This window comes from Triplophysa dalaica, chromosome 18 (genome assembly GCF_015846415.1).
Source record: "Triplophysa dalaica isolate WHDGS20190420 chromosome 18, ASM1584641v1, whole genome shotgun sequence".
Taxonomy (NCBI): Eukaryota; Metazoa; Chordata; class Actinopteri; order Cypriniformes; family Nemacheilidae; genus Triplophysa; species Triplophysa dalaica.
In genome coordinates, this window is record NC_079559.1 from 6,928,195 (window position 1) to 6,989,142 (window position 60,948).

The following is a 60,948-nucleotide window of genomic DNA, read 5'->3' on the forward strand; positions in this document are numbered from 1 at the left end:
AGCATGAGTAGATTAGAAGACCTGTTGGTGTATTTTTCTCTATTGTTAAATTGCTGTGGCATTCGACGCTTTCTCTGCTCCAGATGAAGTTTTGGGAGTGTGGAAGATTTTGGGCGGGGCAGCTTGCAAACACACTAGAGCCACAAAGCACATCCCTGTAGAACCAAACAGGAACACACAGTGAATGTGGGGAGGCCTGGAATCGTGTGTGGGCCTGCTTTTCCTTTTTTTCCTGCTTGAGAAAACCGATCTGTTTTAGAACACGTGCTAAATATTACCATATTTACATTTTCCTGTTTGAAAAAGGCCAAGCCAGGAGGGAGGGTGGTGGGGGAGCGGTGGGTTTGCAGTGGAAAGGTCTCGAGCCGGGTTAGGCTCTGTTTGAAACTCTAAACCCTTTTCATGCTTATTTGTTTTATGATTCTGCAGGGTACTGTGTTTACACTCAAAGTGCAACATCTGGATTAGATAATTTGTTGAGAATTAACCGAGGCTGGATGCTTATCGACCTCTTCTGATTAAATCTGTTTGATGTTTTGGTATTTCGCTCCACAATGATTTTTTTGGGTGGTGGTGCGTCAGCTTGTGTCTTGCATGATATATTTTCATTCCAGGATCTTTGGGGAAAGCCAGGTGAGGGTGATGATTATTCTACTGGAAAGGCCCCTTTAAACACACAGACAGAAGGAAAGAGAGCGAGCATCCGTGCTCTAATCACATTCATTGCCCTTTGATCTATAATGGCTTATTTGAAAGTTAAGCATGTGGTGACTGTTTGTCTAAAGGCCACTCCTGCAGACGCATAGAGAATGATAAATCCCTCTTTCTTCAGTAATAGTTCCGTTGTCACTCAGAGATATTGTACAGAGAATGTTTAACAACCATAGTTATGTTTACTGTGACAGGGGAGGTCATAAACATAATTTAATTGACAGATTGTCAAGTAAAAAATTAGCAGTATACATAGATAGCTTAGTATGCGGCACATGTGTGTCCAGTGTATGTGTAAAGAGGTTGTGTGATCAAAAATAAGCCTGTTCAAAAACTTGATTTTCTTATCCAAAGATAGCATTGTTTTTATCAGCACGGTGCCATGGTGGTTTTGAGGTCATGTTCTAATGGGGTTTATTAATATACATTTAATAGCACAAAAGTTTCAGTAGAAACGCCAGTTATGACTCAACGGATTAAGAAGAGCCGCAGTGATTTAATTGGACCGTTCAAATCATGGGAATTTCCTTGCTTTGAGCTGCTGGGTTCCAGTATGGATCGTGAGCTAACTGTGTTCCTGAGGTCAGCCATAGTTCCTGCTCAGCTCTGACACATGCTCCACTATACCTGCTGTTTTTTATGTTGTATTATTTTGTCACTGTAGTTTTAAATGAACTACATGTATCTGAGATGAGCTGCGATGTTAATTAAGTGAACAAATCCAAGTGCCAAATGTGTTATAAATACTACAAGGGGATTTTCAATGTTTCCAGAACAACAAGGGGGATTAGCCTGGTTACTTGCTCCCAGTGAAAGACGAGAGGCCTCAGACCCCCCCCCCCATTCCTTCACTGCTGTCCCAGGCCCGGGTCTCTGCAGTGCGGAGGTTTATTCTAATGCTGGGGAACAGATGTGTCGGAGAAACTATTTGTGTGCATGTATTTTATTGACTCTTTCCATCTGTTAATACAGTTGCTTGTTTCTTGAGTTTTGTTGATACAGAGGTGTGTGTGTGCATGTGGTCTTGGACCAAGTATCCCTACAAAGATATTATAATTTTTTTACCTTGGGTCATTCTTGTGAAAACAGCTTATAAACGAAACTAAAAGATTTAGTGTAACAGTTTTTTTGTGAAAGTTAGGATGGAATATTAGTTTTGTGCAGTATAAAAGGACATTATGTATATGAATAGTCCCATAAAACAATCAAACGAAAATGTGTGTGTTTGAGAAATTATGTTCCGATTTTTTAAGCTAATATTTTAGTCAGCCCCACTGCTTAGTGCTAATTGTTTCATGTATATTTCAGTCAATTCATCTTATTGAACATTTTGGAAACATCTCATCTTGATGTCAAACATTTTCATGTCTGTAAGAAATTACTTTGGTAGGATGAAGTATTTGCTAAATAAAATGTATTTTAATTTTATATTCAAAATGTACAATCTTGTGCAATATTGAATATAAGAGAATAAGCCTAATTTGGTCAAATTCATCTATTTGTGTTATGTTTCACAGGCACATTTTCAGAATTAACTATCACTGTCGAATATGAAAATAGCTTGACCATTCTGGGGCAGTGGCTAGTGTGTGACCTTATTCTGACCTTGAACTTAAATTTCACGTCAACACTCAGTGCTCAGTTTTGTCTGGCTACTGACAAAGTAGTATTTTTATCTTTATTATAACTTATTGAGCATCCATATGTGGAAGCTAAATTGATAATTCATTAAAAAAAATCAATGTGTGTTACAAATCCACACACATCAAACCACACAATGACATGTTCTGGAGGGTTTTTCAGTAGGTTTAGTATACTCCTCCATTCCAAGCATTTCTTTGTTGTCTTCAGCACTGAGGAATTCAATGTTCATGCCATTGGACTTAATGTCGATATATGTCTGAGTGTCAGTGTTTAGACTGTTTAAAACATTCGATATTTCAGCCCACGAGAAACGTTAGTGGATTTATGGAAGCTGTGCTCAGGAAAGCCTTACATTCTTCTGCATCACAAGCCTCACATTTCATCTTCCATTTTCTCTTTTTCCAGCTCCTTTTTTTTCCACCAGTTCCCTTTCTCCCATTAGCAGTATATCTTACCGTTTTACATGCTTTTAATGGTGTATTTGCAGTGAACTGACTGTCCCAATGCTGCCTGCTCAATTTACGGGACTCAGAGGTTGCACACGTGATCTAGTCCAAACTCCAGTCCTCCATCACCCATGAAGCTCGTAGAGTGGTGAGTACATTATAGCTTTAGAATATCCTAAAATCACATCACTGAAAGAAAAAGTGGTCCAAGCACACACAAGATAGAGTGCAGTGTGGTCATGCAGGACTGTGCTGCTTTGTTTTGTCACCTGAAATGTTTCACCATGTCAGGAGACGTGGACATAATGAGTAAGATTGATGTGTGTGTTTGTGTGGTTACAGGAGAATCAGTATGAACTCATGCCATGTTGTGATGTCATGTCTTGGCGGGTTCTGTGCTCATCAGATCCTGTTGAACTTGTGTAAGCACCCACATTTACCGAAGTAAATCTGAGATTCGTTTTGTGAACGTATTGCCAGATTAAAGGATCACCTCATCTCAAATTAACATACACATAATTCAAATTAACTTTTTGTTTTTCTTACAGTCCCATCAGACTGTCAACATTTAGAAAATGAGAAGTACACGATGTAGAAGCAAATGACATAATAATAAGCAATCTTACGTTTTTTTGCCGTTTCCTTCGGAACACATAGTTTTTCAGCCCAACCGAAAAGTTTGGGCTTTGGCCTCTCTACAGGTTGAAGCAAAAATAAGAGGCTGTTTAACTGGACTGGCAGGAGCTTACATAAACAGGCAAGGGATTAGAGTTTCATGAGTTTCTGTGACTCTGTCTGGTATCACCACTTGAAGAGAGTCAGGAGAACCAGATGAAACATTTGGAAGAAATGAGCAACCGACTAACGTCACATCATGCATTATGGATGAATATACTTTCCGTCCATGTGGCAAAGACTAGCATTGAACTGTTCTTTGTCTTTCTTATTTGTATGTACGTGCTCGGTGGTCAATAAAAAAAACTAGTTTTTACACACACTTGCGTGTTTTATTACCTTATCTCAAGGGTAAGAATAGAAATATGGTTTAGGTAAACTGCCTGTGTTGGGTTTATTGTTGGGTAATAATTTGGGAAGTACCGGAATTAACATTGCTTGTTTTAGTTTTACAATAAGATTTAAAACCCAGTTATGGCTGCATATTATGCTTATGTTAAAAGTAAGAAGAAGGATTGAATAATGAGCAATGTTTGTGAAGCTAGATCTAAACAGAGTTCTGTCCTCAATGAAAGAGAACAGCTGAAGGCTATTTCTTGCGAGCCTTGGCCCATTAAAAACATCTGATGGCTTTTAAGAAGCACAAAGATGTTGCCTAAAAACCAACACAGGCAGTCTGAGTTTGTATCCCAAGTGACCATTGTTGTGGCAAAACTTTACTGTAGAGTAAAGAGGGTACAGACATGACTGTCTTATGTGTAATGCATCTCTCTCGCCCGACTCTCTGATGACTCTCTTCCTGCTTTGTCTGCCTTTGGGCAGTTTTCTGGATGATCTGCTTTGATCTCAGCCAAAAGTAAGCTGTGACAACAAGATTGAGATGTAAAGAAAATAGCCAGTTGATGTTGTCTTGAAAAGCCTTCAGATAGGTGTTTGTTGTAGTGTGTGTGTATTTTATGTATGGATCATTGATGTCAATCATGTGCATAATGTATCGTAATTGTTCAACAAACAATTTTTCTTTCTTAGAACTTGTGACGTGCATAAATTTGTATTTCTGGCTCTATCTTTTTGAAGCAAACTCACATTGTTCGCTTACTTATTTGCTTTTATATGGGGAAGTAATACATGGTGTAATTGGCATAAGATACTCCAGATACTCATAGCATTTGGAAACTTTACATTGTAAGAAACAATAGGTTAAACCTGTAAATAACACATCTGTACTCTCTTTAAAAAAATATATATATGTTGTTTTTGTCTATATCTTCACTTTTTGTATAAAGTGCATTATTGTTTTCATTTACTTTAATTTTTTTTCTATCTTAATGTATATGACTATGTATATATGTTTGCACCATGTGTACACTTTCTTCTGCACAAAGCTCCTGTCGCCAAGTCAAATTCCTTATGTGTGTAAACATACTTGGCAATAAAGCTCCTTCTGATTCTGAATAAGTTGATTGACATCCGTAGGTTGATTTGAGGAAAAGTTCAGGGCAAAGAGAAACCATGAAGGAACAATTTCTTTGGACACCAGACAATTACTTAATTTGCTTATCATTTTAAAAGCATTTAATAATGATTTTCTTAAATTCAGAATTCTTGAACTTGTAATTATGTGATTGTTTTTAAATTGTTAGCATACAGTAAGCCCCATAAATCCTTCTTCATGCTTACTTTCTGCTGAAATACTAACAATTGAAAAACAATCACTAAGTTACATCTAAAGCCGTATAAAAGATCATTAAATTAAACTGCTTAAATTAAATTAATCCTTAATGGTACAAGGTAAAAAATAATAGAAAAGGTTCAGGGTTTTTTTCTGCCTTTACATTATCCATTAAGTTTACATTTTCATTAAAGCTAAAACACCATGTGGTGCAGTATAAAATTGAAATGGCGGTGAAACAGCTGTAAAGAATTTATAAGGAAAATGCATTCTTATTCATATTAATATATAATGTGCCCTATTTTTACAGATATTTTTCTGTAAAAAATAATGTATAGTTATATTAAGCCATTTTTATAAAGTTGCAAGTGCTTGATTCAATGTATCTGTCAAACACAGTTACAGTTTCAGTTCTGTTTCAGTGTGAGATCAGAGTGCCGATCTAGTTTTGGCCGGGGAATATAAAGAACGTACAGGTGTTGCCAAATAGCTGTGCATTTCACATATGTTTACTGGCATTGAGTTTCTTGCCTTTCATTTGCGGTCTTGTCTGTTTGCGTGTTATAAAACATCCCCAAACGTCTGTATGTTTAGTCATGTAAACAAAACAGCAGTACAACTCTGTTCCGCTCTCTCTCTCTTTCCCTCTCCCTCTCCCTCTTTCTCTCTCTCTCTCTCTCTCTCTCTCTTAGATTCTCTTTCAAGAGCTCCTTTGGTTTCAGTCCATTGTTGCCACTACCAACACACACTAGGGGACACACAAGATCCGTGGCAATCTCTCGCACTTTCTATCCCTGGCACCCTACTGCACAAACACAGCTATCCCACCCAGAGGACTCTCGGAGGGTGATCTGAGGTTTTGGGTGTGTGTGGAGGGGAGGCTTGAAGAGATGGCAGAAACTCACACATGGCCAGCTGTGTGTATGTGGGAGGGCTTTGATCAAAGCTAGAGGGGAACAGCCAAGTGGAGGTGGCTGCAGAATGCAGGCTGTGATCATTGAGGAAGGGGTGGGATGGGGGTGCTCACTACTGAGACACACTAGCACTGGAAAGAACAAACACCTGCTTATCTACTCCAAACCTTCTCCATCTCCAAGCCACTGCCCACTGTCTGTCTAGACTCACAGAGACATCCAGCAATATGGGGGTTATTGCTAGAAGGGATACAGTTAGTTCCACTGGGCATGCCCACTTCAATGCCCCATTATTTTTGTCAGGCTGACAACAGTTAATTCATATTTTTATTATTGTAAGGTTAGGTTTGGGTTGGGCTATAGGTGTAGGTGTTAGCTTATGCAATTTATTGAGATTTTGCATGACTTCTGACCCTATAGCTTTATCTCTTCTAGCCAACCCAATATGAGCTCTCCCATTAATGGCAGCAACAGGCTGTTGCGCCCTCTGTGTTGCTTTCACTGAAGAAAAATATGATGTATAATCCAAATAATGGTTATGTAAAGAGACACCAGCAGGAAATAATCGTTTACATTTTTTTTTCAGATTTGTCTGCATCTATTTGTAAAATAGGAGAACAAAACACAGGCCAGAATTTGACATAATTCAATCATATATTTGCTCAATTCACTGGAGGCAGTGTCTTGTTTATTGTAGACATACTTTGTTTGGGAGAATTTGTGGGAAGTCTGTTCACAAAGACACAATCTAATGAGGCGCATATGTGCGCGTGGCGAAGAAATTCTGATATTTGGGGTTCTGATAGTTTTATATTTGCTATATAACTCAAAGCAGCCCAGCTCACTTTATGCTATTTCTGTCAACGAGGGACATATAGTCCGACAATGCAATTTACCCCAACCCAGCCGTGTTTAATAGAGGGAGATAAAGAAAGCGTTTTAAAGTGTGGGATTTTAATATTTGTTTGGCTAACACACAAACGTATTGAATATAATCAGGTCAGTTGAAAATATTTCTTTAGTTTTCAAGTTTTCCTTCAGTTTCTGCCACGCGTGAAAGGTTATGACTAATTCAAAACACATCCAAAGCAGCTTTCTTCAAAGCTTTCTGTTTTCTGTCTGTGTCCAAACCTGATTTATTTTTAATAAAGCAGCTGTGAGTTGTCCGTTTGGACAGAAATATAATAGTCCTCAGCTTGTATCAATATTTTACAGACTGTCCGGGCAAGAAAAAATAATTGTGAATAAAATAAATAAATAAATAAATAAAGCCTTTGAAACTCAAGAAAGTCAAATCGTGAAAGTTCCGTAATCCGTTGCCAAACACAATTTACAAACATGCTCCTGAAACATCACGGTTTATTAGACTCGATGCATTAAGACGGAAAATTTTATTTGACAAAGATAAATTAATTGCCTAACAGAGGCATACACAGACAGATTTAGGTTGGATTGTTATGACACTTTTCCAAAAACATTGCACAATTTGACTTTTAGCAGTCGTTTGATTGCTTTTAGCACTAATACGGAAAATATCTCACTGATTAATATAGATAATTACTTATATTCATTATTAATGTATTATTTTATATACTTAAAATACAAAATAATGTATACTATTATTTGATATATTTATAATAATAACATTTGATTGTTATTATCGTTATAATAATACCAATAATTATTGACCATTATTATTATTACTATAATTAATATTATTGTTGTTATTATTGTTGTATTTTTTCGATTATATTCATATCGGTAACAAGAATTTTCATTATAAGATCTCTTTTCTCGTTATTCAGTTGTATGTGTTTAAGAAGTATAGAAACGTCAGCACAGTTAGTAGGTGGTTGTGTGTAAGAAAATCCACAAGAGAACATATGTTTCAGCTTTGTTACCAAGCCGGCTAACACACCGAATTGAAGAAGCCGCCGACGTTTCATCCGTTTTATACGCCCTTAGTGATGTGATGTGATGTGATAATGTAATGAAATCACCGAAGATGGCGTTTTGGTGTGAGGAAGGAAACGCACAATTAAAATCAGAATGAATCGGCATTACATCAATCCGGATTTTGGCAGCTGCACGAGCCCCTGTACAGCGCATCTTTGTTTTGCAAGCAACATAGTTGAGGGAGAAATAAATTCATAACAACGAAATAATAGTTAGAAAATCTAAAGGCTCAGTGGTCCAGACTAAGTTTGGAAAGTGCTTTAACAGTAAAGCCCGCAATTTATTTGGCAAGCATGCCGCTCGATTGCTGTAATATCACAATACAGTAGCTGCTTCCTTTGATAAAATAAGATTTACAGGCCTACTGCAGGGAGAGCCTTATTAAGAAGACAGTGATATCCATATGATTATACACGCTGAGTTGATGTTATACAAAATATTAACTCGCAGTTTACATTTACGTCTTTACCAATATTTTTAAAAGACAGTATGCCTATAGGCTACTTTGTAGATGACTTTCCCTATTGATTTGTACAACTGTCTGTGGTGTTTTTAGCCTTTATTCGCCAGAATATTTGCTTTGGTAGAAGGGCTTAGCAGTGTCTTTCTACCTGCATGGAAAAAAGACCATGCAGGGAAAAACGCGAGAATTAAATCAATGTGTGTTTCCAAACAAAACGAATGGAATCAAAGACGTGTTTAGTTTTTCTGTGCTTCTCTCTGCAGGCGATCTCTCTCTTCTTCAGATGACCCCTCATTGGAGTCTTGGATTGTGCGACACAAAGGCGAGCAGATGGGCTCTAGTCTCCTCTTTTCTCTTTCTCTGTGCACTAACAGCCGTGAACGCAAAACCAACACGCATCTGAGCGCCGTTTCTTGAAAACATGCTCTTGTCACCATTGCTGCACAGGTCAATTAGACACTTTGACTAAACAATAATGTCACTGGACTGTAGGCGGTGATTTGAATTCGTCGGTCAGGTTATTTTTGCTAAACTCTGTTGGTCTCTGCCTATGTGTATGTATTTATTTATTTAATAGTGCAGTTTTTGGGTGGTCCAAACAAGTGACGTAAACATGATTTAACTGTGTAAGCGGTGTAACCTTAAAAACTAGTGACGTGTAAAAGCTCGTCTTCATGAAACAGAAGGGCAGCCAGGCCTGAGAATCCGCTGTGTTACTAGCCCACCTTGAGAAGTGGTTTAGTCCTCAGAAGTGTATTTGGCATGAATAGATTCGGGTCTCAACAAAGCGGCCGAGCTCTGGGCTCCTTGTCGGTGTTTGGAAACCAGTGGTTCGTGTGATGAGACCGAGGGGAGAGTTGGGTCTGGAGGCTCTCTCTCTCTCGCTGCATTAGCCGGTAATAGGTTTGGGATGACCTAAACGATTTGTTGACTGGGACAATAAATCTGTTGTGTGTTTCTTGGCATGCTGAGGGGAGGATTACAAGTTGTCGTACAAAGGAATGCAAATTGCTGGCCAAACTGTTGGAGAGGGCTTGGAGGAGGCGAGCAATTCGCACCATTTGTGCGGATCCCTTCTTCTTTTTCTCCCCTTTATTTTATGTTTTTCTTTTAGGCCTAATAACTGTGAAGGGGTTGAAAGTAGCCACTGTATTCATCCCAAATCAATGGATCACCCAAAGCAAGCCCTGTAGACCCCGGGATTTGCATTCCATTGAAATATCGACGCTGAGAGTTGACCAGGAGGACAATGTCCTTCACTGGTATTAAGGCATTTCTATAGGGAACCGCGTGAAAAGTCTTGAATCCCTGTTTTTTCACCTTCTTCGATCTCATCAGAGACTTCACACAATTATTTTACATGAATTTTAGCGAGTTAGATTTTTGTCTTTATTATCCTGCAGTCGTTTGCTAAATAATTTGATTGTAGTTGCTGTGCAAATACAATTTAAAACTAAAAATGACAAAACATAACATGCATTAATAGTGGAATTTTAAATATATACGTCTATGACAAACAATAGTGGTTTGAGAACAAAAAATAAGAAACGTCAAATTAAACCATCATTAAATTCTTAACACATCTATTGTGTTCATGGCGTTTTCTAAATCCTTATTTTTTGTATTATTCAATTCTAGATAATTTAGCGAAAAGATGTAAACGAAAACAATAGATGTGATACCAGTTTTGTCACTAAATAATCGCACTAAATCAATTAAAAAAATGAAGACTTCATAAATCAGTCATTTCTATGGCCATTTATGTGTTAAATTAAATACATGCCTCTCCGCTTCAAATTTTTCCCCTTAAAATTGTGTTAAATGTTGTCATGTTTCATTTATGCTACTAAAAGCATTTCATCCATCTTAGTTGTTCTTTATTTGTGGTGAATAAATGGTCTGTCCTGCAGACAGTTTAGGTGCTGAAGAGTGAGCGAAGCAAAGCCGTGTTCAACAGCGCCTCTTAGTGACGATTGAACACAATGTTACGCTCGTGCTCCGTCGCCAAAAACACACCCCGACTCCTTATGAAGTTTATAGGTTCTTGGAAAAAACAAGACAGGAACATAACCTGTGCATTTCAAAATTCCATATATTATTATTAGCAAACTATAATAAAATCGTTTGTAAAGCTTTTTTTAGCCTTAAAAAAAGAAAATCTAATTCATTTTGAACTAAATTTTACAAAAATATTTTACCGAAATAAAAGGATCTGTTATAAGGTAATACTTCGGTTGTATACTGTCGTTCAAAATAGCTCAAAAAGACGAGTGTAACATCCTTTTCTTACTCAGATGTATTTATTGCATTACTAAAGATTTAAATTATATTTAAGGCGACCCACACTGCAAATGCACATAAAATAGACATCATATTTTAATTGTTGTTGAACGATTAGCGGATATAATAGACCTATATATTTAACCTAGCATTAAAATGGAAATCTATGAGATATCCTCGTTATAATCAATCTATCTGCTTGTGCGCGCGTGCACGCTGATGGAAATTTAGCTGACATTGTTAAAATCACTAAACCTTGAAGTCCATCTTCTTTACCTCCCTGCCTCTAGATCAATGGGGAGGGATCTGTCGATTTAATGTTTTAATTAAAACACAACAACGTTAGTTTTGAAGTCTGCTCGCACTGTTAAGTCTCTACAAACACCTGTCATGTGAGAGTTGAAATGGCGTTTTACAATCGCCTGCGTCTAGGGACGAACCATTATTGCGATCCCCATAACTTTTTAACAGACTGTGTGCACAAAGTTGCATAACGCCAAAGATCATTGTTTTTAAAAGAACAGAGAGAGAGAGAGAAGGGGGGAAAGAGAATGCGTGTCTTCATTTCCCTCATAAAACGCCACATAAAAAACAAGGACACCAATATGTAAAACAAAACAGGTGACTGCCCGGGCCTTACCTAGAAAGTAGTGAAACGCCCGGTTAGTGTAGTGTAGCCTGTAGAAGACCTCAACGGGGATTCTGCGCAAAAAGACCCACGCATCTTTATGCTAACGTAGGCTGTCCCCTCAATTAATTTCATTGTCTTTGATCAACACTCATCTCTGAATTTACCCGCACTGGCACTTGGCTATCCATATGTGGCACAAGGGCGCGCGATCAGGGCTGGTTTGATAAATATAATTATGACATGGCACAAAAGACCCGAATATCCATTTCTAAGGAGTGGCGCAAGTGCTTTTCCCGTCACATACAGTACGTCGTCCTGGTAACGGCGCCTCTAGATGCAGATCAGGCGCGCTGCTCTTGTGTTCTCCTCGGCAATCGAGTTTGATAGCTGTCACTTTTGTTCACAGGAAAAGGGGGCAGGTGGAAATTACAATGTGCTCCCAAACCATCGCCCCGATCTTTTTCCTCTCTCCAGTTCTGAATTGATCAATTTGCCGCCTTTTTTTCTTTTTTGCCCTTCCACTTACGAGCGGCACAGTCCCATAAAACCGCTCACTTAGGCGCGCGCGGCGGCAGCGGGAGAGAGGTCAGTGTTATCCAAACAGTGCCATTGGGCCATTTGCTATAGCACCCTCCAGCCAGCAAGCCGGAGGAATCAGAGCCCGTCACTTCAATCAGGCTTACAAGCACAAGCTGTGCACAATGAATTTATAATGCCAAAATCAAACCGAGAGAGAGATGGAAAGCTTGTGGAGGGTGTCAAAGCATTGCTGTTTCTGAGATATGCGCGGGTGCGCGCACAGAAATAGAGTATTATGCTATGGGTGTCAATTGCTCCTATTTTGCTTGTGCGGCTGCTTGTTTACAGATGGAAATAAACAAGTGATTGTTTAAGGTGAGAAAACAGACTGTGAGCAAAGCAAGCTGATAACAGGGACCTGTTGTTCGCGTGTGTATCTGTATGTAGCCTGTGTGTGAAACCAGCTAATGTGCAGGTGTCTGCTTATGTTGGTTTATTTCAAGAAGTGGCTGTGCTTTGTACATCTGAAAATGCTGCGGCTATTGGAAAATGATGTGCATCTGCTTGACAGTTCGGTTTGCTCATTGTATAGCTGAGCTTGTGGCCTTTGACCACATTAAGTTCTTCAATATCATTGCTCCTCTTATCATATCCAATGGAACCAGAGACATTTACAAGTTAAACTAAAAGAGTAAAAAACACGCATAATGTAGAAGTGAGGAGGCATTGGGAAAAAGATGAGAATGAGAAACAAATACAGAGAAATGGAAGAGGCATGTAGTTCCTCATGGTAGTTTAAAAAGAGGCGGAGTCAGCCTTTGGAAAAAAGGATGTTTTTATGAGACAGCAATGCAATTACCTGTTACCTTGACCGTCTTGGTTTTAAGAGCTGGTTGGCCTTGAGGTTACCTGGATACACATGGGGGAGGCGATAAAAGGCTTAAGTAATGGAGTCAATGAGCTTAAATTAAACCCATGCCAAGTTAGTTTCCGGGTTCATCATCAATGTGTGTCTGTGGTGCATTGCCATGATAACTTCCTGGGCCTTGAGACCCTCGATCTGTCCTTATATGAACTGTCTGTATCTACAGAGGTGAATGGAGTTCCCATGCTGTGGACTGTGCCCTGCTGAGACGCTTTCGATACAACATACTTATGACCATCACAGGTGTTTGAGTGACAGGAATATATTCGGTCACTGAACTGTGCGTGCCTATGATTCTCATCCCTGCAATTTGCATGTGAGTGTGCATGTTTATATTGGTGTGTGATGTGTCTGTGTGCGTGCACGTCTCTGTGTTTACATGGTGAACATTTAATGTCAGTTAGCAGACAATAGCCTCACAAACACAAACACACACGAACACTCTTCCCCTATTAGCACTGTTTGATCAAATTTAATCCGGGCCCATTTGACCTCCACCTTCCCTATGACCTCTAGCAAACTCCCAAGAGAGATGAAGACTAAGGTGTGTGTGCGTGTGTGCCTTGATGTCTGACTTAGAGTAAACACTGATGGTCAACACACATCCCCTTTTTCTTTCACTCTCTGTCTGTCTACCCGACCAAATCAAACCTTCCTCCCTCATTGCTCAAGCACCTCCCTTTCTCATTAAGTTTTCTAACACCCACCTAGGAAAAGAAAATGAAACTTATTTTTTTATAATTTCAATATGTGGATTGGATTTATGACCTTCAATACTGGATCTGTTGAGTAGACTGATAAAAAACTTACATCAGTTATGACTTCTGCCCCCGCTCAGAGTCGTCAAAATGATGGGAGAGCGTGATGTGAATCGAAACATAAAACCATAGTAAAACAGAAGATTTTATATTAAGATTATTTTGTTAATTTACTTTAACTAACAAAGTACAACAATTCTACAGCATTTATTAATTGTTAAATGTTAAATTCAAGGTTTACTGATGCTTATAAAATTAACTTATGAAATAAGTTTACAGAGTTAATTCAATAAAGATCAATACATGCAGTACAACATGTGAAGGAAAATCGGTCTGTTCTACCCCAGACCCTCAGTGTGAGCAATATGCTTGTTAATCTGTAAACCCTTTTATCCTGGATCGTTCTGGGGTCATAAAATGCTTCATTTTGCTTGAAAGTTGCTAAAAAATGTTTTAGATATGTTTATTAAAATGAGTATTCATTACAGGGAGAATAACTTTGGAGAAAGTTATATGTTTTTCTATGTTTCTCTGTGGAAGCTTTCATGTGTAATTATCAGACGTGAATAAATGTAAATGTTTGTCAGTAAAACCTACAACTCTTTTTCTCTTACTTTCTCTGTATATTATTTTTTATTAATTTTTGCAAATATAGTTGTTGGCGTCTGTTTTTGAGTGCACTCTCTTACGCAGCAGTCGGTATCAAAGAGAGCGCGTGAAGTGCCCCTTGTTCACGAATAAATGAATCGGTGAAATGTCTAGAAAACCTGTGAGCCACCCCCCCCCCCCTCTCTCTCTCTCTGTTGAAACACTTTCTTTCTGTGTGGCAAAACATTTACCCTATGTGCACCATTATGATGGCGACGGAACGGAAATCGGATTCTTCATTTCTTTCGTATGCATCTTAAAATCTTACAATTACAATAATTGCATTTAGACAGCTGTTGCTGATTCATCCTTGTAAACAATGTGCACAAAATTGGCTATCGTTATGTTATTATAAATAGCCTATTTGTATGTTTATATTACTATAAAATATGTTGTTGTATTATGGAATAATAATATAAATATATTTAGTAACAAAGCAATATCATCATTTGTTCTAGAGCCTGGAGAGAGCTGTAATAGATTTAGGCCTATATTTGTAAAGCTGTATTTCTTCAAGTTAAATGTTGATATACTAATGGGTTTTACCCAGACGTCCTTAAGAAGATAATGAAATCAAATAACAGCACGTTTGCACAATTGAAATAATACATTGTCCTTTAATTCACGGTGATTTCTTAGGAAGTAATGGCCACTCTCTTGTTTTGGTTGTATTAACGTGGCCCTGAACAGTGTATCGATCAAATGGAACATAACATGCAGGCTGCATTAATATCGTGATATTTCTAAAAGACCTTGGGTTGATAACTGTTATGCGCAGGCCCATAATTCTTTCGCATTTCTCAAGAGCTGCTCTGTTTTCCCTAAAAGCGTTTAAGAGCCCAAACAAAACTACACCCAAACATATGTAGCTATTGATTGATCTGTAAGAAATTATTTCAAACGACCCTTTTCATCTCCACAATTATAAAAACCCGCAGCTATAGGAGCCCTTGGACACTACGTCGCGGTCTGGCCCTGGTGGGCCTTAACCTTGGACCGTATGACCGTGGCAAGGGGGAGATTTAAAGCCGAGGGGTCTTGAAGGTGTGTGGGCAAAGTCAGGCCTTCCACATTATATGCTTTAACATGGATGGCAAATCCAGCGCGGTTAAACAAACTTAACCTTCATTTGTGAAACGGTGCAACTCAAAGGGCAAAAAACGACTTGTGAAAGTAATTACCGCTAGCGAAAATCAACAGGGGGAGAGAGAACGAGGGAGAGAGAGTGAAAGAGGTAAAGAACAGAAATCATTTAAGATGAAGAGGCATTTTTAATGAGTTTGCTCAGACATTGATTTTCCGCAGTAATCTTTTATTAATATGCAGTGGGCGTTCTGTCCCTAAGCCCAGGGAGGGGTCAAAGCCTGTCAGGACCCCTACTCCCTCAAATAACACCCCGAAGCCCAGGGAAAATGGTATTTTAGCTAAGGCAAACATTGTCCTGTCTTGGCTTAAGGGGCGAAATAGCTGTTTATTCTAAAACTTGTTTCTTGCAAAGTGTCTTGCCTTTTCTTTCTGAACACTGACAGAGGGTCAAAGAATGAAAATGGGATTAAATGTAATACACCTCACAGGTTTTTTTTAATTGCGTTAAATAGGATAAATGTATAAAATAAAAACAAGATTAGCCTTAATTATGGTGCCATTGCATACATTTATTAAAACGTTCATATGTTTTTAGAAACAATTATGTTTATTAATAGCCATGTTTTTATAGTATATTTCCATTAAAGGCTACGTTTTGAACACAAATGGACGTACGTTTAGGTTATATATAGGGTCTGTATGATTTGTTGTTTAGTTTTCGTATAACGTCCTAAAATAGGCTATTTTCTACAGAAAATGTGACTTTTTTCTAAATGATCAGTTGATGTATTTTATACCTTAAGTAGGATTATTATAGGGTTCAGCATAGTACATTGTAATAGTTTATTTTTTAAATAGTTATTCATTTAAAAGTTTATTTAACTCAAGACCAGAGAGAAAATAATTTAGTCAAGGCTCGTGCAGTTCGTAAAGATGTTGTGTGCCACCTGGTGGCTACTATAGAAATTATTTGTAGGTCTATTTATGCTATACTAATAAGCTAGTCTAACGCCCACCTTTCTATAATAGGAAAACACACATTCCTATGTATGTATTGTGTTTTAAATATATTGAAATATAGTAGTCTACTCTTTTACGGCAAAATGTTTTTTAACAGCCCGTAGGCTTTGACCACCAGGAGAGGGCAGCATGCGTTCATCTCAACACTGAAAACACCAAGGGAAAGGACACGTGAAGTTCATTTTTGTATCTCTGTTAATTTTATTACTTGAAAATGCATGAAAAATATACTCTTCATGAAATAATAAATATAAAACTTCTGTATGAACAAATGCACAATTTACAAATCATAAGTGTCATCTCTGTGTGAACTATTTAAAGTTAATCAGTTATCTATTAGTGATCATATCACATAATAACAGTCTCTATTATATAATTTAGGTGACTGGCTTGAACCTTAACAAGATACTGATATTTATGCATATAACCTTCTGTTGCCCCATTTCATTCATAAGAAAAAAGCACATTCATATTTTGCTGTCTGCTTTGATAGGGCAGAAGGGAACAGTCACTTAGCATTCACAAAAGGCGCAATCTGTAATTCACTAAAGCTGATTATTACATTCCAGGGATCAGCTTTAAGTACAACCATCTCATATGTATAACCAGATGTTCTCTGTTATGATTTTTTGTACCGATTCCATTTCGCTAGATGTAACAGTTACAACCAGCATTTGCTCAACACCAAAATTGATCTAAGCAGTACCTAAAAGTTCTTTGACTCCTTTTATTTTGTTCTGCAAAGGCACTCAGATACTAATCTGGCTCCGATTGGTTGCGAGCTTCCAAGGGACCCTTCACCATCTCAGGGAGTGAAAAGCAGTTGTGAGATGAGACAACAGACCAAAAGGGAAGTCAGCGCGTATCTTGGGTTTGGAACAGCAGAGTCAAGTGCACTGGGGGTTGTGGGCTGGCTGGGGAGCCTCAGTGCATTTCCTAGTGGCGTTCTTCTCAGTTGATGTTCTTGTTGTTTTTGAGGAGGGTCCACGGTCACATAGCCATTGGTTATCCTGATGTTCGGATTAGGCGTCGTACTACCGCCAAAACAGAAAAAATATGGTTAAAACTCCAAAATCCAAAGCACCTCTATGCAATGTGCTCATTTACTGTGCAGCATTAGATTTCCTGATGGGGTTTCTGGCACATGATTCTTTCTCACCTGTCTCCTATGCGCACCCACAAGTCACTGAACAGCCGCGGTCGACTGTGTGCACGGTGTGTTTTACGGGGGTGCTTGTACCGGCCAAACTCCTCTAGCTGGCTGAGACTGTCTGGCAACAGTAAGTGGGTAAGCTCCTCATGATTCTCCTCCTCCAGCTCAGAAGGTTCTGATGTCCAATCTGTCATGGGTTCAGAAATCCCCTCAGTGGGAATCGTAGTGGTCACCTCCATCTTAGACCAGCTCCTTAAGTGAGAACATGGAGAGACCGGTTATCAAACTTGTGGCATGCAGTAACATTGTATGTGATGTTCTCAAAATAAATATGACATGTTTGCTTAAAATATGTACGCAGGCTATCTGAGAACTGGGCAGCATCAAGAGACACCTTTAAAACATGTCAGATAAGAGACTGTTGGCAAAAAGCTCTGGTGTTATGTGTGTGTACATATGTGTCCGTGTGTTTCAAAGAGACTTTGGACTTCAAACAGGGCCATATCAACTTTTCAGCTTGCTAAGAATTTACGAAGAGCCAAAATTACCATTGGGGTCAAAACCACAATTTGAGATTATTAAGCACCCTTACTGATTTTAAAGTTTAGACATTCCAGCCCATACTGCCAACTGCTTGCACGATACAATGGTGAACTGTCTTTCATCCTGCTAAAAATTTTAAATGTTAACATCATACATTCAGAACTATACAAATTTTACTACACCAACCTAACTACACCAGTAGGGCGTAGCATTGCCCAAGATTATGTCTCTGTGCACACTTGTCACGTCCAGCTGCTCAGTGCCCACTGGGCCATTCCAACACAGTGAACATCATCCAAAAGCCACACTTGCTGGGTAACCGTGATGCCATTCGTCTTATGGTGAACCCTACTTCATTCCAAGCTGCCTCCCTGTGGTCAGACCGAACAGTCGTGTTTAATGCATCCATGAAACATTTTGTTTGGTTTCAATCTCGTAATCACCCATATGTGCACCGCAAACGCACAACACGATCGTTTAGGGCCTCGCGTTTGTGGTTTATGAGCTTTTAGTAAACATCTGTCTGGCTGCCATCAAATGGTGTTTTATTTGCCCATCGTTTCACCTCATTTTTCCTCTCCAGTGTCGAGAGTAAGAAGGGAGAGCGAGAGGGAAGGAGCGAGCCGGAGAATGTTGGAAGGGTTTGTGTTTCTAAACCACAGTCAGTCTGTCATTCAGTCAGTCCATACAGCTGTCAGCTTGTTACCACTGCCACTGTCATCATGTCCAGCAATTTGAGACCCCTCTCCGTCTCCATCTACCACTTCCACTCCTGCAGTCTGCCAGGGAAAACAGTTAGAACTAAAATGTGCAACAGGAGGCTCTTAAAACGATGGTCGGCCATTGTTGTGGTCTTTTGCAAGTTAACACTTAGTTTTTGGGACCACTCGCCTGCTCTGTGCTTCATTTTTCCATTCGCTTCTTTGCTTTGACTAGACGTTGGAGCCCATACAACTGCTGTTTTAACGAGAACAACCTACACAGCCTCTGGATCACCTCCATTCCCCCCCTCCTCCCGAAGGGCTGTTGAGTAATGATATGAATATGCCAGCTAGATATGAATATGCCAGATATAAATATGCCAGCAGGGGGGGTTCCCTTTGTGTGAGCCGGCATAACACCCCTTTTTACAAGACAAATGGATGAAGCCTAAGAGGCATCTGAGTTGGCAAAGAACAAGTCTGGCCCACCACGTCATGGTTAGCAGGGGGGAGATCAAAGGCATATTTCAGCTCTGTTTGCAGTTTAACACGGTAAGTGGAATATCCTCCCGGTGAATTATAAAGTAATAGGGGTTTCTATGAGGTGAACGATGACACACTGGTGAGTGTGTGTGTATGTAGCATCATCAACTTTCTGCGCTGGTAAATACAATGAAATTGTGTTGTTTGATAACTTCATAATTATTATGTGTGTGTGCATGTGCAAGGTTATTGGCACAGTATGATGGGGATTAAAAGAAGTCGTAAACAGACACAAAAGTAATGAAAAAGTGAAGGTAAACTCCACTATTAACTGTTTACTACACTCTTAAAAATAAAGGCGCTTAAAAGGTTCTTAACAGCAATGCCATGGAAGAATCATTTTTGCTTCCACAAAGAAACATTCAGTCAAATGTTCTTTAAAGAACCATGTCTTTCTTACTTTTTTCCCATCTGAAGAACCTTTTTTCACCAGAACCTTTTGTGAAAGAGATGTTAAAGGATCTTTATGGAACCAAAAGTATCTTCTATGGCATTGAAGAACCCTTTGAAGCACCCTTTTTTAAGAGTTTAGCTTCTGTCATATATTGATTGTTAAAAACACATCTATTATTGTTACAGAATAAAAGTGATTTGACCTTTATGTCAAACTAAATGCTTGATTCTGATTGGCCAGTCGCGACAGGTTTGTTATTCCTAGATAACAACCGCTCAAAAATAATAGCACATGGTAACCTGGATGCAGCAATTTTGACAGGTTCTTTTACAAATTAAATATGAAATGTATTTAAATAGCCCTGCGATGGGTTGGCACTCCATCCAGGGTGTATCCTGCCTTGATGCCCGATGACTCCTGAGATAGGCGCAGGCTCCCCGTGACCCGAGGTAGTTCGGATAAGCGGTAGAAAATGAGATGAGATGAGATGTATTTAAATAGCCCTGCGATGGGTTGGCACTCCATCCAGGGTGTATCCTGCCTTGGTGCCCGTTGACTCCTGAGATAGGCGCAGGCTCCCCGTGACCCGAGGTAGTTCGGATAAGCGGTAGAAAATGGATGGAATGGAATGTATTTAAATAACATATGTGGAATTATATTTACAAATGATTCAACCAAATTGCCTGTTTGTGACATTTGAACGTCGTTTCTTACCTTAAAACTGAAAGTAAACGGCTTTTGCTCACGTAAAGTCTGCATTTGGTAAAAAGGAGCTAAGACATATTTCAAAGTTTTTTTCTCATATGGGAAGTAGCCGTGCAAGATAATCTACAAGCAGCCGGCTGTTATCATGAAATAGCCCCCTTCAACCAGATACTAACACTGAAATATATACAATATTATCATATGTGTAGTACTAACGCAATATTGATAATCATTATGAATATCACAGTTATTGTCAATACCTATATTGTGAAACCCCTAATACTAATGGTAATTAACTTTTGGTTTTGGAGTTTTTGTTTTAAAAGAGATGTGAGTGATTTGGAGAAACACACTTGTGTTGATTTGGCTTCGAACACGGCTTATCCAATCAGAATTCAGTTTTTTATAACAACCTCAGACTGTTCTCAATGCAAAACTGTATAGATTTGTGTGCGTGTGTGTGAGTGTGCACTGACTCTGTAATGGGCTCTTGCGCTGGCGTGTGGGTCACTACGTAACCCTCCTGGCGCAGAATGTCGAGCACACTGTGGTTCCCCAGGAAATGACCTGCAGCAAACAGGAAACAAGGAGCAGCTGTTAAAAAGGTGAAGGGCAGTGAAAAGGATAGACTGTGTGTCAGAAGGATGTGTACAAACACAAAGCAGACAGTCAAGTGCACATAGTCGTATGTCTATGGGGGTTTCAATAACCCTCTCACTCTCTTATCCTGTATTTTGTCCATCTTAAGGTGCACTTGTTTCTTGAAGAATGAGGCCATATCTCACGCCCCCATGTTCCTGCCTCTCCGCCTCAGCTCTCATGTATAATGCGCTCATAATTCCTTCACTCTTGAGACATCAAACGCACGCGTTCCAGCGCCACGCTGATGAAAGCTGTTTCACTTCTCCGCGCGGCCGATAATCCTGTGTGTCACTCAACCCAGCAATAAGCGCTAATACAGCCTGACCTCATCGCCTCAGCATGCTCGCGAGCTTATTAACGGCACGCTGAAAATCTTCAAGGCTGTCTCTTTTCATGCTTCTTTATCATCATTATTTCGCTGATCACTCGTGAAGACGGGGCGGGGGAATGGAGGAGAGGGGGGCCGCGGCGCTTTCTTGACCGTGAAGTTCAAAGGCTTCTAGGGGCGACTGGCACGGAGCGCGAAGAGGCTACCGCTGAGCGTCGGTCAGATCATACGGTCAGATTATGCCGCTCAGCAAGGCACCTCGCCCATCAGCATGGTGGGAAGAAACAGGCGTCCCATTGAGGCCGGGCCTCAGCTGAGAGCGCAGATTCAGAGAGGTTCAGTGACACGACAGTAATGTCAGCACATTTGCACGGCCACATCCTCTTATAAATGTTCGTATAAAACTTTGTTAAAAGCTGCCTTTAAAGATATTTTGAGTAAAACACATTCCGTGTGAGGTGATCTATTTCATAGGCTGCATAAATTTACATATATTCAACCACATAAATGACCCCGCTGGACGGGTTGCTCTCACAGACCTTCGCTTAGTAGAGGAAGTAGTTACTGAGGGAACATTCGCTTTCAGAGGAAGTAGTTAGCTTAAGTTTCAGGCTGCGGTGAAGTGTGGGTGGTCACCTGGCTGAACGCTCACCACATAGCGATGGCTATCATTTCATTTTCCACAAAACACCTGGAGATGTTTTCTCTTGGTCGGGACTTGCATTGCCCGCATGTCGTGTGGATGCTAAAATTCAATGGCTCTGCATTGACATTGTCTGCATGGACAATGGACCAGCATAGATTAATCTCTCACTCTCTTCTTCTACAGGCACCCACACCCAAAACACTGGCGTGCATAAATAAATACACGCCCAGAACCAAACAAACAAACAAACCCATGCTCCATGAAAACAAACTCACTGAGCGCTAGCTCTCCCAAAGCTGATACAGTTTATTGTGATTTATTTGTGGTATTTGTTTTGTAACCACATAGTGTATATTTCAATCACTCAAGTGGTTCCATTGGCTGAAAGATTTTTTAATAGATACTTTGTTCAGTGCCTGATTAAAAACCCACTAAATCACTTTGATATATGTTGTAAATTCAAGCATTAATGTCTTCTAAATGACATGTTATGTAGAAGGATATAAAACCGAAGCTATAAGTTTGAGACCGTAAAACCCAGAGCTAGTCTTTTTCTGAGTAATTAGAGGTTCTTCATCACTTTTTAGGAGGACTTATAAGGCATTTCTATACAATCAAATACCCCAGTTCCAGTTGGTTTGAGTATTTTGGGTTCTGTCCACGTATGTCAGCACATTCATGCACACTGATTCCTAACACACCAAACCATACACACACTCCTTGCCCCTATACATTAACTATATACATATTCAATCATACAGAAGTAGTAAATTTGTCCTATGTTGTGACAGAAAAAAAAACTAAAAATGAAGATAAATCTTTCTTATTCTGTTTTATATTATAAATATAAATATGAATAATATTATATATTATATATAGTACATTTTCACATCACATTACTACAGTACGGTATAGGGTATATTTGTCAACCTTATATAATGATATATTATATACTAAAATAATTAAAGGAAAAATATATATTTACAAATATAGAAAAAACATATTTGATTATACATAAATTATTTAATATAAATATTATATATTGATAGTATATACTTAATTATTATATCAAATATATAGAATAATACATAAGGAATTTCCACTTTATTTAAAATGATACAGTTGGTTTTAATATATAGGAATCTATTATTTAATATATTATATGAATATAACATATTATATTTTACATTATATTTCCATATATATTTTTACACACACACACACACACAATTACTTTAAGAAGCATGAAACGCATAATGAAAGCTATACGTTTGTGATACTACATGAAATGCCAATCAGCCATTTTCCTAATAATTTTGATAATTTATGTTTGTTATGATGTTTTCTTTTTATTTCCTCTGTTTGCTGTCTGTTATCCTGAGCGTGTGTGTATATCTGTGTAAGATGTATGAGGGAAGCCTCCACCACAGAAGTATTCTAAATCATTCATTTTGTCGCTATCCCGTTCTTAATCCCAATGATAACCCCACAAACTACTGACCTGTAATGCAGTACAGCTCCATCTAATCCAGACACACACACACTCACACAAACTCACACACATGCACACACACACACACAGACACCCACACACACACACACACGCACACACACACACTGCCCTCTGCAAGTTTTAGAGCAGCAGGAAATCTATAAATCTCAACATGGTCTCTGAGTCAACAAACCTTCTGTACTGCCCCGGGTGTATGCGAGAGTATATGACCCACAAATCACTTTAGAGAACAGCTCTCGCACCTTCTGTAAATCTAACAGTGAGATCAGGAAATTCCAGCCCTCGGGTCATCTCTGGAATATCTGAGCTGAGCCGAGAGATTAGTGAGAATTAAGGGGGTGCTTCTGTCTTTTACCTGTCTGATGGGACTCCTCGGGTGGGAGACGCAGACTCTTTAATGAGTGGGCTGGCATTGGGTGTGGTAGGGATTCAAGGAACTGGGCTGAACTGTTTAAAGGTCTGTGTGGGGTTCAAGGGTTTGATGCAGAAACACAGAGACTGTTTCCTTTATGGCTTTAAATATTTACATTTCTCATACAGTGACTGGTGGAGTGGTGGGCAAGCAAACTTTACACAGAGAGAGAGAGAGAGAGTCCAATGGATCTGGCCATTTTAATGTTTAGGGAAATGTGAATAGAAGAAAGATACAAAGTGAGAACAGGAGGGCATTAACAGTCTCACAGAGGTTAAAGCATTTAGTGGAAATCGCCCCAGAGTTTGTTTTAGTTTCAGAGAGTCGGGTCTCTTTGAATGCTGAAGGGAATGAATGAAGCAGCAGACATAATTCAAGAGAAATAAGCCTTTCTATAGAGATACACGCACATGAAATGGTAACATGCACACTTTCTTGCAGATAGTCGTGCTTTTTTTATCTCCATCGCCTTTTTAATATATATTTTTTTCTCTATTGTGTATGCTTTATTGGCATGAAAAAAATATATTCTTAAAAAAATATATATATATTAAAAAAGTTAAAACAAATTGCTTTAAAACACAGTCAAATTAGCACAGATGAGAAACAGATCATCTGGTGGTTTTGTTTGTCTGTCTCAGAGGAGTAATGATTATGCGCAACCATGCGTAAAGTCCTCGCTTTAACCCCCCGATGACACACTGAGCACGAGTTTAAGACATCACTCACTTTCCCTCATACTGTGGCAAACGGAGATTTTCAGCTCCTTCTCTTTTCCTCTGCTTAGGAGTGCACTAACAAACTCTTTGAATGAACGTGTGGGTTGGCTGAACTCGCAGGTACGGCCTCACCGTAAAACAGATTGTGAGAAAGTGTGTGTGGGTGAGCATGTGTAATGTGAGCGTAAAATCCATTAGCACTCAGATCAGTTGTTTTAGTATCTAATGGGGCGTGTAATAGCGGAGTCAGATAATGAGCTCTGCTGATCTAATTAGCACTTTGAGTCTCTTTAGCATCTGCACAAACGTCCTCCCAGACACAGACCAACACAGCGCCGCCTTAAGACAAACGCAGGGTTTCCTCCAGGGTCCCGAAAGCCATTAGAATTGATTGTGTTTTAATTGCGCCTTTTATTGAAAAACAGTTTGAAGTAATCATTTAACGGCAAAAGAAAACATCTTTATATTTAAACACACCCTTTCAGATAAAAAGGTTTTAAGATCATGAGAAACAATTCAGTTAAGTGATCCCAAATTTTTCAACGGTAGTGTGTATATTTATATAGGCCTGTCCGCTTGTTAAGTCGTGACGTAGGCCCGGTTCCAAACCTCCACTCATTTCAATGGAGGATGTTATCAAAATAGCCGTTTATGAGCACTGTTGATTCATATCGCACATTTATGCAGAACGTTTATAAACTCAAAGTATATACTACAGTCTCGAGGCTCACAGAATCTCTGACATAAATATTTTAATCATTTGTAAAAATAGAATCACAGTGTGGCATTTTGTGATTTTGTTATAGGGATAAATTATGGGATCTAAGGGCTTCGACAGTTTAACATCACGCCGTGAGCGTATATTAGCATTTTTTGTTATTTTACTATGGCATTTGAAAGAACGGTTGGTGGTGCGTGACGTCAGGCTTAACAAGCGGATTGTGGTGCCATACTGGTGGACTGACCAATCAAAAGCAATGACAGATGAGTGAGCGAGAAACTGTAGGGTATCAGTCAAGATTTACCTCAAACATGTTAAAGTGAAATGTCGTTTTGTCATAGTATTGGTTTTATTAGGCCCTGACCTAGATCTGGCGATCTAGCTGTCTAAATGCTGGGATGGGGCCCATGAGATGGTCTGTAGTAATCTTATTCATTTCAAGATTCACTTTCCACAACAAAGAGTTTTAAAGATTTGTATGTGCAGGAATTAAATGTCTTCATTTATTTGCATGTGTTCTAAATAACCTTATTGTCCTTTTGAAGAGCCCATTGAAGCATTTATTTTTGAGCCCTTCTGTAAGGAACGACAATGCGGCAACCGCCACAAACAACTGCAAAACACATGTGCTAAGTGTTCCTCCTCAATACACACACACACACACTGATGGATGATGATGAATGATTCATTCAAACACAGTAAAAGATAAATGGCCATCCGTGCGCTCACCAGAACAGACTGCATTAGTTCTTTTGCACCTGTGTTATTAGCGTCATCTCTATCTCACACACGTGTTGAGTGTGTATTAAAGAATAGAGTTGTGCCTGGGCTGTGGCCATCGCAGGAAATTCCTTGGGATGTTTTCAATAAGACTATGAAACTCTGTGCTGCACAGAGGAACCGGGCAAATGAGAACCTGCTGAAACGGCACACACACAAACAAAAACACACTCCACATTTAGCAAACTGCTAATCACAATATGATGCGGTAAATATGTTTGTGTGTGAGAGAAACAGTTTTCAACTAAAGCTTAAGTGAAAAGACATAGAGAAAGTGTTTGTGTATGTTATTGTGTTTGTGCGTGTGCGTGTGTGTGTGATCTCTACCATAAACAGATGTGCCATGCTGGTGTGTTATTGCTTATTGGTTGACCTGTTATGACTGTAATGTAGTTTTCAGTGTCTCATAAGGTCACTCTCAAAAAAGAAGAAAGCAATACAGATGAAAGACTTGAGAAAATGAAAATATATTGTCTGATGACAAACAGAAATCTATTAAAACTCAAAATGAAGCCCAGGACTAATATTAGATTTATCTGTTTTTTAAGGAGGAAGAAATAAAACAAGGGAAATAACAAATCCGAGATTAAATATTTAGCATAGCCCTCTTTTAACACTATCAATGCCGGTAGAAAAAGTTCAAAGTGATAGTTCACCCAAAAATGACAATTCTGTCAAATGTATTTATTGTATAGTATGTAATTATGAAAATAAAATATTAATATGTAAACATAAAATAAATATTTTACATATGGTTTTAATGTGCCCTACCACTCCAAAGGATAAGGCAGTATAACTTAAACAGAATCTCTAGCTATTTTATAGCTGACCATTGAATCTCACCCACAGTTTTTACCTGCTATACATTATGAATTATTTAGCTATCAAGGTCATGGCCTGAGGTATGTGTAAGGGCATATGTGTATGATTTCCCAAGAGATGATTTCCGGTGCCATTGGACTTCCTGTAGAACATGGTTTGGATTGTCAAAAAAAGGAAGGTGATGGCTGTAGAACAAAGATGGATGATTTGTTCAAACCACTTACCACCACCGCGTATACTGTAGCATAATGACCCCCAGAAAGCCTCAAGGAACATTATGGTAACTGTAGAACCCTCCTAGTCCAGGTTTAAAATCCTAATTTTGCTTTATGTCAGTAGCTCTGACCCGTTTCCTGGTGAAATGGTCCAAAGCAAACACAGCGTAACTGTGAGTAACTCAAACAAGAGCTTAAAACAAACACAGTTAGAGACGGGCCTTAACACTCCAGAGACGCAAACTAGAGCTTCAGTCGACCAGATATTGTTGTACCGTAAAGCGTCTGGCTATGACATTTACACGCTTTTATTTGTCACGGTCATTCACTGTAGTCTAGAATTAGACTGTTTGTGCTAATGAAAGAAACACAAGCGTAAACACACGTCCTGTATACACCACAGCTATCTCTTGGGACCTGATGCAGAGCTCAGGAAACATTAGTGGTATTTACCTGGAACGCCAATCGAAACAAACAACTCACACTTTGCTTGTTGACCGCCAGTGACTGTATGTTTGGATTTAGTCACAGCCTTGGAGATATTTTGGTCTGTAATTTATCTACGTGTTTGGTTGCAGAGAAACATATTCTTTTAATTTCAGTTGTCAGTAATTATTTTAATTTCAGCTGTCCGTAATCCACTCAATGGTAGTGTTTTATTTACGTGACAAACTGTTTTTGAATTGCCAAAATGTTTACTGCGCGCCATGAGAAATCGTGAAGTAATATAATAAGGTAATATATTCATATTAATGTTAACAATAAAAGCGCAAAATTGAATGTGAGATAAAATTAAAGACTTCTCTCTCATACTGTGCAAACTGTTCACATTTGCACAGGTGCACACAGAGCAGGAATGAAAGTGATGTGTGTGTGTTTCTCAGTTGTGGGAAAGTTTTGAGGGCCATTTAGTTTTACAACCATTTGGAAGAATTTGTGTGTGTGTGTGTCTAGTTATAATAACTTGTCTGTGTTAACTGAACTCATTTTCATGTTTTCGACCAGCATAGTCTCTGTGTCTATGTATGTGCCTGTGTGTGTGTGTGCGTGCGTGTTTGTTTGAGCGAGAGAGTGGTGGTTGTAAGGTCATGTGACTCACCAGCTCCAAAAGCAAAGAAGAAGCTCTGTGTGGGGCTTCTCTGCAGGAGGGCGGAGACACGGCGTGCCATCCGCTCATTGCGTTTGTAAATGAGCTCCTGACGCAGGTAACTGTCAATCTGCTGCGCAGTCAAGCGCTCGTGATCTGGCAGGGTACTGTTGATGAGATGCGGAAGCTGAGAGAGAGAGAGAGAGAGATTACTAAAGGCATGGCTGGCATCTGAGTGAGAAAATAGGTGGCTAGGAACTTTATACAAAGACATTTACACATTAATTCAAACACTGTTTTACTGTCGGTGTGCATGTGTTTAAACTCTACACCCTTTTTTATTTCCTGTGTTGTATAATGTATAAGAGCTTTTCTACAGCTGGCTGTGTCTGTCTATGCAGTTATACATAGATTCAGACGGACAGATGGTAAGAAGCATGAGAAAATGGCATAGAAAAGCATATGGGAATAAAAAGAGAGATGAATGAGGAAACTGTCTCTTGTCTCTTGTGATTTTGTTATTAAGTATGCAGTGTGGTCTACTGGAATAGTTTTGGAAATGGTATAGATTTTTTGACAGGAGCAGTACATTCAGCTAGTTAAAGTGCCAAATTCGGGCCGCATAGCTGTAATTTATGGAAAAAGGACACTTCCCATGTCATGACCAGCTATACATTCTCCAGAAGTCCCCATAATGGAATACCGTACAGCGACTGAGGAAGACAGAGAGACTTAAAAGGGAAATAGTAAGATGGCCTCTTGTTAGAACCCAGAGATCTGGAACATCTAACTGTGTGTGTGTGTGTGTGTGTGTGTGCATGTGTGCTTATTCACACACCCCTCTAATGAGTGAACCTTTTGGGCAGAGAGGGTAAATATCACTGTGTGAGTGTGTGTGTTTATCTGAGAGATTCCTGTCTGAGCTGTGCACTATCACAATAGAACTAAAGTGCAGCTGACTGAAAGTCAAACCTTTGGCTTGCGTTTGTGTGCCGAGCACATACAGTACGTGTGTGCGTGTGCGTGCGTGTTCTGACACTGACAGATGAACTGCTCTATCCCTGTTAGCATCCAAACGTTTACAGAGGTTTTCAGAGAAACGTTCTCTTCCTCTTTATATCTCTTTCTTCTACAAAATAAAGACTCTTCTATATTTTGCCATTTTAACTATTTAAATTTCAAATGTATTTTATTACGATATTTTATTAGTATTAACTTTCATTCTTATTTCATGTTAGTACAGACTTTAAGTCTGGATGGGATCTGAATATAATGATTGTTTTCAAACAGGTCACCGAGATGCTTCATCTCTAACGTAGAGATTTTTCAATCGTCATAGAAGTGAGTAAGCGATTTATGTTTTGTTTTCTGTACCCTTGTGCTGTGATAGACAGGATAGATGAACCACCTTCTTCCTAACTTTTGTTAGGAATTCCATTTAACAAAAGCGATACGGCATTGCACATCGCTCTACAACGCAGTGCATGTTTTCTTATTTCTTAATATCAATAACAAAGCATTACAAAAACTTAAAAAAATAGCATGTATGTTTGGAGGTCAGCATCTGGTTATAGTAACAAAGAGAAGAAGACAAAGAGACGGAGAGGAAGAAAGCAGTGAAAGGAAAAGCTTATAGATATCTTATCAAACAGTAGAGCCATTAACTGCCCCGTGTCTGACCTCTGCAGGAAATATGGAAGAACAGAGAGAAATTTCCTCCCTTCCTCCTCTCAACGACCCCTCACATTTTTACTTCAGTGTGTGTTCTTTATTCTCTGTGTGTGTGGTTTGGGTGAAGTGGAGAGTTGTATGCCATCCATCAAAAGGAACCTGCTGCTGCTCAAACTTTAAGCTCATAATGACTCCATTACATCACATATATGTACACACATATATACAGTTGTACATCAACTCACGTGATGTGTAAGAAGAAAACTAAACGCAAGCATTGTGTTAATGCGTGTGAGTTTGACTGTTTGTTATGGACTAGAAGTTAATCCTACAATCCTGTAGGAAACAGGACTAAATAAAGACTAATGTTTTAATGAAAACTGGTACACATTCTCTGAGGGTTAGGGTAAACTGATAAGACACATCATCAACTTAATATAAAACAATGACCATCAATAAAACGTTTGTACTAAATCAGGAAAAATGTGTGTCCAGGTTTGTCTATGCAGTTTTTGGAGAATGTCCACAAATATGAGTTAAAACATTATATCATATACCACACCCAGCGAGAGGGCCTGGTAATATGTTTATTTTACTATTGCATGGGTAAAAGATTCTTACGGGTTGTATAAAGTAGCTTTTAAGTTATTGTGTACCTGTGACGTGTCATGGTTTGAGATGATGGAGTTGAGGTCACCACAGTTGTAGTGCATGATGAGGTCCTCAGTGGTATAGGTGCCCTGCATAATGCCTGCACGCAAACTCTCATGCTGGAGTAGAGTCTGGTTTAGAGCAAACAGCACCTTAAAGAGAAAGAGAGAGGGAAAGAGTCATTTTTTTTAAACACAAGCTTAGTCATTTTCTGTCCTCCACAAACTAATGATGTCAAGTCAAATCAACTTTATTTATATAGCGCTTTTTGCAATTTTCATTGTTACAAAGCAGCTGTGATGTCACATCAGACACAAATAGGCAACAATGTGTTCCTTATACCCTTACTTATGAGCGCACTCTTCATTTATTCACACACTATAAACATAATCAATTGAATATGATTTTTTCCTTAAGAAGTTGCCAAATATTACGCCACCATACACAAATAGGCTGCATATAATGGCCAGTTTCCAGAGAAACAGGTATGGGGAGCGAATGTGAGAATGACAAAAAAAAAGACAGGGCGTGCACCTTTAAAAACGACTCTATCTCCAGGGTCCAAGGGTCGTAAATTTACAGCCCCCATTAAAATAAAAAGTAAAGCCACTTTAGAGAGAATTTATGGTGTGCAACAGCCACAGACCACAGCGACACTGCATCTGTCCCAAACTCATGGGCTTAAATCTGAAAGTCCCTCCCGCTTCACTTTCAGGCCACTCCTGACTGGCTGAATCGCCCAGCTCCGGCTGTCAATCACAGTTAAGCGTTTTGACAGGAGTGGCCATTGGAAATGGAAGGAGGGCGAGTTTGTTCTGTTATTTTGCATGGAAAGGTAGATTCAATTTCACACTGTCATGCATTCTGCTGGCTTACACGTCGGTACCCGATCATGTGTGGTCAGTTGATTTGTGTACTTGATTACACTTCTCTGTTCTGGCTGGGAGCCGTCACACTAATTGCCTTTGAGATTTACAGAGAGGGTGTGTTGGTGAGCATGTGTGACAGAAATACAGTAATGAAAATTGCCTATGAGAACAGTGATGCTGACTGATTTATATACTAGCTTACCGAAGATTTAGCCTGTACTTCACAGAGTAAGGCTAGAAATGAAAGCTTGTCCTTTCTAGTGCTGGGAGCGCCGGTCACAATGTACTGTGTACTTGGTCTGTATTATATAAGTGATATGTTTAAAAGCTTAAGCCTTGCATAGTTAAGCAAAACATGTTGAGCTGTGGTGCTCATGCAGGAAAAAGAGTTTGAGTCTGGCTCATGTAAATCCCTTTTTTTTCATATTCCCTTTTCAATACAAGTTCAATAGAATTTTAAGTGAATGATATCTTTTATATCTCAATTATTAACCCTAGACATCAATTAAATGAGATTAAATGGAGAGACCAGTTTAAAGTCTTACATCTCAGATATTGCTCCTGAGAAAAAACAAAATGTCAAAAATGTTTGAGAGTTTTATAAGAGATCAACAATGTCACAAACTGAGCTCAGATTTGCCACATCTGCAATAATCAAAATGTTATTCCACATTTCAATGGTTTCTTACCAAATTTATCTAAATCCAAAATATTTTACCTATACAATCTAGATTAATTTTACACCTCCATACTCTTAATATTTTTTATAAAGCAGTAGTTCACTTCGAAATTTGCCAACATTGAATGTGTTTGTTATATTTGAGTTATGTGTATCATAGTAGGAATAAAAATGACTATGGAAAGTGAATGGGGGCAAATTTGAAGTAAACTACTCCTTTGAATGAGAAAATAATCTCTTTTTTCATTCTCTTGATTTTGAAGAATTTTAAGAGAAACATCTGAGACTTATAGTTGATACTTAAATAAAAATGATCTAAAAACATAAAATTCCCTGAATTATGAAAGAGAAATCTCTGAGCAATAAATTAATTATTAAAAGTAAAAAATGCACTTTTCAAATTTACATACTGCAACTTAAACTGAACTAAAGAACAATTCAACGAATGAAACATGTTTTGATCATTCATTTCAACTTTCCGCTATTGTTTTGCATCTTCAAACTAATCTATTGCACTAGAGTATTGAGTCTTTTTCTATTGCATGTGTAATCTCAGTGTGCACTGGAACAATATTTAATTGATTAAACATTTTTTAAACAATCTATTTTCAGCAAAGTGCTCTGCAGACCTCTGTCAACCTGCCAGTGCGGTAATCCCAAAAAGGGCCGTGATCAAACCAGCACCAGAACAGCACGAATGCTCTCCATCTATCTCACTTCACATCCAGCCAGCATTTTGTGCTCCGAGCCGACCCCCCGCCGGCCTTGTAATCGCCGGCAGTTTATTTCAGTATTGCGTGTGTCGTTTTATTGTCTCTGTTTTTTACGTTTCCACGTCATGTCGGTTGTTGCCCTCCCGCGCAGCCGCAGATGTGCTCTGGTTCGGGGTGCTGTGGTATGTGCTCACCCATGGGAGCTTTTTAGTGATGCCAGCTGCAGCGGGGGCCGTGGCATACTCAGATTAGCAGAAGGTTGTACAGTCTGACCCATTTGCCTCGGTCCAAAAATAAGGATTTTCCTTTAACCTTAAATGCATTCCATGCGAGAAACAGGGAGATGAAAGGATGGCTGGGATATGATGGATAGAGGGATTAAAGAATGAGATGGAGAGGATGAGACGAGAGCAAGCCAGGAAAGAGAATTAGATCATTCTGCTCTTTATTTCTGTTCTTTTGATGGACGGAGTGTGAGAGTGCACGGATATTAAGGCCCGATGTTTCGCATGTCTGCGTATGTATTAGGTAGGAATGAAGGATAGCAAAAAAAATACACCATGTGCTGATGTGTGAGCAGCCTTTAGCATCCATCGTGCAACAAAATAATATTTCCACAGCTCTCACACTCCTTTCTTCATCGGTAATGGTGGATGTAAGGTGTGCATTCTACCCAGATGGAATCTATGTGTCTCCCAATTAAATGCAGAACCCTCTCGACACACAACAAAGCTCGGAGAAGCCGTATACTTCTGGAATGTCTAACTTTCTCCCAAGTATAGCATTCCAAAATTTCATTAGCAGCTGAAGAGAATAAACAGAGAAAAAGACCAAGAGAGGAAAAGAAACAAAAATAAGAGTATGTTAAGCTTCAAGTAATGTTCCCAGCTGAGGAGGGCAAAATAAATAAAATGTGTTTTATTAACACATGTTAGCATGGAAGCAATTGACCTTTGGTTTGTTCACGTAATGTGACTTTTCCAGATTCGCTGGATCAAACTTTCGATCAACATACAGCATGTGGCATCATTTCTTTCATACCTTTTTTTAAACATTCTCCATTTGCCTTTTATCGTTCGACTCTCTAGCAATGGTCATCTTTGTTTATGGAAAGTAAACTGCAAATGAGGCAGATGACAGGAAAACAGAAAATAGAGGCAGAAATGAGGTGAAGAACAGAGGGAGAGAGAGAAGATGGCAAAATAAATAATAGCTGGCTGAAGACACATGTGCAACACAGCTGGGAGTGATTTACTCTCTTTTAGAGTGGTCGGAGGCATTATGGAAAAGCGCAGACGGGCACAGGTGCAGTCGGTGGGCATTGTGAGCCAAAATCAGCTCAGAGCACCCAATGAGAGAAGAAAACTACAGTCGACTGCGGCCGAGTATAGCTGACTACTTCAAACCAACATTGTGAAGATGGCACTTTGTCTTTATTAGTCAATAATAGAGGTTTGCCTCCCTCTTCTTTTACGACCTTGCTTATTTTTCCTACCTCTTGACTGCCCCCTTCCTGAGTTATAGTGCATTATGTCAATTTACTCAAAACACACAATCACACGGATGCCACGGTTATACAATCAAATCATCTTTTGTCTTTTTAGTTTAATGTTTAGAGGTCAGATACTTTCCACTAATATGGTTTTAAAGACTCTTTTTCGACAAATGGTCAGTGGAAAAAGGTGGAAAATTCCTAGTAAAAGAGTTGTGTGTAACATGTTTAGCTATGCTTTTACGTCTTGCTTAATTTTAATGTTGGATAAAAGTTTATTGAATATATCTAAAAGGCCTCTCAACAAAAACATGGCATTTGCCATCGCTGATTCATCGATGAAATGTAATAGGCACCAAACTTGAACCTTCTATGTTATAATGTAATAATGATTTAATCCAGCAAATGATATAATGTATACTGTGAGGAAACACAAAACAGATCCTTTGCGTATCTGTATGGAGCACATAGTGGACACAAGTTTTATTTGTTACCTTGCCTACTCTCTTACTTTTTTCTTTCCAGGAGGTTCGAGATTTTGTGTGTTACCGCCAAGAGACATTCGTGGCACATTGGTCAAGCATGGTTCATTTCTCTCCCTTCTGGATAGCCATATAAATCTATTCATCTGCTCGTCTAATCTTTCTATCCAGTCGTCTCCAGTCTGACAGTCACTCACAGCCGCCGTGACCCTCTGCAGTGTCTGTTTAATAAGAGAGTTTCTCATTTCCCATGTTATTTTCTCCCACCCCCCTTCTCTTACACTTGTCCAAAAACAAACTCTGCCATTTGACTTGGCAGCACCAGTAGAGAAATCTTTAGCCATTCTTTCCCTTCAAACAAAAAGGAAAGCAAGATCAAAATAGCGGAAAATAATCAACTGTTGGTCAGCGTTCCAGCTGCTTCTGTGCTATGAAGAGAAAAAGAACGACAGGAGGAGAAAAGCTAAATGTCCGGGTCGGTCGCTAGGTGCTGAGGGAGAGATGGAATGAAGGGATGAATAAACAGTAGAGAAGGAGAAAAGTATTGTTGAGTGAGGTCAGAGGTCAAACAGAACTTAGCCCCCTGGAAGCTCACAGCTCTGAACAAATAGTGCGGTAGAGATGAACTGAGCTGCATGGGGCTTCAGGACTTTTATTAAACCTTGTGTGTGATGGGGGGGGCAGGATCTGCTTTTGGAAAATAGGTTTTCTTTTTTACTTTATTTGCATTTTTAGGTTATGAATTTAAATGGAAGCATATTTGCCAACAAGATTTGAGAACTCAGTAATTTTGTGAAAAGTTGTTCTACAAAGACACACCTATAGAGCTTTCTAAGAGGACTGGGGATCAACATGTACTATCACAACATAAAAACTTTCACATTCTGAAGATAGTCACCCCTCCACTGAGAGAGATAACAGTCTCCCGTTGCTCTGAGTTTATCAGACCCTGAGATGTCTGATAGCATCTAAACCATATGATGTTCATTCCAGTGAAGAAATGAAGAGAGAGAGTCCTTCCAAGTTCACTTATCTCCAGGACCGGCTTTCGTTCATTTAATGCTCTCAGACAGTGTAATTCTCTCAGAATGATTTGTATTTTGATTGAGAAATGTTTGGAATTTTGAGAAACTCTTGCTGGTGTTGAAATGTGAGCATAGCCCATACGTTGAATATGAAGATAAATGTGCAAAGGAAACTGGGAAAAGTCCAGACTCCTACCACTGCTGTTCGTTCATATAGGTAAACCTGTGTGCGTTTTAAAGAGACAGAGAGAGAGAGAGAGAGAGAGAGAGAGAGAATTTGAAGCAGGCTGAGTTACAGACTCTGGGGATGTGTGTCATGTTCTCCTGCTTATAGTCACAGATCAGATCTGGAACACAGCTGGGCTATTTCCCACCCAAACCTGCAGGGTTATCAACCTCTCTCTCTCTCTCTCTCTCTCTCTCTCTCTCACTCTCACTCTCTCTGATTCATGTTTATCATAATGTTGATTCTCCTTTCATCTCCTCCCTGCCTTTCCTGAACTGCTTTCCTTTCATGTATATGTGTGTGCGTGCGTGTGTCTGTGTGTGTATGTGTGCGTGTGTCTGTGTGTGTGTGTCCGTCCTATAAAATTGGTGGAATATGGAAGTGTGAGTGTTTTAGCTGATCTGTAATGCATTTTTAGTTCATGTTTCTGTATTTACCTGTTTGTTAAAGATGCAATGAACAAATTGTGAAATTGAAATTGTCGCCAAACATCATGAACGTTTTCCAAAAGAGAAAATAGGCGATTTTTTTAATGTAAATGTGAACAGAAAGAAATACATTAAGAACACACAATACTGTAGAATCAGAAAAAGTAGACAGTGAAAAAATACTATACTTTGGGTTTAATACGATTTTAGAACTTGGATGGTATTGAAGTAATGCCAGTTGAAATAAAAACATTGTAACATTTTATTACTTATAATATTTATGACATTAATAACCACCCATTATAATTTATGGATTATGGACCACTGAGATTTTACTCTGGCTGGCACTGCCAGTATGATGCAAAGGAATCCAAGCAACAACGGCAGGTTCTCTTGCATGTTGCGGTCAGGGCTAGTTAGAACAAAACTCCAACTGCAAAAGGTAGAATTTACCTCATTTCACTTAATTGTCCTGCATCTGGTTTGCCCCCGTCGTGTGATTGAATAGCTCGTCTGTAACTGTATTTTACCATGGGTAGAAATGACAAACTAAAGGAGCCTGAGCCCAAACAAACACGCCATTTCACAGCAAATCATGTGCAGACAAGTCTGATTTCACACACAGACAGTGCCAGCCCTGTCTGCAGGCCACAGTCCCGCACACTAGAACAGGACCAGAACAAAATGTGTGTGTTTGGTGAATGGCAGGCAAACGTTGAATTGAATTTCTGCAATTGAATAGAATTGTCTACATGTGGCCTGATGACAAGGCACATGGCAGTGTGTGTGTGCGGTCATATCAAGAGCATTAACATGTGTAGAACGCGTGTGTGTGCTTGCGCGTACGACAACTTCACTGTGCTGAAGGGGTCAGCCCGCTTAGTCAGTTTCAATTACAACACGAAACCCTCCTGTCAACATGTGCACACACACACAGCAACAAGAGCGTGCAGATATAGATGGAGCGTATGCGGACTGCCACAGAGACACACTGTGCGGTTGTGTAAAGCGCCAATGCTCTCTGAATGCTGGCTAGAAAAATGACATTTTTTTCTGATGGAAAGTATGTACTGAGCAATGTTATGTCATCTATTCCTCTCTCCTTTGCTCCATCTATTTATTTATGTATTTATTGCATTGGAAACATATGTTTAACAAACATGCATTTAGAAATCATTGAAAAGATCAATCAATCAATCATCAGATGACATCTATTACTTATTTTTTTATTATGAGAGGTATATATCATTATCTTAAATGTCCGATGTATAGATTTCTAGGGTCTATTAACAGAAACGCAATATAATATACACAACTGTCTTCAGAGTTGTATAAAAACCTTACATAATGAAGCTTTATGTTTTTATTACTTTAGAATGAGCTATTTCTAGCGCGTGTCTCCTTGCATGGAATTCACCATGTTGTTTTCTACAGTGGTGACACCTTAGTCCTGTGTCAGCCTCCGTAGTGCTTCAAAAGAGAGGGATGGAGTGAGTTTACCGAAATTGCATACACAGGAACTTTTATTTGAAAAACATTGCATCTGTGAAGTCGTTATTAATATAGCTCTAGTGGTATGTGTAAGCGAGGTGCAAGCTGGCCCGGGCCGCCCTGCCAGGCGAAGCCCGCTCTTCCTCTGATCATCAGAATACATCATGTCAGGTCCCTTCCTCTCCTATACACCCATTAACATGAAACGGTTGAAGGGGAAAGCTGAGACGAGAAAGTGTGAATTAGAAGCAGATGAAGATGTGAAGTCACAGCCAATGTTAGCACGAATAAGAACTTAAACGCTTTCCGCGAGTCCTGTGTAGCAAAATGCATCCCTTACAGACACGCAGTCTACAGCAACAGATAAACACACACAAACAGTGCTTCTGTTTCCTTCTGCAGTCTGCAGCTGGCTGGGTCCTTATCTCAATCTGTGCATGAAACTGGGAAGGCGGAAAATCGCAAATGGAAAGAGGGATAGCATAGACAGACAGAGAGACGACAGGATGAATGCGAGGAAAAGAGAGAGAGACAGCCAAAGGATGGAGCCAGGCAGACAGACACACAAATGCACACACACACACACAGAGCGTCTGCTTGACTCTATGCTGGTCTTAATTAAAAAGTGGGATCCAAAGTTCTCAGACTCCAACGTTCTTTTTCCTTCTCACTCTCTTTTTGTCAGTCACCCATCCCTACCTTCCTAAATCAGAGAGAGTTTTGTTGCTTCTCAAGCATTTGTAATTGAGCCATCGGCCTGCAGTCTTTTTAAGTCAATTGTAGCTCCATCTGCCATTATTTTTGTCTTTTGTCATTTCAGTCTTCATTAGTATTGTACAAAGTGTATTTGCGTTATATTTGAGTTATGTGTAACAATGAATCATCTGGTCTGAATTGGTCAATACCTCTGTTTGGAGAGCTCTTTTTCGCTCATAGTCAAGGTTTATTTTATTTGTGTGCACGTTTTTTTATGTGGGTGAAAATTAGAATTCAGTCATTATTTACTTACCCTTGCGTTATTTCAAACCACTACGACTTTCTTCTCACATCATGCCAGGTTTAATGTTATTGATGCCAAGCACAATTGGATCTGTCATGTGTCTGCAGCAAATCGGATGTGCCACATTTCAAAATGCGCATACACAAATGATGTTTCATTTGGACTGCTTGATTCTTTAGCTTTTTTCCTTATGTTCATATTGGAAAGAAAGTCATACAGGTTTAGAACAACGAGAATAAATTATACAATTTCGGGAGATGTGTTTCTTTAAGGCAAGAGGGTGGTGGTAATGATGTCATTACTGTTTCGTGCGTGTCTGTAATTCGGGTTTGGACTATATTGGTGTTTCTTGCGTAATTAAAAGCTTTCATATCGTTCTCATGATGTGTTCAGCTCATGGCCGTCCAACAGCTCAAAGCTGATTTCATTTCTCTCGTATAGTTACAGCTGTAGTTATTTTACTTGAATTTTTTATTGTTGTGTGTTTTAGTTGTGTGTGCATGCTTTATGGCGGTTGGTGTACGTGTGTTTGTTTGCCTTCCAGTAGTAACATGCACTTGGCAACTTAGCGTCTTTTGCTAAAATTACAACAGTATTTGGTTTACTTCATTCGGTATCTGTTAGTGTGTGAGTGTGTTTCATTTGTGGCTATGTGCTTTGAAAAACAAACACGTTATTATTTCATTAGAGCTTTAATAATGTGCAGCATTAGGATCTGGGATTTGGGATTCCATTATAAATGGGGATTGTTTTTCTTTTTTGGAGATGATGGGCCAGCAACCAATCACAAACAATTCTTTCCTCTATCTACTGCCAACAACCAATCATCAACCAACCTCGGCTCCTATTAGTGCCAGCTACCAATCACAAGCAATCCTCTCCTCCAAATTTTGCCAACACCCAATCATAGCCCAATCTCTTCTCCTACGGCTGACTAAATTCTTGTAATCTCATTTTGACAATTTTAGACATACACACACACTTTAAAAAATCCTTCAAAGGTAGTGTATGTTGCAGACACAATGACACTAATCATAAAAAGTTTTATGCCTAAATGAGGGTTTTACTGTAATAGAGGTATTTCAAAAATTGGCCAGTAAACTATCATTACTGATCATAACTCAAACATGCACACTCAAGCTACACAAACGCACCCAGACACCTGCTTTGTGGTGTGGAACGGGATGGCACAACCCTGACAAAGCTATTTATTACATGAGAACCCTTCAGAAAGAATAAATGGCGGAAACTCAAGTTTAAAGCACCGCCGATGTTGATGGAACAGCAGGAGAAGGGAAAGTATGGCGCTTTATTTTAACCAATGAAACCAAAGAGCAGCTTAAACTGACGCCATGTCAACATACACAAACTCGACTTCAAATGCTAACTGGGAACCATGGTGTTCAACTCTGATTGTGCACATTGCTTTGTACTATAAATGCCTCGATATTTAGAAGAAAACAAAAGTGTAGCTTGCGTGATACCATCAGCATAATGCAATTTAAATGACTGGAAATGAAACGGTATGCTAGAATGTTTTTAGTTAAATCTTGATTAAATCGTGACTAAAAAATATTTATCAGGGAAACCACTCATGATAACTGAGGACACAAGTTTTAGGATAGCAAAAGTGGTATCTCTATGGTAAAATGAAGGTGCAATTTTGCAATTTGCCGACTTCATGCCGTAAAATCATACAGTCTTGCAAATAAAATTGAGCTTTCTAGAAATATTTTTCTTAGTACTTACGTTATTGTTTTATATGTTACTAATGCTTGTCTGTCTAAAATTCCTTGACATGATGCTAAGATATTATGGGCGGATACCAGTATCTACCCATAAGTCTATATGATAGTCTAGTTAGTATGACCTAGGTCTCTTCTTCAATGGACTTTTCTCACATTTTTATCTTCCAACAGGTGAAAATTGTAAGATTGTAAAGAAACAAAAAATATTTTGAAGAATGTTGGTAACCGGACGAATCGGCCTCCATTGACCTCCACTGTATGAATATTTATATATACAAAATTTCTTTCTTTCTGTTCCACAGAAGTTTCCCTGATGACAGAATTTTTATTTTTGGATGAACTTTATTTAATTTCCTTTAATTTTAATACTAACAGGTTGGTTAAAACACTAATCATGAGCAACAGTAATAGTCATACTTGCCCGAACAAATAATTTTAATTACAAACTATAAACAGATTTCGATTAAAGAGGCCTGTCACAAGTTGATTTATTCTCATGGGAAATTGTGTCACATATGTACATCAATCCTGTAAATAGGGTTTGAAAACAAGTGATGGAGCAGGTGAGGAAGAAGGTAGTTTAGTGGTTGCGCTAAACGACACTTTTCTCCACACCAGCTGTGAGCAGTAAATCGAGCGGTGCCGCCAGGCTGATTTAATTCAACAAGTCGTCTTTTTCCTGCTCTGGACAACACTGCCTCCCATCACATTAGGGCTGCACTGAGGCCTCATGGGAATGTATACAATGGAGCTCTTTTATTTGACCCTCCACTACTATTCTTTCTCGCTCTCTTTCTTTTCCTCTCTGATTTTGTTCATAAATTTCAGTGGGGAGACTGTGTTCGGGAGCGGAGGACTCTGTTGGGTTAAGCTGGCTTTGAGTCTCCTGTTTCTGTAATAGATGGGGCTGATTAAGTCTTCGGGGGACCCGGCGCGATTCTGACAGGCTGCTGCAGCTGTGAGAGGTGTGTGAGAGAGGGTGTGTGTTTGTGATTTTGGAAATGTAAAATGTGGCTAGCGCCTATATTTGCATGCTTTTCAGAGAACTCGACGAACAGCACATCCTATATATGCCTAATCTTATTTAGTGCATATTTATTGTCCCACACGGATAAACTTTATGTTCTTACTTTAGCCATACTAAACTTTCAGATCATTCCCATGCCGCTGTTGTTGTTGTCAGCGAACCAAAAGGCTGGAGGTTTACAGAAACCAATCTGTTTTCAGTAGTTATAGTAATCCTCTCTTTCTCTCTCTCGCACACACACAATGCTTCCCATTGGCCGTCATGTGACCCCACCACTATCTCTTGTTCAGATCTCTCTCTGGGACTGTCTGGGGTTGGCTATGCCCCAGGTCATTTAACCACTCTTCTCTCATTATTTATGTATATCTCAATCTCTCCACAAAGTGAATCTGACCTACTATGTCAGTGGCAACATCTTAACCTCTTTTGTCTAAAAGTATCTATGTCAGTCTGACACTAACGCTCAGTTTCACCCAAACTTCAAATCTCAATCACGTTTGATCAGCCGTTTGAATTTAATATTAACTATAAAAAGACATTTGACTTGTTTTTCTAAAGCTGTTTGAGAAACGGGGGCAGCAGAAGATCCGCTTCCTTGATATGTTGAGCCTTCCGCTTCAAAATACCTGACAGACATTTCGCAATGAACTCGTCTCTATCCAAACCACTTATGTTAAGTGGAATATGTTTTTGTTTATGTTTGAGCAAAAATTATTGAGCCATGCTCTTGTTCCATTTAGTCACAGATGCTTTGGATGAATGGTTGGTTGCTGTGTCTTGATGTGTGTGTGTGTCTGTGCTTTTAAACGCAAGATGGTAAAATAATCCATTCCAGCAAAAATAAGAACACATTGCCCACAAACACAGTGATACTATTAGCTGTGTGTGGGAAAAGCTTAATTTTCAAGGTCTTCTCACATTAAAGGCAGTGAATTGTGTGGCCCATAAACGGCATACTACCAGAATCCTTGAGAAGCTAAGATGAGCTCCAGACATCAGATCCAAACACGCTGGTGATGCCGGGGGGGATGTTAAAGGTGACAATTAGCCAGACCACAACACACACATAATAAAGTTTGGTTTGTGGGCAGTCCAGTGCTGGCCGTGAGTCAAAGCACAGCTACAAAGTTAACCTTGAACAGAACACCCCTTTCAAAGGAAATTTAAGCCTAATTTTTCTGTCCGTCTATTTAAACAAATCTAGTTAGATGGGCAAGTTTTTTGCATTTTGTTTTTAGCTTTAGGGACACATGGTTATTATTGAGGGGGTGTATTATTGTGGATTCCAGTCATGTGGGGGTGACTGTCTGTTTCCTAAAACCTGCTGTGACCTCTATACCTTTATCTATCCCCATCTTGCTCTCTCTCTCTCTTCATTTCTCCCCCACTCTCATCTGCTTCTGATCCGCTTCCCGTCCACGAGGGAAAGCGAAATCGGGGAGTTTGGAATTAAAGCACGTCTAGTGTGTCACTTTTGAACTCCAAAGCGCTTTCCCATGTAGAATTGAAGGTTATCTATTCCCATGATATACTGTAATAGCACTCACCATATCTGCCGCCCTTCACGAGCCAATAGATACACACGGATAACTGGCCCGAACAGAGGTTTAACAGTGTAAATGTGTGGGCTGCTCGCCTCCACGGAAAAAAAGTGAATGGAGAGTTGACGGGGCAGCCTGCCATCTCAAAACACACATATATACAGACGTTCTGTAAGGCTGTCAGTGCCTGTTAGGCTTGGCATCCTGGTTAGCAGGCGGTTTGGATCCACTTTCAGAAGAACTTTTACCCTGAATGTCTCTCCCATATGAAGACAGAAAGCAAGACAGGGAGTGAGAATCTATGCTATACAATCGGGAAGATGCCCAAAGTTGACCTTTGTTTGTCCCACATTGCCATTCATGAAAACAATCTGGATAATATAAGTGAATATATTTATATATATTTATTTAATGTAAATGTGTATTTCAAAGCGCAGGTCATTTGCGACAGGTCACAAACAGGTCACAATGGAGAGATTCACAATTCTCAAAAAACACAGTTTGGTATAATGTTTCGTTTTTGGACCTTCATATAATTTTTTTAAGTAACTTTGCTATGTAAGTATACAGCTGCGTTAAAAAATCAAGAGATCATTTAAAAACTGTTTGCAGTTTTCCTGAATTTACAAGGTTATTAAATGGATCATTTATTCATTCTTTAAACTAAAAAAAAAAATCTCACAATTTTCATATAAAATTATTTCTGTTTATTTGCAGAAAAGGAAAACTGGAGAAACAGGTCAAAATAACAGAAAAGACGCTCTGCTTTTTTCAGAACTCAAATACTACAAAGAAAACCAGTTTATATTTAAGCAGTGCAACAGTAATATTTGTACATGTTTTTCTGAAAAGTTCAAAAGTAATTTTATGTGATAACCTCGATTTTTTATCACAGTTTTCAAGTGTCTTGTCATGCAGTCAGTCTTTGACTTTGTCACTCCTGAGGTTTAATCTTTTTGAAATTCAACAGAAACTGGACTGGAATGGCCACAATACATTTAGAAACGCTGCTTAAATGATTAGATGAACTTAAATGAATTTACGTAAAAAAATCATGTTTTTTTCCAATATAATTGGATTTTACTAGTTGCATGAGCAGCAGATAACATTGTAATGAAACCTTACAGAACTAACTGAGGAATTGTTTATATTTGAGGGTTCTCTAAACTTAAAGATCCTTGTGAGGACATGTACCATGCTGACACGAACCCTAAACATTGAGAGAAAAAACATAATGATCATGACATCTACAATACACAAAACGGTTACAGCAGTGAGAAAGTAACTCAAGTTTTATCACCACATTCAATAAAAAGTCTAGTCAGTTTGCATTATAGTTCCCCATATGCAGTGCTCTACAGAAAGTAGTACACTACATTTCTGTCTCTCTCTTTCTTTTTCTCTCACAGGAACCAAAACCATTAACTCCTACTTTTCCTCTATGGATAATGTGTTTCAAATGACTCCTCACATCTCTTTCATCCCTCTTTCTCTCTCTCCTGTGGTGCAGGGTGCCTCTTGAAAGGCTTGTTTGGAGAGGGATGTTTCCTCCTGAGTTTGGCCCCAGCCCTTGGCAGGTTGGAGAGGGGCCCCTGTAGGCCTCTATTCTACAGGTTGATGGATGGCTGTTTTACCGTAGACAGAGCTAAGGTTGGGGGAGACGCTGCCATTCTCTAACAGTGTGATGGGACTTGTTACCCCCGGCGACGGATGGCACTCCAAACAGAGTGATCTGCAGGGGTCGTGTGGCCCGGTCAGCTGTAGTAAAGTTAACAAGCTCCTGTGTGCTTTTCTCGCAATAAACGGAGCGCTGTCACACTAAACCGCCACGCTGCGGGGTCACGGCTCCTGAAGAACGCAAAGTGGGTGGGGATTTGCAATTGGCCGGTAAAGACATTATGGGAGATAACATACACACAGGCTAAGGAGCCCCTGGAAGATAGATCTCGGTTATTTTCAACAAGGCGAACTTAGCTTATTAATAAAGAATTTAAATGATGTACAGGTGTGCACACAATGACTTGGTTCATCCAAAACGGAGCCAACATCTTTTTTTAGGTATCATTAAAAATGTCCCTACTCTCCAGTATCTTCTCAATCTCTGTGGTGACCCTTTTCACCCTCCATTGACCTTTCGTTTTTGTGTTTTCAGGAAGTTCTCACAGATATCCAGACACAGGACAAATTTGTGTGCGCCAAGCTGTCTTGGTCATCTCGGGGCTCAAGTCAAACACTGTAAAATATGTAAATCTTGGACCGAAAAGCATGAAAATGTATAATTGCTTCAGCTGTCAAGCCAATCGTTGCATTGTAATAACAGACTCCCTGAAATCACAACAACCTTCTTACCACCACGCCCATGTTTTTAAACATTCAGCTAATTCCTCAAGACAACCAGGAGTTTTTCCAACAATAACAGATTATACTATTAATTGATCGACTCTCGAGGTCCTTTTTGGCCTTCTAAACACTATCGCCCTTTATGCATGGATCTGACCAAATCCAGCTAGCATACATGTAGTGTTCTGAGTTAGCGGGCGACAGGGAGAGCTGGCGGGTGGAAAGTGCCACTGCAGCTCCGTCGTCACTCTCTTCTCCTGATCTACGCCGCACTAAATACCACTCCTGTTAGCAGGCATTAAAAAACCATTCACACCACCACCATGTGCTTGAGTTGGCCGCGATAATAGCTGAGCGGTAACGTCTGGAAGGAGCATGTTATACACACTTAAATCCACATACTCTTTCACTCATCTCTCATTCTCCATCTCTTGCTTTTGGCACAACGGCGGTACTTTTTGAGCAGTCATTCAGACGCAGCTGATAATGTCGCTCACACGTTTTTCATAAACCAACTCAAGACGCTATTACAACCGTACCTGTGAGAATCAGCACGGCGACTTTGATTTATATATTCAAAGTAAACGATTTGCTAACGCATGTCGATCGAATAACACGGACAGCCATGGAAAAGTGTTCCCTGGCACGAACAAGTGCCTGAGACCATATTTTTCACATTAGAGGTTCTGTGAAGTTGCCTTGCGGTGCTCAGCCCTGCGGTTATATCTGCTGGCAACCTGCTTGGGGATGATCGAGACACACTTTGAAGACCAGTTCTCCTCATTTTACTCCACATAGGCACCGTGAATTAAGGTAAGACGCGAGGGTGTGAGCAGGTAACTGCGAGAGGGGTCCGAGTCTTGATTGGCAGGATAAAGATGCCGTAATGCAAGTCTCATTTTCTCTCTCTCCCTCGGGCAGGTGGTCTGACAAGGGCATCAGAAACCAATTACCCAGACTGCTTACACACAGGCTTTTCGCTGCCAAGCCAAACTATGCTATCTGAATAGCCCACGTGTCCCCCCACCGCTCACTCTCTTTCTCATGTCCAGCTCACAGCAGGAGGAATGTGAGATGTTACTCTATCATGTCCCTACGCGCAGTTTTTCTGTTTTTCTTCATTCCAGTTAAGCACTGACGTACCTTCAGGATGTCCATTAAGCAATTATTAGCAATTACATTATATTTATAAACTGAGGGTGTGTTAGGGATTTTCTCAGAGAAGCATGTTATGAGAAAGATGCACTGAAAGTTGAATGTGTGTGTGTAGGTGTTTTTAGGAATAGGTGCCAAAGTTCGAGCTTGGAGCTCATGACTGGTCTCTGTCAATAGTTTGTGAAAATACACACCTCAGTTTTCCATAATGTTTGCCATGTATTACACAACCACTGAACACAGATACTGTACGCTTTCTTTCTCACACACACACACACACACCTCTGTGGTTTCTCCGCTACATACATATTCATCATTACCGTTCCAGTTTTCCAGGTTTTACCCACAGCTGCCCACTAATCTGTTTGCTCTGGTCTCACCACAGCCTTTAGTTACCGAGATCATCAGACTCAAAAGAGCTTCAGACGTGTGGCTCTTTCTCACTGTCCCTGCTGAAAAAGCAATAAAAACCTGATAGAAACCAACACAGAAACTTGAATGGTTTTCATTAAAATTCCATTATGAACCATTAGCCCTTTTTCATTAAAACCACTACAAATTTTGTTGTGTTTTTGGGGAATTTTGCAATACGATAAATCTTCTAGATAACACGCCACCAATAGAATTCACCACATACCAGTTGACACCATTATATTTAACCATTTTAACCAGTAAATCTATTACGTTTTCTGTTGTGCTTTGGTCAGGGTTCAATTGTTTTTTTTTCATCAAGCCGTGTATCTCCACTGAACCTCTAAGATTTCTCTCTTTCTTTCCTCTTGGACTGTAATTTCATCTGCCCATCATTGATCCCCCATAGTTACCGGCTCCTGAGGAACCAGGGCTGGACTCTTTAAGCAAATTTGATTTCTCAACTCATTTGCCTTCTGTAAACGTTGCCATATGTTTGATATTAGGTATAAACCGTTCCAGTGGGTGCCGAGAGCAAGTGAGAGCAGGAGAGGTTGGAGGAGAGGAACAGGAATCAGAGCATTAAATGGCAGGTGAAATCAAGCAAGATCTGAGGCGGAGGAAAAACAGAGCAGAGAATGAGAGTAACAATATGCCAGAACATCTCTACTCGTTTTGGCCACAAACAGGAGGAAAGTAAAAGATCTCATCTTTAGTACAGTCGTTTTTCTTACATGTGCAAGTGAGAACATCCTGTTTACCCTTTTAAGGGCAGAACATGGAAAGTTCAACCAGCATACACGAGGAAACAAACAAAACCCCATTATCTTCACAACTGACCCGAACAATACAACAACAAGCTTACCAGAAGCGCTGAACCTCTGAAATCAAACCATTTCTTAACAAGCGCAAAAGGAGGTGGTTTCCGAAAAGGAGTGAGTGTGTTTGAAGCTGCAGTATGTAACTTTTTTGGTTAAAAATAAACAAAAATCTGATATAGCAAGTGTTCAAAACTGTCCCCTACTTAATGGTAAACGTATAATAATTAGATTTGTTGAATCCTTCTTTGTGTGTAATATCAGTTTGATGTTTTTGGATTTGAAAAGTATACTCCCTCTAAAAAATGAAATCATTTACTCACCCTTAAGTTGTTACAAACTTGTATTAATGTCTTAGTTCTAATGAACACAAAGAATGATATTTGGTAAAAGGTTTGCAACTGACATTTCAGGAACATCAACGACTACCATATAGGGCCTTTTATTTTTACTGTTTTTACTTTTTATTTTATTATTTAATCTATTTTTCTTTTGCTCTGTCGAACACAAATTTTTCTTTGTGTTCAAGGGCATAGAAATGTATACAGGTTTGTAACAACTTGGTGGGAAATATGACAAAATGTTATTTTTTGGGTGGAGTATCCATTTAACCCACGTAGATTGTGTAAATGACATCTCCAATGAATATAAAATAATGCTGTATTTTAAAAGAGGATTAGAGGATAAAATGTTGATGAGCTGTGACTGTCTCCTCAGTGATGTCACTGGTGTTAGTGCTGAAACCTAATAGGGTGCTAATCTGCACCTACTGTATCTTCTGTCATCGTATATGAACCGGGGAAAACGTTGGAATCCCATAAACAAATTCTTATTTCCACATGCAGCTATAATCCACTTTCTAACAGTGAGTGCTGTTTTACATCCATGTTTTATTGATGAAGTGGGGCTGAATTTGCCTGATCTCATTCTGATCTCGTTAAAAAATGAATGAGAATACTTGTGAATACTATCCAATGTCCTTCCCATGACGCAATCCGCAGAAAAATAGAAAACCTGCGTAGAAAACCTTGTTAAGATTACTCAAGCTTGTCTCAATCCCTTGGGCACTGCTGTTCAGGGGTCGTTCAAAAAGGCAGAAGTGACAAAATGGGGAGAAACCAGTTTGGTGGGGTTGACAGGGAATCAGTGGATTTATGTGCACACCAGTAAAACTTTATGAGTGGAGCTACGTCTCAACCGATCCAGCGGCATCTTTTACATCAGTCCAGCCCGACGGGGGTGAATTTTAAAAACTTAGTCTGAGAAGATGCTTGAAACGATCAAAGAAAAAAGGAGGCGTTTTTCAGTCAGTGGCTAGTAGCATCTGTTCAAACAATAGCAGCAGACAGAAACTTTATGACGCTAAATTATCCACTAGGACGATGAATGTTGTGTTAAGGAGAATGATTTTCTTGGACTGCGTGTGTGTGTTAGAGAGAGAAATTGCATGTGCATGCTTGCCTGTACATGTCAGTCAGAGGTCAAGGTAGTAGCCATATTTCCATCCTTACTGGTCTCGTGGGGTTTGCGTGGATATGTGCGGGCAGGACCCAAAAGAGTGTTTAGGGAGAGTATGGATTGTATTAGAGCACAGACCACTGAGAGGCTGCCAACATGAAGCCCTAGAAAAAGACCCCTGAACCCACTGTAACCCAAGATGGAAGGTCTACGGGTTTAAAGACGACATTAAATGGAATTCGCAACATATTTAATGTCTGTTATGTGAAGCCAAATATGTAGTGAGAAATGTGTTCTGTTAACCAAGAATTTATTGGATTGGGAGGTCTTAAAACAAAGCTTTAGCCTGTTATGTTATTAAGAATTATTTATAAAATACAACATAATTTCAGAACACTTTTAGAAGTATTTCTTCTGTACGAATGACATGCACTATAATGTATAGTATGTGCACAGTTTTATGTTGCCTTTGAACTGTTCTGCTTTATTTGGAAGTGTTGAAGTGTGTGTTTTTGTCGTAAACATGATGAATATGTTTCTGTCTCATTGCTATCTCTATTCTCTCTTCCATTAACACAGGCATTGCAGGCAAGTATACTCATATTTCTGAAAGCTTGCCATGTCTGTGGTCAATTGCCTTCCAATAAATGAAAATAGTCTCCTATCCCTCTCTTTATCTGTTTCTCTCTTTGTTGTGTCTTTTTGAGGGGAACTCAGAGAATATATAATTGGAAGACTGTTGGTAACCGAACAACGGCGGTAGCCATTCACTTCTATTGTATGGACAAGTCAACGGGCACCGCCATTGTTCGGTTACCAACATTCTTTAAAATATTTTCTTCCGTGTTCTGCAGAAGAAAGAAAGTCCAACAGGGTTGATTTGACGAGTAAATGATGACAGAATTTTCAATTTTGGAGAACTTCCTTTTCTTCTCTTCTTCTTCTATTCCACTGGAAACAAACATCTTAATGAAAAACCTTCAGCTCAAACCAAATGATCAGAAGATTGTGCAACTTATTTATTTAAAAGCTGATATTAAAGTGGAAATCACACGCTCAAGCCTCCATTATGAATGACATCTGATCAAACTAATAATCTTATTACTTAAATTTGTCCACACGTGTCTGTGGGTATACTGATGCCTGGATGATTTTGTCAAAAAAGGGACCCTGTTCTCGCTGATAGGTAAGACAGCCGGTGGATAACCTCTCGCGTGACGTGAGGCCATTGAAGCGAAGATGAAATGACTGTTCCATTTTAGAGAGGAATGCAGCAAGGAAGATGAAGAGAAAGAAAGGGAAAGAAAGGTGGATCCTGGCGTAAGGATCACAGCTGTATGGAATAGCAGTCAGTCTTCTGCATTCACAGCTGCTATGTCTCCTGAGCGAGCTCACAGCCCTGAACACGATCATTCTCCAATGTGCAGAATTCATTAGAGCTGGAATAGTACAACAGATTTAGCAAAATGGGACCATTTATTAAGTCATTGAGATGTTTCATGAATCACTACAGGTAGGAAACATCAGGGACCACTCACTTGATGCAGCATAACATACATCATTCTATTACCGACAACATTACGTTTAGACAAATGTATGGAGTTTTAAATTGAAGATTTGGGGAAGCATATTTATTTAATCCTGTCTGTCACAATCCAAGTGTATATGGATAGTCAAATAGAGTGTTTATGTAGATTTTCCGAGATTTAACTTTTTTCGTGGGAGTTCTTTAAAGCTAGCTCTGTCTGTCCTATTCCAACCGTAATGAATTCTGCACATTGGGGAGCGATAAACTGTCAGCACGGTTAATACCTTCTCTGAAAAGTACTGTCTTCATATCCCCTTTAAAAGGAGAGTTCACCCAAAAATAAAAATTCTGTCATTATTTATTCACCCTCATGTTATTCAAAAGCTCTATATTACGCTTTTTTTCTATGAGACAGAAATTATATTTTGAGGAATGTTTCAATAGTTTTGTGTCCAATTGAAGTCAATGGGAGCCAATGTTGTTTGGTTTGCAACATTATTCAAAATATCTTCTTTTGTGTTTTGCTAAAATGAAGGTCATACAGGTCTGAAATGACAAGAGAGTGTGTGAAATATGACAGAATTTTCATTTGGGGGTGACTATCCCTTTCAATACAACAAATGTCACTGTGTAGTCTGTATAAGGGTTCAAACGTAAATTCCCCTTCCTCTTCTATTTTCATCTTGTAGCCGCAGAACAGGATGTTTGTGTGCGCATCTCATGGATAATTACTTCTGCGGGGAAGGGCGCACCCACACTACAGACGCATGGCCTGCAGTCCACAGCCTCCTCGCTCTGTGTGTGCCACGCTCTGGGGTAAGATGGCACTTTGATGTAGGTAACTACCTCCCGGTTGGTGAAAGTAAACATTCACGGTGTCCATGGCTTGGCTTTTCCACTTCGCTGAATTCCGGAGCAAGACTCGCTTTAAGGCCAGTCCATAATTGTCTAAGTGGTTCTGGACAGCAGGGGCCAATTTAGTCATTAGAAAGGCCAATTAAGTAATTAGAGCAGCGGTTTGACTGCCGTGTGTATGTTCACAGGCCCTGGAGATTGCCTGATTTGGCACTTTTATGCACATTTGCTCTCGATGTTATTGAAGGCTTAGGTCCCCTAGTGGACACAGACACATGGGTGTTGCAGAGATCGATGGTTAATTGTGACAAATGAAAACCTGGATTAAAACTGATGTCATTGGCAGCATTTATGAAATCTAAAGCTACAGACTTATGGTTAATATTTAGAGACACTTTAACGCGTCATCTGAAAGATTGATTTTTTCCAATCAGCCACGTGAAAACGCAAAGCTCCATCTTGAAACAATGAAGAAAGAATTTGACGATAACATCTTTTCCGTCCACCAGACTGAAGGTCCTGCGTGTGTTCTCATGCTACAGTAGGTCGACATACTATGAATTTAATTCTGGGGCCTTTAAATCCAATGTGCGCTGACATTCTTTCTTTACTCTGCAGGTAGACTGGCACAGAGGTACATGGAAAGCTTCCAGGAGGAGAGAGAGAGAGAGAGAGTATATTTTGGGCAAGGAGGTTAACCAGCAGGGGCAGAAAGGTGGCTGCTTTTTCCATCACGCTGCTGCTCGGTTGTTACACACACGGACTGGAATGTAAATATTTAAATACTCCGACTATCCATTATTCAATCATATAAATATGAAGGATCTGACATTAAGGTCCATCAGATGGCCACAACATGAAGCGTTGAGTAATTCTTTGTTTGCTTAATGACGATGATTAATTGTTGTTGCATTTTGCATCCACACCGTATCATAGTATGATTCAGTCAGAGCTTAACAGATTTCATATTTTACTGAAATATAGCAGTAGTGAATACCGAGTGAAGGTTGTTTTCACTTTGCTGTTGGATTTATAATGTTGAGAAACATTACTGACATTTTTCACACTGACCCAACAAACACTTACAAAGTAAACACAGCGATCCAGTGAAAGCCAACAACCATTGGAATTTGGTTTGTTGCCATTTGTAGGTCCAGTGTGAACTAGAATTAACTCCCATTTCAGACACAATGTACCCAACTATCTTGTTTATTTGTGCTCCTTCCACCAGTGACAATACCTCATTTACAATCTTACAAACAATAAAACGGAAACTCTGTGTAGCAAATACAGAGATACAAACAAATCAGCCAAGCAGAACTAAATGTTGATAGGAAATAAAACAAACAGCAACTAGACCTGGTTTATTTGAATGCATATTCAACATGTTGTTGCCCTTCATTCTCCGTCAACACTGCTGCACTTCTTCACAGCTCAAAACAGATGGAGCTGCTGCAGATCTTTAATCTAAATCTGATATGCCGCATGACTGTACATGATGTGACATCACTTCTCAGACCTAAATTAGCCATGTAACTTTCCCTGTTTGCTGGCCAGCGATATCACACACAGACTCTAGTCTCCAGAAGTCTGTCTGCGCCGTCAGCACGGCCATGACCTTTGACCTCAGCCCAGGGCATGGTGCCAGATAAATGATGTCTATGGTCACCTCCCCCGGTTTTTCAATGCTGGCTGCAAAGCAACCCCAAGATGAATGTGCATGCATACATTTTTTCAGGTGATGCATTATGGGTGCTCTAAAAAAGCATTCTGTTTACTGTTAACTTTTGTCTTGTCCCTCTGTGTATTTTGCATATGGCTTCAAGCAAGTGTGTGTTGTTTCCTGCATGGCCAGCTGTCTACGTTCATCCCCCTGTGGAGAGCTAGAGATGAACCATGAGCTTCCTGCAGCCTTTGAAACCTCCAACCCCCCCCAAAAAAGTAAAAACCTCCCCATCGTTCTTCAACGTCCCTCTGCACTTCATCCCAGAGCCAGACGTGGATCTGCGCCAGGCCACGTGAACCACTCCACGCACCAGGCATCGCACCCCATTATCCCCCAAGGAACCCTATCAACGTTGAGATGGAGACCTGTTTTTCTGTAACACCTTCCGAGCTGAAATAACTCCCAGTGAAGTTGCAGAGATCTTGGCCACAATGCAACAGGTCAGCTGTTTTAATCTGTTTTATGTGCCAGTTTCTTTTTTATCCAAAGCAACTGACCGTCCATTCAAGCTATACTGTACATTTGTCGTTTGTTCAGTTTGTGTTCCCTAGGAATCGATCCCACAACCTATTGCACTCCATACGTTCTACTAGTTGAACTACACCATGAAGATGTCAGCCACGTTTGCAAAGCACTCCCTGAGCCCCGAAAAGAGACCACGGTAAATTGAAGGATATTGTAGGCAGTTACTTTTATTGGGAAGGATTAATACACCAGCTCTTGGCATTTGGAACTGTTCCCAAGTCTGATCTACAACAATCCCGCGGCTCATGTTTCAGATTAAGCCTCGCAGCGACACCAAAGCCTACACATCATCCAGCCCTTCCTTCTTTTCTTTGCCTCCACGCATGATCTCGCCGGCTGACCTCACTCTTACTTTCGAGTTCCAGGCGAGTACGGCGCTCAAATTATCCCTCAGATTCTAATGCAGCATAATCATTTGCCTGTCAATTTCATTTTGCCGTCTATACATCTCTGGGACTGTTGTGGGGTGGAGAGCTGTAGGAAATTCAGATGTTCAAAAGCTTGCTGATTAGCCCTGTGATTAAAATGGATCGCTGCCTGAGCTTTTGCCAGAATATAAAGCAGAGACTTTTACAATCGCTGAGAGCACTTTGTAGCAGTTCATATTGCGGTGCATTACTATACGTCTGTTCTGCCCATTCTAATGACTTTTAGCTTATGAGTGTAATTCAGTAAAGAATAACTCAAGAAAGAAATTACTTTTTAGTATTTGAAGCGGTAAATGGGCTTCATTTTGTTTTACTTAAGCAAGAGAGTGGAATTCAATCTATTTCCCTTGTTTTATGAAGTACATGTATTGAAAAGGATATTTTGACTTTCCCAGCCTGGGAATTAAACAGTTTTTGACCTCTCCCACATTAAAGATGAGATCTGTAGCCCTGCGCTGAGTCCACATTTCCCACGATTCCTCACAGGGTACGCTGCCTGGCAGAGCCTGCAGGCATGTTCTCCTTTGACAGCATAGTTAGGAGGTGCTGATGAAAGTGGAGAGGCTATGTTACCTCAGTTCCTTCTCAAATTAGCACAGGAGACCTGTTGCCTGTCACACAGAGGCCCCGGCTCACAGATTCAGTTGCAGTGTGAGCATTAGTTTCTGTTTGTTTTTGACACCAACGCAAAAGGTTCTGAGGCGAATTTTTCTGTGATTTTCAAAGGGCCGACTTTTTAATGGATTTTCTGGCAGTTGTTTTTAGGGTGCAACCCATTGAGGTGTTTTTGTGTGTTTTTAGCAGAGTTAGTACTACAGATGTGTTAAACTAACCTTTTTGTGATGTTATATGTGAACGTGATAAAGCAACGCAACATGTCACAGCCATTCAAAACTACTTTACAAAGTGGGACATTTTTTTACATTCTATTAGGTCACATTACATTACGTTACACCATTTACATTACATTAGGTCAGGTTTGGGGTTTCAGCATCGGTTTTTTTTCTAATAACCATGCGTTTTTGTAAGAAGTATTCATCCAATGTATTCCAGTGAGATCAGGGCAAATAAAGCAAGTCCCAAATTTTTAAACAGATTGTTCTAACATTAATTACAGATTATTATTCTCCTTTTTGAACAAATGCAATTTTGTACCCACAGTAAGCGTCAATCTTTTGTGGATACTTAAACGGTGCTAAATGTTGTATATTGTACATTCATTACATTTTTATATGAATTATTTAAAGTATAGATCCCCCAAAATAAAATCCTGTCATCATTTATTTATCCTCTTGTCGTTCAAAATCTGTCTATGACTCTTTCTTCTGTGGAGTACAACAGATGATATTTTGAGAAATGACTAATGTTATTTGGATACCAATACTTTAAAAATATATATATTTTGTCTTCTGCAGAAGATAGAAAGTCATACAGGTTTGAGATGATATGAGGGTGAGCAAATAATAAAAAACTATTTTTTGGGTGGACCAAAGTGCTGTGAAAATACATTTAGAACTCCTGCCCAAACTTTCATTTAGATTTCCCTTAGGTTGGAAACCCACCATGAATTTCAGCCCTGCAAATAAATTAAATGAAGTAATGGAGAGAAGTTCATCTCAATTCCAAAGAAACATGCAATGACTTTCCATAGAAATGTAGGTTATTGTGTAGTTGTGCTTGGAGTGTAAATTAAAGTTTGGTAAAACAAATAACACAGCATGAGTCAAGGCAAAAGGGGATTGAAATATTACTACAAGAGATGATCAACACCCTAATTTAATAACTGATTAAAGTGTTGTCAATTTTGCATATAATGTTTTGGTAAATTGGTATAAAACTCATATATCCTGATGCTGTAGGGATCCTTTTTGCCAAATAATGGTTTCCAAAAAATAGCTTAAAAATGTGTGTTTTGTAAATTTTGCACCATACACCATAATTTATCAAATGAAGAGGCAAATATTGTAAAAAGTACACCCTCTGGGCATCATATTGGGCCACAACTGCAAAAAAAGAGACTTTTACCTTCGAAAGAAAATATCTTTACAATCCTTCCTGTTTTTCTTTTAGTCTCTCATATCTCTGACTCATTGCTCTATTCATGACAGAAGGAACAGTTTGATGACCTCCGCCTGCATATCATCAAATGATTACTGTAGGTAAGTTTGTCAATCTTTCACTCTGTTACACTAGACAGGCACCAACAGGATAATCAAGATGTGTCATATGATAGCAAGACCCCACAGGCAGACAATCATTCTATTTCCTCCCTCTATACCTCATACATTTTATTCGGCATTGATTTCCACTCTAATTGGTCTTCGCGACAGCTCACCTCCCACACCCAGTGATTTATCTCTAGTAATTTATTTAATTTTCCTATTGATCTGGTTTGTTGATGCATAATCATAATCATTTAACCCAAACTGACACCTATTTCCGCCACAGGATTTCTCATGCACTCAGCAGAACAACAAGCACGCACTCATACCCAGTTAAAGTATGTCTGGTTGCTCACTTACCTGTGAAAAGTTGAGTCCATTTAGTGGATGACACTGTTCCTCTACCATCTCAACAGCCCCCGTCTGCTTCCTGAGACGTTCAGCCTCCTGCGCCAAGAAGAGGTCAAGGACAGGCGTTCCCCGCGAACGCACGTCTGCTTCCGTCAGCGAGTTCACCATCAGCATCACCCAAACGGGTCGCTTGCGTTCCCAGTTGCCCGCAATGGCGTTGAAGAGGTAGTCGGCATAAAGCCCCCTGCCACGCTGGTCCGCAGTCATCCACATGGGCATCATGTGTTTGACGTAGTCCAGGTGGCGCTTAAGGCGGCGGTAAAGATCACGCGGAAGTAACGTCTGCAGGTTTTCTCCATTGGGTAGCAGCTGGCAGCTGGTTAGTTTTGAGATAGTTAGCGGATCTGTGAGATCCAGTTCGAAGAACACATTGGTGCTGGTCTGAAAGGCACGTTTGGAACTCTCAGGGATGTATTCCCAGACTCGGGTGTAGGGGACGTGGATTGTTCCAAACAAGTAGGACGGAGGGTGAGGAGGAGGCCGCTTCACGGTCCACAGGAAAGAGTTCATGTCTTTTTGCTTTATAAGAAGAAAAATTTAAGAAGAAAATATTTTAGTGTTAGTGACGAGAGCTGGACATAAGACTGAACAGATATGATATTAATGCAAAACAATCTCACAACTTCACATTTAAAACCACATGAATCAAAGTAAAACAAACTTATTTGGGCACTTATTAAATCATCTCAAGACCATAACAACTCAAGCAATGTTTTTTTAACTAGATTCCACAAACATATTATTTCCATAAATTATTTCTCCTTTTATTTCAAAAGGAGGAGACAAACAAGCACCCGTGTAGCAGCTCGATCACAGAGGAGTCGGTTCATGCCACGGCACTGATAGAGCTGCCGTATTAAACCTGTGGTGAAAATGTTTAACTGGGGTTCTTAGTTTACAGTGTGCCTCTCCTCGTAAAATAGAGTCTTTACACTCTGAAGTTTAGCAAAACTCTGCTGTATGTCGCCCTCTGAACTGAAACTCTATTTAGGCTATACTTGCTAAAGTTGTCAATAGCTCTAGTCTTGTAAAATGGAACCTTTATTGTGCAACTCGCTCTTAAAGGGTAAGCCTTTAAATGTAATGAATTATTAAACTGTCTTTGATCACGAAACAGTAGTTTAGAGTTTATTAACCAAAAGTCAAAGCTTAACAAGATGAACTGCACTATGACTATAAAACATGTAAGCCTATGTGTGAAGTCCACCCAAAAAGTCATGGATTTTACTATATTTGTTTTTATTTGTTCGTTTTTTGCTTAGAAAATATTAATAATAACAGAGAAAATATGTAATATTGAGTTCCTAAATAATTTATCTATTCAGGCCTAAAATTCTTATAAATGTATTTGCCATTGCTTTCGTCCTCGTGGACTCGAGGCTCGTTATTCACAAACACTAACCAGCTTTACCGGATAGAAGCTTGTATTATATTTTGTATGAGAAGGTCACATTCACGGACCCTCTCTGACGCGCACTGCCCCGTTTTATGGAGTAATTTCTTAACCAAAACCAGGCCGCGCTGTACGTGCGCATTATGAATTACACAAAGAATGCACAGGTCATATCCTGGACAACGATACCATTAATGATATGAATCTCCGGGAAACGATACACATTAAATGTCACATAAAAATATGAATGTCAAATAAAGGAAATTAGCAGACTGAAAAGTACGACTTCTGCATGCATAATGTTAAGTGTCATAATTTCTGCCTAAATGCACTGAATAAGTGAAGGATAGAGAGACCCGGGCGCGGAACGCTTTAAGATGTGGAATGTTTATAATTAGATGCTTGAAGAATTGAACATAGCTAATCCAATGAAGGCCAGTGCTGCTGGATCTTTATTTAATGATGATATTTTTCATTTCCTCGACTGATGATGAATGCACTGCACGAATTGCTCATATGCAAACGATCAAAAGTGAATTTGCGTTAAAGAGGCTGCTGCACTTGCCAATTCATAATAATGTAAACACTGCAGATAACAACTTTAACAGTTCTCGTCTCACTGAAACTTGATGGGTTTATGAGGGTCAGTGAAATTTTTCCATATAAATGCACTTGTAGTCAATTCACCCGTGGATTTTCAACGTTTCCCTTTGACACACAAACTGACATTACACTGTTAAGAGCGAGTATTTCACTTGGCACAAAAAAATATTGCTATTTTTTTCTGGCCCGGACTTCTACTTGTACACGACAAGAAGTGACAAGCTGTTGGCTGGGCGCCTCTAAAATAATTGTTATTGCTTTAAAAATAATATTTAATTGTGCGTCATTAAATTAATTAAATGCAATGGATATACTATTGTTGAATAATTATTTTGTTTTTAACACGATTAGATAAAAGTATGATAAAATCAGTAAAAACGTATAATAATAATATAGCCTACAGAAGAAGAAGAAGAACTGAATGACGTATAATTGTTCTGTTAGTTAGTAACAATTTAGCATTTACATTTGTATTTTCCCTTAAAATGCATTTATTCAAGCGATTAAATGTTACATTTTATTGATATTCTTTCATTTAATTTTAAATTTTGTCTCAACAAAAAGTAAACATTTAAAATTGGCTGTACTGCTCTTAAACTATGCAAACATTCTTATAATTTCGGACGTCAATTAAATTGATTTCGGTTGTTAGAAATAAAAACCATCCAAAAAACGACATTAAAACATTAAAATCAGACTCCTTTTTTGTAATCACATCATTTTGCATCACACTTTAGTTTCATGTCGTGTAATCTACAAGGTCCAGTAAAGGTGCATGCACCACAGCTACATTATGACAACTTCATAAAATGCACACTTCACAAACTCACCGACACATGCTTGTCACATTGCCGCGTCCTCTCGTGCGTATCCCGGGATGAGTCCATTTGAAAGAAAGCGCATAAAATCACCAACCATCGTAGTGCCGAGTGACAGTTCATTTCGAGATGAGAGGGCACAGGATAACTCACACAGTCCACAGCTCCTTCTCTTGTCTCTTAGAAGTTTCTCCCTGTTGCTGAACGCAGATCGCCTTCTTCGCCGGTTATGGTTATCGGCTCACTTCTGCCGCCTCGAAAGTGCGCACGAGGCATTCTGACATTCCGCCATTCTCCTTCTCTAGACTTTCAAATGATTTTGAGTCGTCTCCGTGTCTCCTCACTGTAAAACTGGCCAGCTGTGTCGAGCACAAACTCTGCGCGCATAGCAAGCTTCAGTTTAACTGCGCCGAGAACTCGCAACGCCTTGCGTGTTCCCCCCTCTGCTTGTTTTACTAGAGGAGGGGAGAACAGGTTGTTTTGGAGAACGAGTGTGTATAACAGTTCGGCGACGATGGAAAAGGAGGACATTAATATTTACATCCTTAAAATATGAATGCTTCATTAGATAAGGACTGGCAATCAAAATAATACACATGGGTTGTCTTTTCTCTTGATAACTATTCCACATGTTTGACATATTCTTCCCTAGTTCGTTTATTGGTAAAAAAAAAATTGCTTAACATTTGCCATAGGACGCAGGCGATCGATGTCTTTCAACGTTTAAATGATTCTTGTTTTGACATACTGTACCGTTTACCCTCAATTCATCACTGTCACCGCATATTTGACAGTAATGCGTCATGGCGTTTGACTCTAATCATTTTCGCAATGACGTTTACGGGATAGCAGATTGTGATTAATTAAACCAAACATTGCAGGAAGTAATGCTGCAAAAATATATTTTAAGTTTATTTTTCATCCCCGGTCTCGTTAAGTATGTGTCATTCTGGAAAGTACGGATTGAGAATGAATGGGAGTGCTGAAAGCCAGTTGTCGTTT

General features: G+C 39.4%; 1 protein-coding gene across 1 annotated transcript; it reads right to left on the bottom strand.

The window, feature by feature from the left end:
* Positions 1-16,539: 16,539 nt before the first annotated feature.
* trabd2b (TraB domain containing 2B) lies at positions 16,540-60,407 on the bottom strand. The gene is made up of 7 exons (XM_056730049.1): positions 59,959-60,407; positions 57,082-57,651; positions 30,600-30,746; positions 28,285-28,459; positions 20,864-20,954; positions 17,508-17,753; positions 16,540-17,382 (listed from the first exon to the last, which is right to left on the bottom strand). The coding sequence occupies exons 1-7, from the start codon at positions 60,067-60,069 to the stop codon at positions 17,154-17,156; spliced, it is 1,569 nt and encodes a 522-aa protein (XP_056586027.1). The 5' UTR covers positions 60,070-60,407; the 3' UTR covers positions 16,540-17,153.
* Between the last annotated feature and the right edge of the window lie 541 nt (positions 60,408-60,948).

What these genes read in the sequence shown, in the direction of transcription:
- trabd2b (XM_056730049.1), bottom strand. Translation starts at nt 60,069, where the DNA reads ATGAACTGTCACTCGGCACTACGATGGTTGGTGATTTTATGCGCTTTC. An exon ending in CAAACCATGACACGTCACAG is followed by an intron (nt 28,460 to 30,599) that starts GTACACAATAAC and finishes TCTCTCTCTCAG; the next exon opens with CTTCCGCATCTCATCAACAG. An exon ending in TGGGTGCGCATAGGAGACAG is followed by an intron (nt 17,383 to 17,507) that starts GTGAGAAAGAAT and finishes TTTTGGCGGTAG; the next exon opens with TACGACGCCTAATCCGAACA.